This window comes from Marmota monax, unplaced genomic scaffold, assembly GCF_021218885.2.
Source record: "Marmota monax isolate L192 unplaced genomic scaffold, Marmota_monax_Labrador192_F-V1.1 WCK01_AAM20220418_F8-fsc00449, whole genome shotgun sequence".
Taxonomy (NCBI): Eukaryota; Metazoa; Chordata; class Mammalia; order Rodentia; family Sciuridae; genus Marmota; species Marmota monax.
The window spans coordinates 203783-271121 of NW_026695239.1; the positions used below are offsets into that span (position 1 = coordinate 203783).

Here is a 67339-nt window from a genome sequence, read left to right on the forward strand (position 1 = left end):
TGGTATTATAATTTTGTAGAGGAATAAAAATTTTAAAAGATGTATAGTGAAGTATTTGGGAGTAAGGTGTCATATATAAAACATATTTTCAGATGGTACAACAAATACTATTCATTTAATTGGCCAAAACATTAACAATTCTTAGATATAGATGTTGGTTATGTGGAAATTAATTATTCCATTCATTCAACTGCTGTTTGAAACTATTCATGATAAAAAGTTGAGGGTTAAAAACCCAGGCATCTGTTGACACAGGCCTGAATGGAGTTAAAATTTCTATGACTTATGATGGGAAAAAAGACTACTAGTCAATAATTTAATTTAAAATTCATCTAAAGATAATGACCTTGAAAGTTTGAGAAAGTGAAATGCAAAAGCACTTCAAAGTATTACTTCCAAAATCCAACTAGTTTGAGATTTCCCAGGAGGAAAACACCCTCTAAAAACATACTTATGAATAAAAAAAAAATAAATGTACTAAAAGAAACTTTACTCCCAACAGAAAATCCACAGGCACGTTAGAAAAAGCAAAAATATATGAAAATGACAGAAAGATTAATATTGTTAAATTATTTAAGATAAGAAAAGAAGATACCAGAGCAGACCAAGGCAGCAACCAGCAACTCCTCTGCAAAAGAAATGAAAGAACAATTGACCATAGAGGTGGGTGGCAGAGAAAACCCTTTAAAACTCAACATTGGATAACTTAATATTTGGGCAACTTGGAATTAGATTATTGGATCAAAGAATAAGGAATTAATTCATTTATCCAGAAGCTGACTATGGTAGGGCCAGGGGAAGGAGTAACAAAGGGAGAAAGACACAGGCAAACTCACAAGCCTACTTCCTTAGCAACAGTTACAAAGAAAGGTGCACAGAGTTAAAAAGTGGTAGAAGCATCAAGGCAGTCAAGGACATTGCACAATTCAACTTAACTTGCTGGCAGAAAATAATGCTGGGAAGGAAAGCCATTTTGTGGAGACCACACCTAGACTTAGAAACAATTTATAGAGCATATCCCCATCTACAATTACAAATAAAAACATAGGCTATACCTCAGAAGTGGGTTATCCCAGTAATCCACATATAAGTGGATCACAGTTGGTGGGGGGTTACCAAAACTCCTTCCCCCTCACCACAGTCCAGGGGCATGAGGTGGAGACCTCTGAAACTATGAGCCCTGAATAAACTTTTTCACCTTGTTGGACTTTTGGTCATGGCAGTGAAAAAGCTGACTAAAATAGACATTGTTCATAAATTTTTTCTCCATAGCTATTTTCATAAAATATTTATAACATTAAAATTAGATATAAATAGCTATATGTATAGATATAAATATATAATTACCTTCAAAAATATTGAAATACCATAAATGAAGCTTATCACAATTATCCCCCCATATAAGGTTTAACTATTAAAACTTGTTTGTAATACCAGTATACCTATGCTTTTTTTTTTATCCCTCACTGCCTTTTATTTATGTTTATCATGTACCAAATAATATTGGGAATCAAGAGGAAGAAAGAAATACAATTCCTGTACTAAAGAGATGAGGTATAATACAGATGCATGTGAATAAATAATTTAAGTACAATGGGAGAGGTGCAATATCATACTACATTCTATGCAGTTGTGGTGAGAGAGAGAGAGAGAGAGAGAGAGAGAGAGAGAGAGAGAGAGAGAGAAGGAAGAGACTATTTCCACTTGAGCTTATCCAGGAAAAGGAAGAAGGACTTGTGACAAAATTCTAGAGCACAGAAAGGAGATTTTCTGCAGCACTGACAAAGCACATGAGGAGTACTTAAGTCATTAGTCATTTGAGGCAGAAAGACCAGAAGGTGCAAAGGCACTGAAATAATGTAGCATATGATTGCTTCTGAAAGTCTAAAATATTAAGATGAACATGGAAAGTCCAATTTTTGTAATGAAGGCACAGAGGTAGGCCACAATCAGTTCATTATGCATTATCTTTTATACTAACATAGTGACATTTTAGATACAGTAGGACATTTTATTTACCCTTCCTATGTCTGTGTTCCTCATCTATAAGACACATAAAACCACATTACTTCCCTTGAAGGGTTGTGAGAAGATTAAATGAAACAATTCATACAAAGCACTTAACTAGTGTCTAACAAATAACCACTGCTCAAAAAAATATAGGATGAGGAGGCAGTTGGTTTTTTGTTTCATTTTGTGTTTGTTTGTCAAGGATTTGTTGTTGGTTTTGTTTGTTTTGTTTTGTTTCTAAATTTTTAAAACTTTTCCCACATTTTTTATTAGTGTATTACAATGGTACATAATGGTGGGATCTGAGAACAAATTCTGTTCCAAAACTTTTAGAAACAGGTACAGTCTCAGACTCCATAGACAAAATACCTACAGAGTCTTATTTGTTTTTCCCTTTAAACACTTCCATTCTTCAGGAAGTTTAAACAAGAGTTCCCACAGTTGCTGCTAGAGGGAGCATGTCCTCTAGTGGTCACATGCAATCATGCAGCCAGATGCAATAGCCATACAGAGTGCTCAAATAACATTTCTTTCCAACTATAGATGCAGAGGCAAAACATACCTAAGTACAAGGAAAATAATGAACAGCAAACAAAAGCATCAACAGTAGATCTATAGTGCACTATTTTGTTTAATTGATAACATGATACTATCACTAGGTTAACAGGACAAAATATGAGATCCCACTGGACCATTATTTTACTGCAGGCAATACATGTATATTACACCTCTGTAAAAAAAAAAAAATACATGTTCCCTTTACATCCTGTGTTCTTCACAGGTAATAAAATGATAATTTTTGAAATAAAACTAAGACCACAAAATCACTGTGAAAACCATCATAAGCCTACACATCCCTAGGCTTACGGACCTATGAGTATATATAATTCTCATTTAGTATTTCTTTCTCAAAATAACATATGATTGATGGGAAACTCCTGGGTTCAAGCTCATACCTATATATTTTCTTCTAGAACAATTAAGAAGCAATAAAAGAGATAGTTTTCATAAGTCTACAAAAAAAAATCATGAGCATAGTATGACGCAGTAAGCCAGTAATAGTTCAAATGAGACTGTAAGATATCAAATTTACCACAAGTAAATTACATCATACTTAATGTTCCTTCCCCAGACCCAACAGTCAATGTGTCCAAATAAATCTTTTTTTATCCTGGTTACCTGGCCTGCTTATTTATACTGTCTCAGGAGCACTGCAATGAGATTTTCTGCACTATGACAAAAGCATTAGTTTTTTTTTTTTTTTTCCCAAACTGTTCTGAGAATAATGACCTAATAATGTGTTTTTAGATATAAGACATAGGAAATGTAATTCATGAGCATCTGATAAGACTTATGAAAAATGTTGTATAAACATTCTTCAGAAATTGAGAAAACAAATAACTTCTGATGAGAAACTGCAAAGCATCCCAGGTTTTAGTCTTTTCATTGAACAATATCACAGAATGTCTACTATTATTTAGATCTAGTGAATGTCCCACAAAATGCTCATGTTAGGTGATGTAACAATGTTCAAATTAATTCATTTCATGAATTAATCATTTGGATAGACTACTAGGTGGTAACTAGGCAGATAGTCTGTGGCTAGAGGAAGTTGGTCACTGGGGCATGGCTTTGGGGATTATATCTTGTCCCAGGTTCCCAAAGCTGAGATCTTTCCTCCACCATGCCCTTCTGCCATAATATTCTAACTCCTCTCAAGCTCAGAGCATTAGAGTCCATGAATTTAGCCCTCTGAAACTACTACCCCAAAATGAAAATTTCTATTTCTTAGTTGTTCTTGTCAGATACTTCGATCATATCAATGAATATCTAGCATAATAACAATTAAATTTTCATTTGGCAGGCAATGACAAATAACTTTCATGATAGTTTACTGTGTGATCATGAATAGATAACTAAAAATTCAAAAATGGGGTGACATTCACACAAAGTTTATTCCTTTTTTTTATCTACTACATTAAGAGACCAAAATTTGGGATTGTGGCTCAGTGGCAGAGCACTTGCCTAGCATGTGTGAGGCACTGGGCTCGGTTCTCAGCACTGCATATCAATAAATAAAATAAAGGTTCATTGACAACTAAAAACATAATAATATTTTATTTAAAAAGAGACCAAAATTTATCAGTCTGTGTTATCAGTTTGAAAATTAGGACTAGAATTGATGAAGTCTATCTCATTCTAACAATATTATTTGATTATGGGTACCGATTGCATTTTTTTAAATCCCCATTCATCTTGCTAAGAGATTTCAAATAGAATTTCATTTTATTGGTAATGTTTTATCAAAATTTGTAGTAAATTTTGATGTGTTCAATACTGTATCCTGATAATACTTGTAACAATAAGCCAATCTAACAGAAATTTTATAAACCTAAAGCCTAATGCCCACAGGAAATGAAAATTTTAAACATGCACTTATGTATATATTTAGTGGATAAGTGAAGTTTGACATAAATATTAGCCCAAGGGGTAAAAGAATATAAAACATCTAACCACTAAACAAAACACATTTTTTTTTCCCAGAGGGAAAACCCTTTATCGCCCACAGAACGAGCAGGAACCAGAAAAATAGCATTTTCACTATTCTTCTTTTAATGTATCATGGGAGTTAACACTCTGTTATGATTTCTAGACACTGGGAGATAACCATTTTAAATGTCAGTATTTATACTGTTCAAGAAGTTGGAATCTTTACTTCTATAACATGATGAAATATTTTAGATATAAAATTGCATAAAAGGCTACATGTTTTTTAAAATTCTTTTTAGGGGTTGACAAGCAAAAAATTTTCTGGGACCAGTGGTCCAGGCAGAATACTGAAGGTGCTTTAACCCACACATTCAAATATCTCAACACTCTCACCAAGACTAAGTAGGAAACAAAACAAAATACAATGAGGATTTCAATTTTTTTGGAGGTGGGGAGGAGGTACCAGGGATTGAACTCAGGGACACTCATCCACTGAGCCACATCGCCAACCCTATTTTGTATTTTATTTAGAGACAGGGTCTCTCTAAGTTGCTTAGAGCCTCCCAGTTGGTGAGGCCATTTTTGAACTCACAATTCTCCTGTCTCTGCCTCCCAAGAAGCTGGAATTACAGGCATGCACCAACATTCCCAGCTCATTCATTTGTTAATTTGGGTCAAAATGGAAATGTTTATATTTGAAATTTTATTCTTTTTATTTTATTTTATCTTTTTTATTGGTTGTTCAAAACATTACAAAGCTCTTGACATATCATATTTCATACAGTAGATTCAAGTGGGTTATGACCTCCCATTTTTACCCCATATACAGATTGCAGAATCACATCGGTTACACATCCACGTTTTTACATAATGCCATATTAGTAACTGTTGTATTCTGCTACCTTTCCTATCCTCTACTATCTCCCCTACCCTCCCCTACCATTTTCTCTCTCTACCCCATCTACTGTAATTCATTTCTCTCCTTGTTTTTTTTCCCATTTCCCTCACATGTAATTTTGTATAACAATGAGGGTCTCCTTCCATTTCCATGTAATTTCCCTTTTCTCTACCTTTCCCTCCCACCTTATGTCTCTGTTTAATGTTAATCTTTTCCTCCTGCTCTTCCTCCCTGCTCTGTTCTTAGTTGCTCTCATTATATCAAAGAAGACATTTGGCATTTGTTTTTTAGGGATTGGCTAGCTTCACTTAGAATAATCTGCTCTAATGCCATCCATTTCCCTGCAAATTCCATGATTTTGTCATTTTTTAGTGCTGCATAATACCCCATTGTGTATAAATGCCACATTTTTTTTATCCATTCATCTATTGAAGGGCATCTGGGTTCGTTCCACAGTCTAGCTATTGTGAATTGTGCTGCTATGAACATCGATGTGGCAGTATCCATGTAGTACGCTCTTCTAAGGCCTTCAGGGAATAGTCCGAGAAGGGCAATAGCTGGGTCAAATGGTGGTTCCATTCCCAGCTTTCCCAGGAATCTCCATACTGCTTTCCATATTGGCTGCACCAATTTACAGTCCCACCAGCAATGTACAAGTGTACCCTTTTCCCCACATCCTCACCAGCACTTGTTGTTGTTTGACTTCATAATGGCTGCCAATCTTACTGGAGTGAGATGGTATCTTAGGGTGGTTTTGATTTGCATTTCTCTGACTGCTAGAGATGGTGAGCATTGTTTCACGTACTTGTTGATTGATTGTATGTCCTCCTCTGAGAAGTGTCTGTTCAGGTCCTTGGCCCATTTGTTGATTGGGTTATTTGTTATCTTATTGTCTAATTTTTTGAGTTCTTTGTATACTCTGGATATTAGGGCTCTATCTGAAGTGTGAGGAGTAAAAATTTGTTCCCATGATGTAGGCTCCCTATTTCCCTCTCTTATTGTTTCTCTTGCTGAGAAAAAACTTTTTAGTTTAAGTAAGTCCCATTTGTTGATTCTTGTTATTAACTCTTGTGCTATGAGTGTTCTATTAAGGAATTTGGAGCCCAAACCCACAATATGTGATCGGAGCCAACTTTTTCTTCTATCAGACGGCGTGTCTCTGATTTGATATCAAGCTCCTTGATCCATTTTGAGTTAACTATTGTGCATGGTGAGAGGAGGGGTTCAGTTTCATTTTGTTGCATATGGATTTCCAGTTTTCCCAGCACCATTTGTTGAAGATGCTATCCTTCCTCCATTGCATGCTTTTAGCCCCTTTATCAAATATAAGATAGTTGTAACTTTGTGGATTAGTCTCTGTGTCCTCTATTCTGTACCATTGGTCCACCCGCCTGTTTTGGTACCAGTACCGTGCTGTTTTTGTTACTATTGCTCTGTAGTATAGTTTGAAATCTGATATCGCTATGCTGCCTGATTCACAGTTCCTGCTTAGAGTTGCTTTTGCTATTCTGGGTCTTTTATTTTTCCATATGAATTTCATGATTGCTTTATCTATTTCTACAAGAAATGCCATTGGGATTTTGATTGGCATTGCATTAAACCTATAGAGAACTTTTGGTAATATCGCCATTTTGATGATGTTATTTCTGCCTATCCATGAACACAGTACATTTTTCCATCTTCTAAGATCTTCTTCTATTTCTCTCTTTAGGGTTCTGAAATTTTATTCTTTTCATTAGAACAATTTGAAAAAATGTTGTTAAAATCTGAGCACTTTCCATTGCCGATCTAATATTGTACAGCAATTTTATTTTATGTTTTATCTGGAATTGAAATTTTTATGTTGAGAAATCTGGTTAATCATAACGTTAGGTCAGATATATTTAGTAAATAAATTGACAGATAGATGTGGAATTAGATCCAACTCTGTTCCATTTCAGAGCAAAATTGTCCCTTGCTACTTTGCAGGGCAATAATATCTAAAGCTCTATTTGTTATACCAGCTGTGCCTGCAAAATGTCAAGGGAAGATTAGCTTTGTAGAATCATGATTTCATTACAAGCAGTCAGTTACATAGTTGTTTGGCCAAAGAACCTTGATGTTCTGGTTAAACTATGGGTCCCGGAGAGCAGAGAAACCAACGTTTGCATTTTCATGCAATATATTCCCACCAAACACGTGTACACACACACAAAGAGGAAATTCCAACATCTCATAGAAATACAGAGACTCTTCTGTCTTCTCTTCACTTCTCACAGGTTTCTCCATAAAAGCAGAGTAGTGAATTAATTACTTCTTAAATAACAATAGTCTTGATATCTTTCTAGGTTACATTTCCTCACTTGGAAGAATAACAGTCATCAGACCACTATGTGCATTCACAACTCTCCCTTGGACTTTTTGCCCTTCATAGAGTGTGAGGCAGACAATGATTCTGAATGCAATTTTCTCACCTTGACACAGATAAAGTTACCAGAAGTGTATTTTGGAGTAGGACAACCTCAACCTAATCAATTGAACTAATAATAAAGTTGGTATTTGGGTTGGAGATAGATATTACTAACTGGTGACCTTAAGCAAAAAAGAAAGGATTCCATGCATTGAATAAAGAGTGGGAACAATCTGAAAATTATGAGAATTGTTATAAATAATTTCCAGAGGTGACTTGAACAAAGTACATGTAAGTGCATGCTGACATTTATTGACATCAAGAAGACTAGAGAAAGAATTGTTTGGGGGACATATCTAAAGCCTGATATGAATAGGCAAGTTTATAAATATTTTGACAAAATCCAAGGAGAAATTTTATTTCACACACATTAGCCTTGAGCTCAACCCTGAGTTCTCTCTGAGAAAGGAAAATTGTAGGTAAGCATTGTAAACCTTTACCTATGCCCTTCACTGAAGCAGGTTAGAGTTGAATGATGTATGTGAAATTCAGACAGTCTTTTGTCATATTTGTCACCTGCAAAATGGTAAGTCACTATGAAGAAATAAAAAGGATGAAAATCCACCAGTTCTTTTGCTGTGGAGCCTCATGCCATTTATCTGAGCCAAGCCAGCTTATCTCCCACACCACCACTCTACTTCCGTATGAAAGCCCATGAAGACTAGGCTGAATTATGCTAGTGCATATTAACTTATCTCATTTGATTGTTTGAATGCCCATTTGCTTATGTCCCATTTTCCACTATAATTTAGCTCTGTATTCTAGAGCAGAGAGTCTATTTTTTTTACATAAATTCATTACAGACACATAGAAGAGTAACTGTCACAAAGTCATCAGTAGGTGTTTGTTGACTCACTGGATGTCTGGCCTCCTTTATTTTGACAACCTTGAAAGCAAGCACACAGATTATTTTGAGTTTTTCTAAGTATTTCTGATTGCACCTCAGTATTTATGTATAAAAGTTAAAGTCAGCATACTTTAGTGATACATGCATACCCATGATTATAGCAGCTCAATTCACAATAGACAAGTTAGGGAATCAGCGTAAGTATCCATCAACAGATGAAAAGAAGAAGAAAATGTGGTTTGTGGGGGGACTGGAGATTTAAATTTGGGGTGCTTTACCACTGAGCTACATACCCCCCTTTTTTGAGACAGTCTCACTAAGTTGCTCAGGTGGAACTTGAATTTGCAATCCTCCTGCCTCAGCCTCCCAAATCGCTGAGATTACAGACACATGTGCACCACCATACCCACTTCACAAGAGTTGTATTCAGTCATAAATAATAATGAAATATGGCATTTGCAGAAAAATCGATAAAAATGTAAAGCATTATTTTAAGTGAAGTAGTCAGTCTTAGGAAGTCAATAGTCATATATTTTCTCTCATGTGTGAAAAGTAGAAAAGAAAAAAAGGGGGGAGTGGAAATTCATAAAAATATAGACCAGTAGAGTAGAGGGAGTGGAATAAGGGAGGGAAGAGAGGAAGGAAAAGGAAGGTAAAGGAAAGGCAAAAAGATCACACATTTGGGTTCAGCTTGAGCAACTTAACAAGAACCTATCTCAAAATACAAGAAAAAAGGTTAGGAATATAGGAGTGGTGGAGCACCCCTGGGTTCAATACCCAGTACAACATAAATAAATATATAAATAAATACTTTTCATAGCCAGTAGCTATAGAAAAAATATAGAATGAATAACAATAAATGGAACACTTTAAACATTTAGAGATTTTTTAAATATTTCAAGTAAAAGTTAACTTTTTTGTTCTTGAGTGTGTACATTAAACAAGACCTGTTATCTCTCGGGTCCTGACTTGACTCTTCAAATCTTAAATTGATTGTTGAAAGATAGAAAAAGAGCAGGAAAGGGAAGAAGAGAAATCAAGAAAAGCAAACAAGTTTGCCTTGTTTATTGTTGCTTATTCTGCTTTTGCATGCTTTGCAACAACCTATGTTGAGATTATCTTTGTTTCATTTGATTTGTCATTTCATTAGAGAATAAAGATTCTAGTCATCTTGGAAGGACTATAGTCTTTGAGGTCAATATTGACATAAGAGATCAATAAAAAATATTGGGCAGAGATCAATAAAAATTTTAATCCTCCATCCTTGGATAAACGGAAGCCTGAAATGGTTTAAATTCAGATGCATGCTTCATGAATTCTATGTCACTACTCAAGGACTTTGAGATCCTGCCTCAATAGTATACAAGTTGCAGAATGTAGATTATTTTTCTATATTAACATCAAAAACATCTCCACATACTTAAGGAAGCAGTCTTGAATATATGGAAATCTATTATGAATAAATGCACATTGAACTCATAATATTGGGTTATAAAAAGAAATTTATATTTGGTCTTCATCTTCAGTTCTTGGCACAGAGCTTCTAACACCTTAAAACTTTCTGGGCCATAAGGGTAATAAAAGCATTTTTTGCTACAACATTTGGGTTTTCCACCCCAAATTCCCAAAATATCTTAGAAGCAGAAAGATGAAGGTAGCCAATTGTTCATAAAATTTTTTCTCCATTACTATTTTCATAAAATATTTATAACATTAAAATTAGATATAAATAGCTATATGTATAGATATAAATATATAATTACCTTCAAAAATATTGAAATACCATAAATGAAGCTTATCACAATTATCCCCCCATATAAGGTTTAACTATTAAAACTTGTTTGTAATACCAGTATACCTATGCTTATTTTTTATCCCTCACTGCCTTTTATTTGTGTTTATCATGTACCAAATAATACTGGGAATCAAGAGGAAGAAAGAAATACAATTCCTGTACTAAAGAGATGAGGTATAATACAGATGCATGTGAATAAATAATTTAAGTACAATGGGAGAGGTGCAATATCATACTACATTCTATGCAGTTGTGGCGAGAGAGAGAGAGAGAGAGAGAGAGAGAGAGAGAGAGAGAGAGAGAGAGAAGGAAGAGACTGTTTCCACTTGAGCTTATCCAGGAAAAGGAAGAAGGACTTGTGACAAAATTCTAGAGCACAGAAAGGAGATTTTCTGCAACACTGACAAAGCACATGAGGAGTACTTAAGTCATATAGTCATTTGAGGCAGAAAGACCAGAAGGTGCAAAGGCACTGAAATAATGTAGCATATGATTGCTTCTGAATGTTTGAAATATTAAGATGAACATGGAAAGTCCAATTTTGTAATGAAGGCACAGAGGTAGGCCACAATCAGTTCATTATGCATTATCTTTTATACTAACATAGTGACATTTTAGATACAGTAGGACGTTTTTTTTACCCTTCATATGTCTGTGTTACTCATCTATAAGACACATAAAACCACATTACTTCCCTTGAAGGGTTGTGAGAAGATTAAATGAAACAATTCATACAAAGCACTTAACTAGTGTCTAACAAATAACCACTGCTCAAAAAAATATAGGATGAGGAGGCAGTTGGTTTTTTGTTTCATTTTGTGTTTGTTTGTCAGGGATTTGTTGTTGGTTTTGTTTGTTTTGTTTTGTTTCTAAATTTTTAAAACTTTTCCCACATTTTTTATTAGTGTATTACAATTGTATATAATGGTGGGATCTGAGAACAAATTCTGTTCCAAAACTTTTAGAAACAGGTACAGTCTCAGACTCCATAGACAAAATGCCTACAGAGTCTTATTTGTTTTTCCTTTTAAACACTTCCATTCTTCAGGAAGTTTAAACAAGAGTTCCCATACTTACTTCTAAAGGGAGCATGTCCTCTAGTGGTCACATGCAATCATGCAGCCAGATGCAACAGTCATACAGAGTGCTCAAATAACATTTCTTTCCAACTACAGATGCAGAGGCAAAACATACCTAAGTACAAGGAAAATAATGAACAGCAAACAAAAGCATCAACAGTAGATCTATAGTGCACTATTTTGTTTAATTGATAACATGATTTTATCACGAGATTAACAGGACAAAATATGAGATCACATTGGACAATTTTTTTACTGCAGGCAATACATGTATATTACACCTCTGTAAAAAAAAAATACATGTTCCCTCTACATCCTGTGTTCTTCACAGGTAATAAAATGATAATTTCTGAAATAAATCTAAGACCACAAAATCACTGTGAAAACCATCATAAGCCTACACATCCCTAGGCTTACGGACCTATGAGTATATATAATTCTCATTTAGTATTTCTTTCTCAAAATAACATATGATTGATGGGAAACTCCTGGGTTTAAGCTCATACCAATATATTTTCTTCTAGAACAATTAAGAAGCAATAAAAGAGATAGTTTTCATAAGTCTACAAAAAAAAAGAATCATGAGCAAAGTATGACACAGTATAAGCCAGTAATAGTTCAAATTAGACTGTAAGATATCAAATTTACCACAAGTAAATTACATCATACCTAATGATCCTTCCCCAGACCTAACAGTCAATGTGTCCAAGTAAAATCTTTTTTTTATCCTGGTTACTCGGCCTGCTTATTTAGACTGGCTCAGGAGCACTGCAATGAGATTTTCTGCACTATGACAAAAGCATTAGTTACTTTTTATTTTCCCAAACTGTTCTGAGAATAATGACCCAATAATATGTTTTTAAATATAAGACATAGAAAATGTAATTCATGATCATCTGATAAGACTTATGAAAAATGTTGTATAAACATTCCTCAGAAATTGAGAAAACAAATAACTTCTGATGAGAAACTACAAATCATCCCAGGTTTTAGTCTTTTCATTGAACAATATCACAGAATGTCTACTATTATTTAGATCTAGTGAATGTCCCACAAAATGCTCATGTTAGGTGATGTAACAATGTTCAAAGGTGGAGAGATTGGGTCATGAGAACTGTAAGCCTTCAGCAGATTAATTCATTTCATGAATTAATCATTTCATGAATTAACCATTTGAATAGACTACTAGGTGGTAACTAGGCAGATAGGGTGTGGCTAGAGAAAGTTGGTCACTGGGGCATGGCCTTGGGGATTATATCTTGTCCCAGGTTCCCAAAGCTGAGATCTTTCCTCCACCATGCCCTTCTGCCATAATATTCTGACTCCTCTCAAGCTCAGAGCATTGGAGTCCATGAATTTAGCCCTCTGAAACTACTACCCCAAAATGAAAATTTCTACTTCTTAGTTGTTCTTGTTAGATACTTCAATCATATCAATGAATATCTAGCATAATAACAATTAAATTTTCATTTGGCAGACAATGACAAATAACTTTCATAATAGTTTACTATGTGATCATGAATAGATAACTAAAAATTCAAAAATTGGGTGACATTCACACAAAGTTTATTCCTTTTTTATCTACTACATTAAGAGAGCAAAACTTGGGATTGTGGCTCAGTGGCAGAGCACTTGCCTAGCATGTGTGAGGCACTGAGTTGGGTTCTCAGCACTGCATATCAATAAATAAAATAAAAGTTCATTGACAACTAAAAACATAATAATATTTTATTTAAAAAGAGACCAAAATTTATCAGTCTGTGTTATCAGTTTGAAAATTAGGACTAGAATTGATGAAGTCTATCTCATTCTAACAATATTATTTGATTATGGGTACATCAGATTGCATTTTTTTAAATCCCCATTCATCTTGCTAAGAGATTTCAAATAGAATTCCATTTTATTGGTAATGTTTTATCAAAATTTGTAGTAAATTTTGATGTGTTCAATACTGTATCCTGATAATACTTGTAACAATAAGCCAATCTAACAGAAATTTTATAAACCTAAAGCCTAATGCCCACAGGAAATGAAAATTTTAAACATGCACTTATGTATATATTTAGTGGATAAGTGAAGTTTGACATAAATATTAGCCCAAGGGGTAAAAGAATGTAAAACATCTAACCACTAAACAAAACACATTTTTTTTTCCAGAGGGAAAACCCTTTATCGCCCACAGAACGAGCAGGAACCAGAAAAATAGCATTTCCACTATTCTTCTTTTAATATATCATGGGAGTTAACACTCTGTTATGATTTCTAGACACTGGGAGATAACCATTTTAAATGTCAGTATTTATACTGTTCAAGAAGTTGGAATCTTTACTTCTATAACATGATGAAATATTTTAGATATAAAATTGCATAAGAGTCTACATGTTTTTTTAAAATTCTTTTTAGGGGTTGACAAGCAAAAAACTTTCTGGGACCAGTGGTCCAGGCAGAATACCTACTGAAGGTGCTTTAACCCACACATTCAAATATCTCAACACTCTCACCAAGACTAAGTAGGAAACAGAACAAAATACAATGAGGATTTCAATTTTTTTGGAGGTGGGGAGGGGGTACCAGGGATTGAACTCAGGGACACTCATCCACTGAGCCACATCACCAACCCTATTTTGTATTTTATTTAGAGACAGGGTCTCTCTAAGTTGCTTAGAGCCTCCCAGTTGGTGAGGCCATTTTTGAACTCACAATTCTCCTGTCTCTGCCTCCCAAGACGCTGGAATTACAGGCATGCACCAATGTGCCTGGCTCATTTGTTTGTTAATTTGGGTCAAAATGGAAATGTTTATGTTTGAAATTTTACTCTTTTCATTAGAACAAATTGAAAAGTGTTGTTAAAATCTGAGCACTTTCCATTGCCAGTCTAATATGTACAGCAATTTTATTTTATGTTTATCTGGAATTGAAATTTTTATGTTGAGCAGATATATTTAGTAAATAGATTGACAGATAGATGTGGAATTAGATCCAACTCTGTTCCATATCAGAGCAAAATTGCCCCTTGCTGCTTTGCAGGGCAATAATATCTAAAGTTCTATTTGTTATACCAGCTGTGCCTGCAAAATGTAAAGGGAAGATTAGCTTTGTAGAATCATGGTTTCATTACAAACAGTCAGTTACATAGTTTTTTGGCCAAAGAACCTTGATGTTCTGATAAAACTATGGGTCCAGGAGAGCAGAGAAACCAACATTTTCATTTTCTTGCAACATATTCTCACCAAACCCGTATACACACACACACACACACACACACACACACAAAGAGGAAATTCCAACATCTCATAGAAACACAAAGAATCTTCTGTCTTCACGTCTCACAGTTATCTCCATAAAAGCAGAGTAGTGAATTAATTACTTCTTAAATAACAATAGTTTTGATATCTTTCTAGGTTATATTTCCTCACTTGGAAGAATAACAGTCATCAGACCACTATGTGCATTCACACGCTCTCCCTTGGCCTTTTTGCCCTTCATAGAGTGTGAGGCAGACTATGATTCTGAATGCAATTTTCTCACCTTGACCCAGATAAAGTTACCAGAAGTGTATTTTGGAGTAGAACAACCTCAACCTGATCAATTGGACTAACAATAAGGTTGGTATTTTTGTTGGAGATAGATGTTATTAACTGGTGACCTTAAGCAAAAAAGAAAGGATTTCGTGCATTGAATAAAGAGTGGGAACAATATGAAAATTATGAGAATTGTTATAAATAATTTCCAGAGGTGAATTGAACAAAGTACATGCAGGTGCATGCTGACATTTATTGACATCAAGAAGTCTAGAGAAAGAATTGTTTGGGGGACGTATCTAAAGCCTGATATGAATAGGCAAGTTTATAAATATTTTGACAAAATCCAAGGAGAAATTTTATTTCACACACATTAGCCTTGAGCTCAACCCTGAGTTCTCTCTGAGAAAGGAAAATTGTAGGTAAGCATTGTAAACCTTTACCTATGCCCTTCACTGAAGCAGGTTAGAGTTGAATGATATATGTGAAATTCAGACAGTCTTTTGTCATATTTGTCACCTGCAAAATGGTAAGTCACTATGAAGAAATAAAAAGGATGAGAATCCACCAGTTCTTTTGCTGTGGAGCCTCATGCCATCTATCTGAGCCAAGCCAGCTTATCTCCCACACCACCACTCTACTTCCGTATGAAAGCCCATGAAGACTAGGGGGAATTATGCTAGTGCATATCAACTTATCTCATTTGATTGTTTGAATTCCCATTTACTTATGTCCCATTCCCCACTATAATTTAGCTCCATACTCTAGAGCAGAGTGTCTATTTTTCTACATAAATTCATTACAAACACATAGAGGAGTGACTGTCACAAAGTCAGCAGTAGGTGTTTGTTGACTCACTGGATGTCTGGCCTCCTTTATTTTGACAACCTTGAAAGCAAGCACACAGATTATTTTGAGTTTTTCTAAGTATTTCTGATTGCACCTCAGTATTTATGTATAAAAGTTAAAGTCAGCATACTTTAGTGATACATGCATAGCCATGATTATAGCAACTCAATTCACAATAGATAAGTTAGGGAATCAGCCTAGATATCCATCAACAGATGAAAAGATGAAGATGTTAGAGTCTGTAAACAAGTCAAAATAACACCTGGCATTTTTCCAGGGGAATGTTAGAGTTCGTAAACAAGTCTGGATGGTGCCTGGCAAAATGCCAGAGGGAGTGGTTTGAGAAGTAACAAAAGCGAGCCATTAAGTGTGGAGATTCCTGATTGGTTGACTGATGTATCTAGTTTATGCTAATTAGATAAGCTATGTGGAATGTATAAATACTGCTCCTGTCCTGCAATAAATGGCTCCCACTCCTGCTGTATCAACGTACACAAATTATTCATCACCTCCTGGTTATTTTGCTGCAGCCACCCGGACTGCGGCAGATGGTGGCCCGTACGGGGAGCCCCGGGACACTCGGGGGTAAGTGACGAAAAAAAGCTGCCCGTCCATAGATAGGACGGGAGCAAATCTGCTCCTCCCTAGGCAGATAGGGCGAGAGGAAAAATGACCATTTCGAGAAAATGGAGAAGATTGATACAGTATGTTTGTATCTTGTTTTGTCTCAGTGTATTGTATTGTCTTTGTGATGAAAATATGGAAGGGGTGTTAAGTAAATTACTAAGGGAAGAAGGCACCCCAGTGGAACCAAGAATAGTTAGGGCATGTGTTGATAAGAGCCCAGGAACTCTAGTCAGAAAAAAAAAAAAGTTCAGAAGAAGAAGGATTATCAGGAAAAAAGTTGCAGCAAAAGGCTATTACTAAATACTTTTCGTTACCGGAGGGTGCGTGAACCGGCAAGACGGCTGCCGATTGTGCGAGCTGGTCATGGCGCAGCAAGAATTTTCCAAGTGGCGACAGCTGGCTCTTCCACTGCCGCAAGCCCAAATCTAGACCTGACCTGGAGGCACAGTCTCGCAGGCTCTTGCTCCCTGTGCCCAGTAGCAGTTTGAGTCTGGGACACTCCCCAGGGCCATCTGGGGCTGTCCAGGCACTACAGCCAGCAGAAGAGGCTACTGGTGTCCCTGATGTTTGGTCATTTTCAATGCCAATAACTAAACTACAATGGTTCTCCCAGACCTGGAAACTAATGAGTAATGAGCACTATTAATGCTTATTTCAAATGCCAAAAAAACCTTGAGATAATGTACTAAATTGTTCAGAAGGTTGTTTTCTTAGTAGAATACTACAGGATTTTCTTTAGCCATCGGGAGTTCCTGCCTTCATCCCAGTGCCAGTGAAGACGAAGGTGGAAGAATTTCCAGTGTTGCTGAGAACCGGACGAGATTTCGGCTGAGAAAAGGACGAGACTTCGGATCAAGCTAGCTGCCTGCAGAACTTACCTGGACTGTGATTTAAGCTAGCTGCCTGCAGAACTTACCTGGACTGTGATTTACCTGGACTGTAAGTTAATCTATTGAGACACTGCTTTACCTGGACTGAGACAACAAACTGTAATCTATAATTGTAACTCAGTATCTTTGCTAACAGTGTCATTGCTGGTATAATTTTTCCAAGGGCTTCTTGCATGGAGCCATCAAGTGGCTTGGTATTGTGGCATTTTGTATCCTTCCCTTCTGTTTGTAGCAGGTTATTTATGGTGTTTCTGTAAAAACCACTATGGTCGTTATTTAAATTAAACAAAAGGGGGAAATGTTAGAGTCTGTAAACAAGTCAAAATAACACCTGGCATTTTTCCAGGGGAATGTTAGAGTTCGTAAACAAGTCTGGATGGTGCCTGGCAAAATGCCAGAGGGAGTGGTTTGAGAAGTAACAAAAGCGAGCCATTAAGTGTGGAGATTCCTGATTGGTTGACTGATGTATCTAGTTTATGCTAATTAGATAAGCTATGTGGAATGTATAAATACTGCTCCTGTCCTGCAATAAATGGCTCCCACTCCTGCTGTATCAACGTACACAAGTTATTCGTCACCCCCTGGTTATTTTGCTGCAGCCAGCCGGACTGCGGCATGAAGAAAATGTGGTTTGTGGGGGGACTGGAGATTTAAATTTGGGATGCTTTACCACTGAGCTACATACTCCCCTTTTTTGAGACAGTCTCACTAAGTTGCTCAGGTGGAACTTGAATTTGCAATCCTCCTGCCTCAGCCTCCCAAGTCGCTGAGATTACAGACACATGTGCACCACCATACCCACTTCACAAGAGTTGTATTCAGTCATAAATAATAATGAAATATGGCATTTGCAGAAAAAAATGGATAAAATGTAAAGCATTATGTTAAGTGAAGTAGTCAGTCTTAGGAAGTCAATAGTCATATATTTTCTCTCATATGTGAAAAGTAGAAAAGAAAAAAGAAAAAATGGGGGGAGTGGAAACTCATAAAAATATAGACCAGTAGAGGATAGGAAGGGGAATAAGTGAGGGAAGAGAGGAAGGAAAGGGAAGGTAAAGGAAAGGCAAAAAGATCACAAATTTGAGTTCAGCTTGGGCAATTTAACAAGAACCTATATCAAAATACAAGAAAAAAGGTAAGGAATATAAGAGTGGTGGAGCACCCCTGGGTTCAATCCCCAGTACAACATAAATAAATATATAAATAAATACTTTTCATAGCCAGTAGCTATAGAAAAAAATATAAATGAATAACAATAAATGGGACACTTTAAACATTTAGATATTTTTTAAATATTTCAAGTAAAAGTTAACTTTTTTTGTTCATGAATGTGCACATTAAACAAGACCTGTTATATCTTGGGTCCTGACTTGACTCTTCAAATCTTTAATTGACTGTTGAAAGATAGAAAAGGGGCAGGAAAGAGAGGAAGAGAAATCAAGAAAAGCAAACAAGTTTGCCTTGTTTATTTTTTCTTATTCTGCTTTTGCATGCTTTGCAACAAACTATGTTGAGATTATATTTGTTTCACTTGATTTGTCATTTGATTAGAGAATAAAGATTCTAGTCCTCTTGGAAGGACTATAGTCCTTGAGGTCAATATTGACATCAGAGATCAATAAAAAGTATTGGGCAGAGATCAATAAAAAATTTTAATCCTCCCTCCTTGGGTAAAGGAAAGCCTGAAATGGTTTAAGTTAAGATGCAGGATTCATGAATTCTATGCCACTACTCAAGGACTTTGGGATCCTGCCTCAATAATATACAAGTTGCAGAATGTAGATTATTTTTCTATATTAACATCAAAAATATCTCCACATACTTAAGGAAGCAGTCTTGAATATATGGAAATCTATTGTGAATAAATGCACACTGAACTCATAATATTGTGTTATAAAAAGAAATTTATATTTGGTCTTCATCCTCAGTTCTTGGCCCAGAGCTTCTAACACCTTAAAACTTTCTGGGCCATAAGGGTGATAAAAGCATTTTTTGTTACAATATTTGGGTTTTCCACCCCAAATTCCCAAAATATCTTAGGAGCCAAAAGATGAAAGTAGCCTTTTTTTTATTCATAACATGCCCCTCTCAACCATGCCTGAACTTAGGCCAATTATGTGACTCTTGATGGTCCTCAAGATAGTTCCAGAATGGGAGCTGCTTGCCAGAGGAACCAATCATGTGAGTAAACGGTTGAAACATTCAATCCCACCCAGGGAGTGAAAAGGACTGGAAACCAAGTGCCATCACCAATAGCCAATGATTGAATTAAACAGACCTCCATAACTGGACCTGCATAAAAAGTGGACTTGAACTCAGCAGAGCACTTGTAGTGATAGGAGAGTCATAGCTGTAGCATGTGGTGAAACAGACTTTGAGAAACAGGATAGAGACCCAGAAAGTTTCTCCCATGGTTGTTTTGAGATAAAATAAATCATAAGGGGAGATGGAGGAAGTGGTTATAACATGTTGCTATATTTTTTCCAGTTCCCCTTAGAGATGAAGAAATAAACTCAATGATTAGGTCACCTGATTGTTCAGGAAGAGAAAACATTTTCCTCAGCTCTGTATAGGACAAGCAAGTTAAAGAGCTCTTGACTTCCTTACCCCTCTCCAATTTAACCTTCTCTATTGGTGTTCTCTAAGACATAGGTACAGGCAACGATTTTTCAGGTAGGACCAAAAGCTGGATATACAAAAGCAACACTGACAATGTATTATATCCAACTAAAAAAAATTCTACACAGCAAAGGAAAAATCAACAGGGTGAAGAGATGACCTACACAAAGGGAGAAAATCTTTGCCAACTGTTAATCTCACAGATGGTTGTTATCTGAACTATAGAAGGAACAACAACAACAAAAAAAAAACACTTAAGAACAACAAAATACAATTAATCCAAATAAAAATGGGTATATGATCTGAATACTCACTTCTCAAAAGAAAAATACAAGTGACCAATAAATGTATTTTAAAATGCTCAATGTCCTTAGCCATCAGGAAACACAAACCAAAACTGAAATGAGATACAATCTCACCCCATTATTATCAAATGACTATTATCAAAAACAGCAAAAATTAACAAATGCTGGTGAGGCCATAGAGAAAAGGGAACTCTTATATACTGATGGTAGAAATGTAAATTGGTACAATCACTATAAAAAACAATATAGAGATTCCTCAAAAACTGAACATGGAACTAAAATATGATCAATCAATCTTACTCCTGGTATATAGCCAAAGGAAATGAAGTCAGCATGCAAAAGAGACACCTGCATGCACTATTCACAATAGCTGAAATGTGCAATCAGCCTAGGTTCCCATTAACCAACAGAAAGATGAAGAAAGTATGATAATAATACACAATGGAGTATTATTTAGTCATAAAAAAGAAAAATGTCCTGTAATTTTTGGCAAAGAAGCAACTGTAGGAAATTATGGTAAGCAAAATAAACCAGACATAGGAAGACATATATTCTCATATTTAGAAAATGACATTAAAAGCTTGGCCTGAATGTAAAATTTTGATTACTAGCAACTGGGAAGGCTGCTGGGGTGGAGGGAGTATAAGAAGAACATAAAGATATGATCAGTCCAGGTTGTATGGGCTTAAGAAAATATCACAGTGAATCTTAATAATATGCTTGATTAATGTGTTGATTAAAAAAATGGATATTTTTGAAGAAAATTTAGAATTAAAGGATAAAATAACTGAAATAAAGTACTCAATGACTGATTTCAATACAAATTAGGCTGTGAAACCCAGACAAGTAAAAACACATAGAGGCATAATAGAGATCCTGTGGGCACAGTTGCTAAGTTTGAAGGTTCCAGGACCTGTGCCCTTTAAATATGACAAATCCTGCCAATGATCTGTCCTCCCAGAATCAGTTCCCTGAATGGAAGGTTTTTTGGACAACAGCAGCCCAATGTAGAACAAGAACCCCAAAGCTCAGTTCTGGCCTTGTTCTTGGAGACTGGTCTCCAGGAAAGGGTATGGGAATGCTGCTGCAGGGTACTGTCCTTGCAACAGAAAACATCTTTCAGGTGTCCAAGTGCAGCAGTAAACCCTGGGCCTGGGTTCAGAAGGTGAGCAAGAGAAATGAATGCACATCCTGAGGTTGCTGCACAAGGCCAGTCTGCCACACTTCAGTGAGGCTGAGGATCTTTAGTTGCTACCTGCCCTGATTTTCTGTTCTGCCCCTTCCCCATAAGCAGGAAGAACATGGGTCTTAGGGACTGGTGGGCTATGACAGCATCCCTTTGAATGTGTGACCCAACTTAATGAATCCACCTGTTGGTGAGAATCCTGGCAGAACATAACACCAAGAATTTTGTGACACAGAACCAAAATTGTTTGCAAATGGGGAATCTCTCACAAAGCCCTTCTGGCTGCAAGAGCAAGCTGCAGTTTATTTGGCAGGGAATACATGACCTGGTTGAGAAAAGACGTCAGCAAAAACATGGATGGGAGACTGTCCTGCACAAGGAAGTCTGACAACATGCTCCTTTATATTTTCCACATTATCTAAATGAGGCTTCGGGTTTTCCCTGCATGGAAATTTTAGAATTACAATGAAATAAAGTCTTACTATCTGTCAATAGCACATGCTTCTTTAGGATAGCTCGGAGAATGCTGCTTCTGAAAAAATTGTTTTTCAGAAGCTTTACCTCATGAATCTAATAGACTGTACACATCTAGTGTTCTCAGGTTTTTTGGTGGGAAGTCAGCCCCTCTGCTAACATCTGCAAACACTATTCTGTGCCCTGAATTACAAAGCACTAGAAAGCTAGGGAAAAAAAAAAAAAACAATTTTGAGGGCTGGAGTTGAGGCTCGATCCTCAGCACCACATAAAAATAAAAAGATAAAAGTATTTTGGCCATCTACAACTAAACAAATCTTTTTAAATAAATAAAAGAATTTTGAATGATTTTACATAAATAAGTGATATATATTTAAGGAGACAGATATATTTAACTTGATTTAAGCAGTATACTATGCACACATATATTGAAACATATATGGTACCCCATACTTGCATACAATTTGATAATTTATGCATCAGTTAAATAAGAATTTTATTTAAATTTTTAAAATTAAATATTTCCTCTTAGTTTATTTTTTAATACTTTATTTTTTAGTTATAGTTGGAAAAAATACTTTTATTTTATTTATTTTTATATGGTGCTGAGAATCAAACCCAGGGCCTCGCACATGCTAAGTAAGTGCTCTACCATTGAGCCATATCACCAGCTCCTTAGTTTATCTTTTATGGAACTTCTGATTGTGGCTTTAAGGAGCCAACAAATAACACCCCTCCCTTACCTCATCACTACCCAAATAGATGAAGGTATATGACAAGATCTCACTATTACTTCAGTACTGACAAAACCTAGAATGTATGATGTGACTTAAATGTCCAACATCAGTTCATTTCCAACACTTTTCCCTGTACTAAATATACCCAGACCATGATAGACAACTCTTTACCTATCCTGCCAAGACACTCATTTTCTCTTTCAATCAAGACTTACTGAGTGACAACTTGGGGCAAGATACTATGTAACCTCTGAGAACTCAACAGTGAACAAATCAAAGTCACTTCACTCAAGAAGTTTATGGTATAATTGATAGGGAGGAAAAGAATTTTAAAAAATTAGACACTACCACAAACATATTAGAATGGACAAACCCCACAACACTAGCAATTCTAAATGCTATCAAGAATATATAACAATAGAAGCACTCTGATTCAATGCTGATCAAAATGCAAAATGATAGCCACTTTGGAAGATAGCTTGGCAGTTTTCCACAATACTAAGCATAGTCTTAACATGCAAGTCAACCCAAATGAATTGAAAATATGCCCAAACATAAACCCATACAAGAGGTCAAATAAAAACTTCATCCATAATTGTCAAACATTAGAAGCAATCAACATATATATCAATAGATTAATACACTGTGGTAGAATATTTTCTGCAATGAATAAAAACGTCAACATGGAGCAAAATATAATGGAGGAATCTTAAATGCACATTACTAAGTGTAAGAAGACATCTGGAAAATCTGTGTAGGATCCAACTTATGACAATCTGTAAAAGACAAAAGCATAAAACCATAAAAAGCTCAATCATATCCAGGAGTTATCAGAGAGAAAGAAAAGCATAAATAGGTGACACAGAGAAATTTTAGGCCAAGAATACTATTCTCTGTAAGAGTGTGCTATGAATATATTCCACCTCTGTGCATATTTCTAAGAATAATAAATGCAGAGTACACAAAAAGGCATGTAAAAGAAACAGCTTTATTCAGAATAGAAATAATTCAAAGTTTACCAACTGGAAATTAGATAAACAGGTCATATTACAATGAAATACAATTTCATAAAAAATTGAATCTACCAATGTAAAAACACAAACATATTGAGAAAAATAAAGTGGAAAGAAAAGGCAAACATTGTTATTTGGTTTATATGGAATTTGAGAGCTGGAAAACCAGGTATCAGATCATTGCATTCATAGGGTTAACGCAGAGAACAATAGGCAATGATGGAAATCTTTATTGTAGATAGGCATGGTGTTTACAAGTTTGCATTCACTCAACAAAATCATGGAGCTATACTCTGAAAGTGTGTTCCTTTTACTCAAATAAACCATGTCTAGATAAAATCTAGTCACTAAATGTAATGTTTTCTTAAATCCATCAGGACTTAATCTGACAAATAATTAGAAATTTGTCAGTCTTCACAATAAAAAATCACAGAATGTTATACAGTGAAAACAGTCGATTCTGTGACTCAGAAAGAACTTAATTAACCAAATCCTTCTCATTGCTCTACTCTGCCATCCATGGTGTTTGTATATTTTGAAGGCTAGTTCCCCTCTTGGTTACAAAATTGTGAACAGGACTCTTCACAGGACTACTCATCTGTTTTAGTCAGCTTTTTTGCTACTGTGACCAAAATACTTGTCCAAAAACAATTTTAGAGGAGGAAAAGTTCATCTGGGGCTCATGATTTCAAAGGTCTCAGCCAACTCCCATTGCTCTGGGCCTAAAGTGAAGCAGACCATAAGAGAAGATAGGTTTAGAGAAGGAAAGTGGCTCTGGACATGCCCACCAGGAAGCAGACTCCTTCCACCACAACAAAATACAAACCTGAAAGGCACACCTTCAGTGACTCATCTCTTTCAGCCACACCCTACATGCCTACACTTACCATTTATTTAGTCCCTATCAGGGGATTAATGCACTGATTGGGTGAAGGCTCTCACAGCCCATTTATTTAAACTCTAAACTTTCTTTCATGTCACACACATGAGCTTTTGAGAGACACTTCATATCTATACTGTAACAGAATCCATGTTTCAGAATTTAACTCATCGGAGTAAAATTTATATCCAAAGGGCTCTAGAGGGTTGTCAGTTGTCAGCAGATCTCCACTCTCAGAGAAATCAGCCAGCTTCAACATTATCATTTCTAGAAAATGATACTCATGTGAAAGTATTCTCCCCAGTACTGAACATTCTACCCAAAAACCTTAAAGCTTAAAATCATAACTACTGTGTTACTTCTTACATCTTTTTATGATTAGCTCTCAGTAGGATGGTTTCTGATTCTATATCGATCTTTAAACACAAACCTCACATAAAACCTGTTCACACACATTGATGTAAAGATGCTCTAGAGAAAAATAAGTAAAAGACACAGAAACACACTCATACAACACAAGGGAGAGTGAAGAGAAGAGTTCCAGCACTGGCTAGACACAGGATAAAACATTTCACTCCTGTTCAGTTACTATCTTTATTGAGACAGTCAAAGGCATTTTGAGTAAAATGTATCTTTTGAAAATTCTGTACCATCATTATGGTACAGAAATAATATGGAGTAAACTCATTGTATATAAAGTAAAAAACCCCCACAATTATTGTATTACATGCTCTGTAGGAAGTAAACTGATAAATTTCATACGCAACACTAACATTTCCTCAAAAGTGGAATAGTTGACCACATACCAAAAAGTCTATGAAATGTCTTTCATAAAGAAGAACTTATGAGATTGAACTAGAATAATGAATGCTAATTCAAACACATGTCCATGAAAAGTGTTGATTCATAAATAGATTTTCATCATTTCACAAACTGATCATTGACGATCTTTACAAAGTATATATTCCAGCCCCATTGCAATGATAGAGGACGAGAATGTACTATAACACAACACTCTTCACTATGACTTGGTTCACCTAGATGCCAAAATCTGAAACAGAGAAAAAGGATGAAGTTATTCTTCCAAGACTGCTTTTAAAGGGGTTAAAGTCAGTTATGGGGTCAGAGGCTGGGCTGTAACTTTGTGGAAGTCAGGGTCTGATATGCCCAGACAAACCATTCCCAATTCTCATGCAGTTTCTCCTCCACCAACACCTCTGACATTTATCTTGAAAATTGTGCCCCCATCACTCATAATTTCTCATACATTATTGCACTAAACATTTGACCAAAAGTTACCCATGGGCTCTCCTCTAAACAAAGACCCTGTTGCCAGGAGAATATGAATCCATGGGGCTTTCTTATATGATGAAGAGAAGTCACTATGGTCCCATGTATCAAAACAGGGTTTTTTTCCCTTTTTAATGAGATGATTTTGAAGTCTGAAGAAATAGTTACATCTCTAGATCTACTTATTCCTGTTTTCTAGTCAAATAACTTAATTTCTTAGATTCTCAGTTTGCCCATCTAAAAGCTGGACCAGAGTAACAGCACTATATATTTCACAAAGAAGATATAAGGGTCAAGGGTGTGAGTATACTAATGTATTTAAATGCCTTTAAAGATTACATAAATATGAGATATTGTAGTAGTATACAAATTTAGGATATTTGCTTTATGAGGAATATTAAATCACAATAATCCATAATGATTTAAAAACATGAATTTTTATTACAGAGAATAAATAGAGTTTATAAAAGCAAAGTAGAATCCACCTGGTTCTAAAGATTGTTGTTGGGTGACCTTAGCTGAAACTATCTATACTCTCCAAACTCAATTTCCTCATTTTTATAATAGGAAAAATATTCTGTGCCTCCTACGCTTCTGAGATAATTCAATGAGGTAATAAAATTGATTAACTGTGTGTGCAAAAGGACAAGAGTGAGCTGTTGTAGTTTCAAAACTGATGCTGGAACACTCTAAACTTCCTACATAATCCAGGACCCAGGATTCCTTTATCTAATTCTGTACTCACATGGCACTTTGGTTGTATGGGGTCTGATCAACCCATTGCCAGTGTCCTTGACCCTCTGGATCTGATAGCCCCACAAAATAAGCAGCGTTTTTGTCCATATCCTGAGTGATGAAATCCTAAAGGAAAGGAAAAAGAAAAGAAGTCATAGGCTTTAGATAGTCAGCTTGAACTGAGTTGTTTTTGTTTGTTTTTTTTTTAATTTGCCAAATCATGCTATGTACTGGTATTAATATAACAGAATAATATAACAAAAGCCCATTCTCATGTGTAAATATGATTCACCAATAAAAATATTGGAAAAAAATTGGGGGATTTATTTCTTTTTTTCTTTTCTTTTTTTTAATTTTTTTATTGGTTGTTCAAAACATTACAAAACTCTTGACATATCATATTTCATACATTAGATTCAAGTGGGTTATGAACTTCCATTTTTACCCCAAATACAGATTGCAGAATCACATCGGTTACACATCCACATTTTTACTTAATGCCATATTAGTAACTGTTGTATTCTACTACCTTTCCTATCCTCTACTACCCCACTCCCCTACCCTCCCATCTTCTCTCTCTACGCCAACTACTGTAATTCATTTCTCTCCTTGTTTTTTTTTTCCCATTCCCCTAATAACCTCTTATATGTAATTTTGTATAACAATGAGGGTCTCCTTCCATTTCCATGCAATTTCCCTTTTCTCTACCTTTCCATTCCACCTCATGTCTCTGTTTAATGTTAATCTTTTCCTCCTGCTCTTCCTCCCTGCTCTGTTCTTAGTTGCTCTCCTTATATCAAAGAAGACATTTGGCATTTGTTTTTTAGGGATTGGCTAGCTTCACTTAGAATAATCTGCTCTAGTACCATCCATTTCCCTGCAAATTCCATGATTTTGTCATTTTTTAGTGCTGCGTAATACTCCATGGTGTATAAATGCCACATTTTTTTTATCCATTCATCTATTGAAGGGCATCTGGGTTGGTTCCACAGTCTAGCTATTGTGAATTGTGCTGCTATGAACATCGATGTGGCAGTATCCCTGTAGTATGCACTTTTAAAGTCTTCAGGGAATAGTCCGAGAAGGGCAATAGCTGGGTCAAATGGTGGTTCCATTCCCAGCTTTCCAAGGAATCTCCATACTGCTTTCCAAATTGGCCGCACCAATTTGCAGTCCCACCAGCAATGTACAAGAGTACCCTTTTCCCCACATCCTCACCAGCACTTGTTGTTGTTTGACTTCATAATGGCTGCCAATCTTACTGGAGTGAGATGGTATCTTAGGGTGGTTTTGATTTGCATTTCTCTGACTGCTAGAGATGGTGAGCATTGTTTCATGTACTTGTTGATTGATTGTATGTCCTCCTCTGAGAAGTGTCTGTTCAGGTCCTTGGCCCATTTGTTGATTGGGTTATTTGTTATCTTATTGTCTAATTTTTTGAGTTCTTTGTATACTCTGGATATTAGGGCTCTATCTGAAGTGTGAGGAGTAAAAATTTGTTCCCATGATGTAGGCTCCCTATTTCCCTCTCTTATTGTTTCTCTTGTTGAGAAAAAACTTTTTTAGTTTAAGTAAGTCCCATTTGTTGATTCTTGTTATTAACTCTTGTGCTATGGGTGTCCTATTAAGGAATTTGGAGCCCGACCCCACAATATGTGATCGGAGCCAACTTTTTCTTCTATCAGATGCAGAGTCTCTGATTTGATATCAAGCTCCTTGATCCATTTTGAGTTAACTTTTGTGCATGGTGAGAGGAGGGGATTCAGTTTCATTTTGTTGCATATGGAATTCCAGCTTTCCCAGCACCATTTGTTGAAGATGCTATCCTTCCTCCATTGCATGCTTTTAGCCCCTTTATCAAATATAAGATAGTTGTAACTTTGTGGATTAGTCTCTGTGTCCTCTGTTCTGTACCATTGGTCCACCCGCCTGTTTTGGTACCAGTACCATGCTGTTTTTGTTACTATTGCTCTGTAGTATAGTTTGAAATCTGATATCGCTATGCTGCCTGATTCACAGTTCCTGCTTAGAGTTGCTTTTGCTATTCTGGGTCTTTTATTTTTCCATATGAATTTCATGATTGCTTTATCTATTTCTACAAGAAATGCCATTGGGATTTTGATTGGCATTGCATTAAACCTATAGAGAACTTTTGGTTATTTCTTCTTTATTATTTTAATTGTAACATCTATCAGGTAACATGATAATTTGATACATATACACAGTGCATAATGGTCAAATTGGCATAGTTAACATTTCCATCTTCTTTATATTTTCTTAAAGATTTCACTATCAACTAATTATACATATTTAAAGGTACAGTGTTATTTTTCAACTGAAATCTTTCTGGTCAAACAGAAATGACAACAAAAGTAGACAGTTCCAGAAGAACCAGATGGGGACCTCAGAACTGCAGGTCTTTGAGCACAAAAGGATCAAAGACATCATCTGTGAGCCTTAATTTTATTAAATATGGAAGCAATTCCTATCTACAATCATAATGAATTTCCATCTCAAATTCACTTTCCCTCTTTTCTTCACTGAGAGAACATTCTTCAAAGTTTTGCATGAAAAATTCTTACAAATTTAATCATTTTATATTTGTGACATCATGATTTATTTTGTACCCGAAATTGAACCCAGGAGTACTTAACCACTGAGCCACATCCCCACCCTTTCTTATATTTCAATTAGGGACACAGTCTTGCTAAATTGCTTAGTGCCTTCCTACATTGCGAAGGATTGCTTTGAACTTGAGATACTCCTGCCTCAACCTCCCAAGCCCCTGGGATTAAAGCATGCACAAAACCCAGCACTTCACACATTCTTAAAATTTCATTCCTGATTGCTGATTGTGAGTCTGTTGATTTAACTTTGCCTATTCAAGTTAATTCTCCTTTCTGTTAAGCAGTTGATCATTCATAAAACAGTTATATATTGAAATAACCAACTGCTGCTATACGCAGAAACATTTTTATCTTTTCACTAACCCCCCAGGTCCTACATGTTGAATGCCACAATTTCCTTGGGCGTAGATTAATTACACTGAAGAAGGAACAAGGTGTGGCATGTGAAGTCTGAGGGAGCCTCTCTCTCCTATCTGTCTTATGGGAAATCTTCTGCCACAGCATCAATATCCCTTCTTAGCAAAGACATGTACAAAAGTCAGACAGGCTCATGACTCCATTGTCCCTTAGAAAGTACCTGCTCTTCCTTGCTGTTGATCACCACCAGGTGAGCCTCCATTCTAGAGCGGTTCTCCTGACTGTCATTCCAAGATTTTGCATCAGTAGAAAAAAAGCAGCAACTGTAACTAAATGACTTCCAATTCTCTGGGCAACAGCTCCAGACTTTTCCTTTATAGGCAAGAAGGGCAAATAAGTGTGTTATATAAAAATGTTTTTTTAAAGTGTGTGTATTATTAAATTTAAAGACCTAGGGAAATAGCATGGAAGCTGCAGCTCCCATATTCACCCAGATATAACAAGGAGATCCCTTTCCTCACGTGCCAAGGAGGCAAGTTACTTCCACCAGGCAGTAAGGTGTCAGGGTCCCTTTCATCTGCTGGACTGGTATCAGGAAAAATAAATAAATAAATAGATAGATAGATGAATAAATAATAAAATATAATGTTTAAATAAAACCTAGACTTCAAAACCTCTAAATGGAAATATCCAAGTTTCAACACAAAATAATTAATCATACCAAGGACCAGGAAGTTCTCGATTTTATTAAAAAAATGATAATCAATAGCAGTAAACAAAAAAAAAGATAATAAGAATGTTAGAATTATCTGACAAAGATTTTAAAGCAACCATGATAAAAATGCTTCAACAAGAAGATTCAAACAATTTTGAAAAAAAATAAGAGACCTAAGTAACTTAGAAAATTCCTGTGTCAAATTTAAAAAAAAAAATAGGGCTAGAATGTGGCTCAGGGATTTGGCAACCCAAGGTTCAATCTCAGGTACCTAACACAAACCACCATCCCCAAAAAAGAAACAAAGTAATGCTGACTCTCAATGGCATGATGGAGGGGAGAGCATGGGAGTAATGAAGGAACTTTAGATAAGACAAATAGGAGGGAGGAGAAGGGAGGGGGCAAGGGGGCAGGAATGAGGATGGAATGAGTTAGACATCATTACCTAAGTACATATATGAAGACACAAATTTGTGTGAACACACTTAGTGTGCAATCAGTGACTTGAAAAATTGTGCTCTATATGTGTAATATGAAATGAATTGCATTCTGCCATCATGTATAACAAATTAGGATGAATAAATAATTTAATAAAAAAGAAACAAAAAAGTAGACTCAACAAAAAAAACATGTAAAAAATGGAAATTTTATCACTGAAAATATAATAATCTTTTAAAAGCTTAGCAGACTTCCTTTGGCCTCCATCTGCCACTCCTTCCTGAGTCTTCAGCAGGAAAGTTACCCAGATCAAATTTTGGACTTATCAAGCCCCCACATTTCCATGAGTCAAGTTCTTAAAATAAATACCCATGTTCATATTGCTTCTTTTCCTCTGGAGAACACTAACATAATACACTACCCTAATAAATGGGAGCATGATTCCTCTATCATAAAACATTAGCTGCATGTAGCAACCTCCTTATGAACTGTATAGTGTGGGAATAGGAGAGGGAAAAGTAGCTTCACAATGAGAAACCTGACAAACACTACCTCAGGTGATCAAGTTCAGCATCTATAGTCAACATTCACTTTGATAATATATACCCTTGCAATAATGTGATGAATAGCATTTTATATCTGTGCCCTTCCTCCCCAAAACAAATAATCCCCCCATATTCATTAGAAAAACATCAAATTTAACAGAGAGACAACCAATAATGTACATAATTGTGTTCCCCTAAATGTCAGAGTAATCTAACAAGAAAGTTCTGAAAAAATATCATAGCAAAGAGAAACATAAAGAGAGATGACAAATAAATGGAAGGTGGATGACTGCACAGGATTATAGTAGAGAAAAAGAACAAGAGTTAAAAATTGGGAAAATCAAGAATGTTGGACTAAGGAAGTGGCTCAGTGATAAAGACGTGCCTAGCATGTGTGAACCTCTGAATTCAATTCCTACTACCAAAGGGAAAAACTCATAAATATTGGTTCACTTGTTGTAACAAATATCCTTATGTAGGAATAGCTTAATAATAATGGGCACTGTGTTGCAAGGTAGGGTTAAAATAGAATCTTTTAATATCATCTGCTCAAATTTTCTGTCAATTTAAAAACGTTTTTAAAACTTGTTATTTAAAGGTAAAAAAATCACATTCACAATAATATATTCATCTTCACTTTTATCAAATTGTTTGACATGTGATAAAAACACTAGCCTTGCAGAAACCTCAGATAAAAGAAGTCTGAAGAAATACAGTAACAATATATCTTTCTTCAAAATCAAGCTTCACATGGATAACTTTCAATATCCAAATAAGAATGTTAGATTCTGGGCTGGGGCTACAGCTCAGTGGTACCGCACCTACCTCGCACATCTGAGGCACTAGGTTCAATCCTCAGCACCACATAGAAATAAATAAATGAAAATATTATGTCCATCTACAACTAAAAGAGAAAGAAAGAAAGAAAGGATGTTAGATTCTATGATTGTACACTTGTAGCTTAGAATGACCAGGAGACTCCACTACTTAGTGTGTTTTACCTGAAAATCATAAATACTGATGTGGGAATCTTACATACTACAGTCATGTGAATTCTAGGCACATGAAGTTTTACCTTCCATGGTTGAATTGATTCTTACACACTTCAAGTTTATGTGAATCATTTCCTTTATAAATCTTTTATAATTTTTGTCTTCAAGCAGCTGAGAATTTTTTTTGAAAGAAAGCTGGAAAACAGAACATAAACCAATCATTTTTCTGGTAGCATTAGGTCATTGCTGTTTACATTGCTTTCTTGAATTCTATAGACAAAATCTACACATCTTCAATTACCCAACTAGAGAGAGCATGACAGAAAAAGATTGCCTTTGATTCCTCAGTCAATGGAGTCTTTAATTCTAATGCTTTGGAAATATTAGGTGTCTCCAGGAATAGCTAAAAGATGAAGAGTTGAAAGAAGACATGAAAGTGCCATCATACTGGGATCTGAAGGATGTTATCCATAGTCTCCTTCCAGAGTTAACCCAAGATGCAAATCAAGGCTAAATTTTGTGAGAAGGGAGTGGAAATTATTTAAGGAAGTACACAACCTGGGATTTTGGGAAAAGGAAGAATTTGCTAATTTTAATCAATTCTGGATGATCTTAAAGAACAGAAAAAATGTTTTTCAAAAACCCAAAGATTGATCAAGAGGACATTTTTCTTCATCTCTTTTGTGTGTCTCTCCCAATGTAGAACTAACTCCCCCCCACCTCTAGAAATTGGATTTTCTGGGCTACAGTAGTATCTCAGTATCACAGCACTTGCCTAGACAAGGCTCTGGGTTAATCAACACTACTGCAAGAAATTAAATTTCTTCTTTCCCTCTAACTTCCTATTTATTACTTTACCCACTTCATTCAGGCTTTGACTTCTATCATTTCATTAAAACTATCCATGAAATCGATTGTTAGTAATTTTCTAGGACCACTTGTTAGTCATTTTCTAATGTTCTTCTTGCAGTCATTCATCCAAGTCTTTCTCCTCAGCTCTTGGTATACTGTTCTCTCCTGTTCCTGCCTCACTTTTCTTACTGCTGTTTCTTATCTTCTTCCTTCAGCTCTCTTCCTCCATTCACCTTTTTTTTAATGTAGCATGTCCAAGAGTTCTTTCCTAATCCCTACTTATTGCTTAAAGTCCTCTTCTTGAATGATAACATATATTCCCAAACTGGGGCTTGCTATCATTGTGCGAATGACTTTCAAAATTCCAGACTTTTCTCTCCTAAAATCCAGGCAAATATGCCTCCCACTGGACATGTACATTGTGGGTTAACACATTGTTCCCAAAACATAAATAATTATCTCTCAAAATAAACCTGCTATTAATCCTACACTGCCTACACCTTTGAACAACTTCTTCACTGCTGAGTTTAGTACTAGGCCAGAATATTATATTCACACTTTAATTCTCTGGGTTCTTTAATCCCCAATATTCATCAAGGATTAGCCTCCTTGATTATATCTTCTTTACCCTTCAAAGCTACCTGTTTTCTCTTTCTTCACTAACACTATCCTTAAATGAGGCTCTCAATGTTTTCCAATGGGATGATGAATTAGACTCTGTTTGGTGCATTATAATTATACATAATAATAGGATGCACTGTTACATAATCCTACACACACATAACATTATTTGGTCAATTTCATTCCCCAGTACCTCCCCAATCCCTTCCCTCTTCTGTCATCCTGGTCCCCTGCCTCTACTCTACTACTTTTCCCTCAATTTTCTTGAGAACTCATCCCTTCTACTCTACTTGCTCCCAAATTATCATATATGAGAGAAGATATACAACCAATGACTTTCTCAGTCTGGTTTATCTCACTTAACACAATGCTGTCTACTTCTATCCCTTTTCGAGAAAATAACACCTCTCCTTACTTTCACCTTTGTCCTCCTAAATCCATTTCCACACCTTGGTAAAAGCATGTCAAATTTGATTATGTCAAATCCCTGCCCAAAATTCAGCAATGGCTCCACATCACTGATACACTGCAAACTGGCCTCAATGTTCCATCCTTCTGGTATTTACACCTCTTTCAATGTGACTTTGTACCTTCTCCAATCAAGAAATAGGGTCAGTTTCATCAACAATAGAATGTGAGCTGCCTTTAAAACTCCATTTGGCCAACAGAATGTGCAAAACAATGAGGCTAGTTCTAAATTGAAACTTTAATGTGCTTGGTTTGCGTTCAACCTCCATCTTTGAAGCCTGCAAGTGGCCATGTGAACAAGCCCAGGCTGGCCTGATGCATAATGATAAAAATGTGGTAAAATTGCCCCTTTCATTCCAGTTGATATGCTGTTCTTCATAAGCCAAGTTACCTATTATGGGTCCCTAACATCATATGCATGACTGAGTTCAGCTAGGACTGAGGAAACTCCCATCTGAGACAAATCTAAATTGCCAAGCCACAGATGCATGAGCTAAATAAATAGATGTTTTAATTCACTGTTTTAGACTCATTTATTAAGTAGCAAAGGATATTTTATAAAATAACCTTCAGGGAAAAAATCAAAAAAATTTTGATACTATGTAGCATTCTTCATGATCTGAATTCTGTTTATGTGGGCAACCTATAACTTCATTTCATAGTTTCTCATATCACACTATATTTTCCCAGTCAGGCACTTTTATATTGCCCTCCAAATCTTCCATGTTGTAATATAATCTGTCTATGTCATTTGGGTACAGATGTAGGTGTCTCCTCCTTCAGGAAACCTACCTCAGCCTCCTGTGCTCACTTCTTACCTGCACAACCCTTCCCATCTCGTGTTGTAAGCACTGGTTATTTTTTAATATTTTTGCTTGTGATGGACAAGATAACTTTATTTAATTTATTTTTATGTGTGCTAAAGATCAAACCCTCAGCTTCATATAAGCAAAGCGAGTGCTTTATCACTGAGCCACAACTCCAGCAATGTGCTGGTTATTTTGACAATTCTCTTAATATCTTGAGACCAGTGGCTGTGGTTATTTTTGGAATCTCTAACACAGCACCTAGCAAATAATATGTATGGCTATTGTTACTTATCAAATGAATAAATTAATGAATTAAATATCTACCCTAATATATGCTGAGATTTATGACTTTTGAAAACAATAAATTCTGAAATACAGCATATGCATAAATCCACCCATTTGTTAAATTGATTTTTCCTGAGATCTCACAATGGGACAGACAGAAATTATTAGAAGGAAATTCACTGGGAACTCTTTCTGGAATATTTCCTTCCATCACCTTCATGTTCACCTGATCATCCAAAAATATGTCTGTGAAGTCACATAAGACTAGCCTTGTAAAAGCTCTTAAATAAATACAGATTATCCTCACACAGAATCTATTATAGAACTGATGACTCATTGGTTTCATTCTAACATCAGCCAATACACACATATCTACTCTTCAGATTTTCTAAATGAACATGAATTCCATTATTCATGAAAAAACAAAATTCCCAGTGAAAACTCAGGAACTCTATCCCCCATCTAAGAGAATATTCATTTTTCGATTGTCTGCATAATTGTGCACTGTCAGGTTCTAATGGATAGTTTCTGTTAATGAAAGGCAGGGATTGCTAACTGACCCAGTTGGCATACTTACTGATAGGAGAGACAGACAAAAAGATTTCCTTCAGCAGGGAAAGTATCAGCAGCAAGGCAAGAAGCTTGGAAAAAACAAAATTACTCAGATGAGGAATGATGTTTTCATTGTGATCTGAAGGATAAATCAAATTAATTCATCAGAAAGCAATTCTTTCCTTATTTCCAAATCCTCCTCTATGAGTTGACTTTTTGTCACTGTGACCAAAACATTTGACAAGAATATCTTAGAGTAGAGAAAGTTCATTTGGAGTTCATGATTTTAGAGGTGTCAGTCTATGGTCAGTCTTCTCCACTGCTCTAGCACTGAGGTGAGGTAAAACATCACAGAATAACAGTGTGGTAGTGTAACATTGTTCAGCTCAAGACAGCCAGGAAGAAGAAAGAGCAAACAAAGAGCCAGGGGAAAAATATAATCTACTGAGGAATGATGTTGATCAAATTATATTGTCATACCATGTACATGTATGAATATGGAACAGTGAACCCCACTATTGTGTATAATTACAATTCATCCATTGAAAATGGAAATGGAAATGAAAATATATGATCTAAGGCATGCCCCAGTGACCTAATTTTTTCAGCCACACCTGATCTGATTACCAAACCAGTAATCCATTCTAATTATTAAGCCATCCAATATATTTATTAATGCACTGATTAGGTTATGATTCTTATAACTATTTTATCACTGAACATCCTTGAATTGCCACATAAACTTTTCAGGGAACATCTCGTATTCAAACCTTAACATTCTGCCCCTGGTCCCCAAAAGTTCATGTCCATCTCACAATGGAAAATACATTTAGTTGATCTCGAAGAGTCCCGATAGTGTTCAAAGCTGCAAAATTTCCCAATAGATCAAATCCAAAGTCTCCTCTGAGACTCAAGACAAACTATGTGTTGTGAGCCTCTGTAAAAATCAAAAGTAACTTACATATTTCCAATATGTGATGCATAAAGTAAACATTCCCATTCCAAAAAGGAGGAATAAGGATGTAGAAGTAAGGGACAAAACCAAAACAACCAACATTCAGTCTGGTAGATATTAGTTTCTGTAACTCCATGTGCAGCATCTGGGAAATATTGTGGTGTGATATATTCTTCAAAGAGCTTCTGCAGCACCACCTAAATGGCCTTGCTGGTTGTAATTCACATGGTCTCTTTCTTCGGCTGACTCCCTTTACAGCCACCAGCTTTCCTCAGCAGACATTCCACTTTACTGGCATATCTTAATCCCTGGGATCTCCATTCCAGCTTCAGCTTCCCCTTCACAGCTTCATGCATGCCCTCTGACGGGAATCATGCAGGGATTCCAACACGGCTTCACTTTGCCTGAACAGTCAGGTCTTTCTCTGAAATATCAGTAGAAGCTTCCATGATCTCCTGGCTGCCATCAACTCTCCTCTGTCATGCCCTACAACTATGATGTTCTGCCTGACCTCAAGGCCACAGTGATGAAGCTGACTCACCATAGACTAGCCTCAGAAATATTGATCCTAAAATAAGATTCCTCCTCTAAATTGTTCTTATCAGGTATTTTGGTTGAAGTGACAGAAAAGCTAATATCCTCCTCTTCTACTTTTCAATTTTCTTCCATAAAGCACAATCACTAATACTATGAATATTTGAAATCATATTAAAATTGAAATAAGAAAAATAAATGGTGTTTATTTATAAAAACTATAAAATACCCCAAACACAAATGTCTACCATTGACAATTACTATTGTTAATATTAGTAATAATGGATTACCAACCAGTAATCCATTCTAATTATTAATCCATCAAATGTGTAAATTAATGCACTGATTAGGTTACGATTCTCATAACTATTTTATCTCTGAACATTCCTGAATTGCCACATAAGCTTTTCAGGGCACATCTCATATTCAAACCATAATATTCTGCCCCTGGTCTCCAAAAGTTCATGTCCGTCTCAAAATGGAAAATATTTTTAGTTGATCTACAAGTATCCCCATTGTTTTCAAAGTATGGCACATGTCCTTTCAGCAATTTTTGAAGTGTGTACAACATATATGCACATTTTTCCATTTCATTGACATATATATTTACTGATTTCTGACTCACCATGTTCTTTTATACTATTTTACAAACATTTTTCATCATGATGTTTATTAATATTTTTAACATGGTTCTTAGTATTTCATTTCATATTCAAATAATATTTTAGATTGTGTCCAAGTTATAAGTATGCTATAGAAGATAAAACTTTCTGGCCAAATTTCATATTGTTAAGATAAAGTCAGTCTTTTTAGTCACTGTTTCATGGTTAGAAAACGTTTTCTAGACTGAGGGTATAGATTCATGCTACAGCAATTTTGACTAGGATATACAAAACCCTGAAATTGGTCACTACCAAAGGGGAGAGGAATAGTGGGACACATTCCATTAAGATAATTAAGATTAAAACACCAAATAAAGAGAAAAAATTTTCTTAAAATTATGTACATTGTCAATCTCAAGGAGGAAAAACTCACTATTATATTCTTTCAGTTCTGGAAATATAGGTACACACAGTTTTATATATTTATATCTGGAAGGATACACAAGAAAATCCAAACTCTGATCATCTATAAATGATAATAGTAAAGAAAGTATTATGAATCTATTTTATCCCACTTTGCAACTCTACAACACCTTCATTCCTATCTACAGGCAGCACAATCCTCAGAGGTTCCTGGGTTTCACAGACATAATCACTTCAGAGAAACAGCAACTAACATTACCTCTGCCCTGCTTATCAACTATCTCTTCATCCTTGACCTCACAATTCACTTTGACCACTGGAAAATGATTTTTACCTGCAGGAGAATTTGAGTTGGTGCCGGAGGACTTCTCATTTTGCAAACTCACTTCAGCATGATTTCCCAAAGCCATCATGAGAGGAAACCTTCTGCTTTTTTCAAAAATCCCATGTGATATTTTCCTTAAAACATACTATAAGTGAGGTTCCAGCCTGAAAGCAAATTATCCTACCACTTAAATAGATGAGAGCCCAAGTAATAAATAGGCACAGCCCCTAAGAGTGAAATCGTGTGAAACCACTGGGCCACAGGATCCAATCTTCATGACAAACATAAAAAGAATTATAGCATTCAAACATAGTCAAAATAGATAAACAAATGTAACAAAAGTGGGAACTCAAATATGAAGAAAAGAAAAAGAGGAACCAAGCAATTGGAGAAGTCTTTCCTAAGAAATTAATTTTATAAATTCACCAGCAAAACTGAAATGTGAGGGTGTCCACGTGCAAGTGTAATATATTAGCCAAACAACTTGTTCTGCTGCATTCACATCATCATGTCTGACTGCTAAGGCAGCTTTTTTATTCACTCTTTTTTTTTGGGGGGGGAGGGGATCTTTTTATTGGTTTTATTTTTTAAATACATGACAGTGGAATGCATTACAATTATTATTACACATTTAGAACAAATTTTCATACCTCTGTTTGTATATAAAGTATGCTCACACCAATTCATGTCTTCATACATGTACTTTGGATAATGATGTCCATCACATTCCACCATCCTTCCTAACCCCCTGCCCCCTTCCTCTCTGTCCCACCATTTTGCCCTATCTAGAGTTCCTCTATTCCTCCCATGCTCCCCATCCCTACCCCACTATGAGTAGGCCTCCTTATATCAGAGAAAACATTCAGCATTTGTTTTGGGGGTATTGGCTAACTTCACTTGGCATTATCTTCTCTGATGGCATCAATTTACCTGCAAATACCATGATTTTATTCTCTTTTATTGCTGAGTAATATTCCATTGTGTATATATGCCACAGTTTTTTATCCATTCATCCACTGAAGGGCATCTAGGTTGGCTCCACAGTTTAGCTATTGTGAATTGTGTTGCTATAAACATTGATGTGTCTGGCCACATTCTAAGGTGGTCATTGACACAATTCTCACATGACAACCTCCCCATGTTCAGAGCCACCTTCATTTAGCATGGTAGGGAAGTAAAAGTCTGAAGGTGTCCTCTGGGATCTCTGCTTTCCCTGCTGCTCACAATGAGCACCATCATGAACCTTCATTCATTCATTTTGCTACTGGTCACCTCCAGAACTCCTGAAAGCCATAATAAAAGAGGACGCCACCTTTTATTCTACACTTATCTCTCCCTTTACCACCCACACCACCTTAATAATATGCTCTGGGAAGTAAATATGACTATACTTAACAGTTGGGAAAATTAAATGGAATCATATGTAGAAGAGGATGAACTTAAATTGAGTGCCAAATCTATTTTCTTTTTCCCAAAGGCCAAAATGAAGACAGTCCAAAACCTAATCCATCTTTTCCCTTCCATTTCCTTCCCTCTCTCTCACCTCTATATTTGTTTCCATTCTATTTCTACATTTATTTTTATATCAAAATATACTGAAAACACTAAATTCACAATAATATTCCTAATTCTAATTCAATGCCTCAGATTTTATTTTTGTTTTCTCAATTTTCACATTTCTTTCACATATCAGTGACAGAAAGAAACTTGTGTTCATTATATTTAACTTTTCATGTTTTGTTAACTTATTAGATTTCACTCTGGATGTTACCAATCTCTCATTTTTTGTGCCATTCTTCCCTAAGGCACTCTTTTCTCCCCGATACATACCTTGCTCCCTAGCCAATCCCTTCTCCCCTAAACCATAGACCTCTACCCTCTAATTGAGTGTTCCCACACAGGGCCAGCCAACAGCACCCCACCAAATGGACATTCTCCTCACCTTGCTGAGGGTCTGACACCCTGTGCTAAGCCACACCTCAAATTTACAACATACATGAAAATAAGAGTCAGTGTCCTACAAGACAGTATTCACCTGGGCATTCTAGCCCAGGATGATTCATAGAGTTCCCTTAATTTGGCTGGTTTCTTGGAAATAGAAAGGGCTGTTTCAGGGACATGGTGTATTACTGCTCTACTTTTCTTTAAGGATGACACAGACCAGATTGTTAAAGCTTATCTGTAGCCACCCTGGCCTGCCTGAGCTCTCACAGCCCACATGAACCTCCATTCATTAATTTTGCTCCAAGGTTACTCCCATGGATAGAAGTCCTTACCATGTAAGGATCAGTCTGTCCCTCTGGGGTTTGCCACCATGTGGAGAGCTCCTTTATCCAGCTCAGTTTCTGAAACCCACACCACATCTATCTTCTGTGTAGATAATTTCCTCATCCTGCTTGGGTTTTGATATCCTATGCCAGGTCCTCCGCTGCCAACAAGAATGCCTTCTTGAAACAATCAAAAACATGGACAGAGATCCTACAGATTGGGAGAAAATCTTCACCACAAGTACCTCAGATAAGGCATTAAATTCAGAATATACAAAGAACTCAAAAAACTTAACTCATGAATATGAAAACCCAGTCAATAAATGGATAAAGGAACAGAACAGACACTTCACAGAAGAAGAAATATGAATGGTCAAAAAATACATGAAAAACTATTCAATATCTCTACCAATTTGAGAAATGCAAATTAAAAATACACTGAGATTCCCTCTCCAGTCAGAATGTCATTTATAAAGAATACAAGTAACAATAAACATTGGACAGGATATGGGGAGAAAGATGCTCTCATACATTGCTGGTGAGAGTGCAAATTGATGCAATCACTCTGGAAAGCAGTATGGAGTTTCCTTAGAAAACTTGGAATGGAAGCACCATTTGACCCAGTTATCCCACTCCTCTGCATACACCCAAATGACTGAAAAACCAGTATATTACAGTGACACAGCCATATCCATGTTTGTAACAGCTCAACTCACAATAGCCAAGCTACATAAACAACTAGGTGTCATTCAACAGGTGAATGGATAAAGAAAATGTGGTGTGTATACACAAAAGAGTATTAGCCATAAAAAAGAATTAAATATCGATATATTGCCAGTAAATGCCAAATGAATAAGCCAATCCCCAAAAATCAAAGGCCAATTATTCTCTCTGATGTGTGGATGCTAACCCAAAACAAGCGAGGTTGGAGAGGGGAATAATAGAAAAAGATTGGACTAAACAAAGGAAAATGAAGAAAAGGGCAGGGGAGGTGAATAGGAAACAAGGTCTAATAAATTGGTCAAAACTTTCCTATGCTTGTACTTGTATACATGACTAGGGAAACTCCATATCACGTACGATCCCAAGATTGGGAACATCAAAATAGATTAAGTCATATTTATGTATGTATTTTCTGCTGAAATACATCCTTCATTTTACTGTCATCTATAACAAAAGTAAGATGTAACAAAAAAAAAATTTAAATGCTTTCAGTACCTTGCTTATGTGGTGAACTCCAAAACCGGACTGTCTACATGCAGAAACCCTGTTTACCCTGCCTGGTCTCTGAAATCCACATAGGTTTATCTTCCGCAAAAATGTCTTCCTCACCCCACTTAAGCACTGAATCCAAACTAACACTGTTCATTAGTGTCTACTAGCTTCTCCCAGATGCTGAGATTTTATGCCAGGCTGCACCTCTCCAGGGACTCACTCCTGGTCCAAAAGGGGCTCTGACTTCTCACAAAAAGTGACTGCATGCATGGATGACTTTTCAATCCTGCTTAACTTATATTCCGCATACCTGACCACACCACCACATACATGGCCTCTTCTCATGGACTGACATCTCATACCAGCCTTCCCCTATTGTGCACACTTCCTCAATTCTCCTGTCCTCTGCTACTCTGCTCTGGGCCACTGCCACTTGTGGACAGCCTTCTCACCATGCTCAGGCTCTAATTATCCGTGCCAGAGGACACTCACCACCATAGTGAGGTTTTCTTCACATTTCATGAGCTCTAATACCACTGTCAATCTAAACCTCTTCATTGTCATCTTTCCCTGCTTGAGCTCTAAGGCCTTGTGCTACATTGATTCCACCTGCTCACCACATCCTACAGCAAACACCTACTTTTCCCTGTGCCATTTAGTGCTTAATTTAGGACTGAAAATTTTGGTAGGGAAAGCATGCTACAATGCACAAAGGAGTCTTATGTTCTCTCCATTTAATTTTTGGACTTCACAAAGTACATGCTATTAGACAGTTGTGTTTATACACACCCTCCTCCCAATAATAATAACTGATTGTAAGAGGCATTCTTTTCCAAGTTCCTTAAGCAAAATAGGTTTCTAAAGTTATGTCTCTCTCCCTGTAAAGCCATATTGCAAATAAATTACATTGTGTCTGAAACAACCCCAAAGCTGAGTGGTTTATAACATTGATTTCACACACACAGTACATGTGGACTAAGGATGTACTTCAAGTTGACTATAACTTGACTTGGATACTTTCTGAATGTTTTCTCATTCTGGAACCCAGGTGGGAGGCATAATGAGGAGGATGTCCACACATGCATTGTCCCATAGCACTACCCAGGAGCAAGAAGATTGAGAAGGTATCCACAATCATTGAGTGGCTCCTTGGAAGCTGAACTGTTCAGTAGCATACTCAATTTGGATCCAGGGGCCACCCAGCAGAAAGAAGATGAGCCTTACGTCCAAGAGCCTAGGAATTCATGTGGACCCACATGGACAAATTGGAGCTCCTGTGCAAGAAGAGATGTGGCTCTTATGGCAACCATGCCTGGCATGACTTCTGCTCCATGTGCTAGAGAGAGGAGTACCACAGAGCCCAAGAGAAGCAGATCTGGAAGGACTTCAGCAGGAAAAGGAAGAGGCCTTGGCCAGCAGCACTCAGAGCAGTCAGGAGGTTGGTTCCCTCTATTACATTTTCCAAATTTGAAGAAAAGAAAACCAGTGAGAAGTTCCACAAGGTAACCACAGTGAAGAAATTCTTCAGTGCTTGTTCTAGAGTTGGATCAAAAAGGTCAGAAATTCAGAAAGCAAAAGCTCCCAGTCCTTCCATAAACTGGCAGACCAGTATTGAAACAGTGTCTAAGGTGCTCCTAGAATTTCTCAAGACCTTCCACAAAATGAAACAAGAGATCTATAAGCAGACCAAGATGTTTTGGGAAGGATGTATTACAAAAGGGATTTGGGCATTGAGGATCAGTCAGAGTGTAGTCAGGAGTTTTACAACAATGTGGCAGACTCGTGGAATATTGACTCATGGAATAAGTGCCTCCAGAAACAGTTGAAAAAATAATGGATCAGATTGAAAAGTACATCATGACTCACCTCTATAAATCTGTTCAGAAGAAACTGATGATAAGAAATACTACACCATTCAGAAGAGGGTCAGATATCACTGATATGGATTCGAAGCCTGTGCCCAAGATAAGGTGGTCTGCATCACCAGATGTAGCAAGCACATCTTCAATGCCTTCAAGATCACCAACACTGAGCCTGCTTCTGTGGATGACTTCAGCCTTCTTCTGGTTCTTGCCCAATCTCATCTACATTGTGCTGAAGGGCAACCCCAACCCTCCTGTAGTCCTACATCCAGTACATCACCTGCTTCTGCAACCCCAGCTGGCTGATGATGGGGAGGACAGATGCTATTTCACCAACCTGTGCTGTGCTGGGGCTTTTATTGAAAAATTGGATGCCCAGTCTTTGAATCCAAGTCAGGAGGATTTTGATTGCTACATGTCTAGCCACACCACTCCTAGGAGGCAAGAAACCAAGAGTTGGTCTCCTGATGTTTGCTTAGGTATGAAGCAGATGTATAAGATCTCGAACCTCCTGTCTCAATTGAAGGAAAAACAGGAAAGAATCATGAATGAAACTGCAAAACTTGAGAAAGACTTAATAGATTGGACAGATAGAATTACAAAGAAGTTTAAGACATTATGGAGAAATATCCACTTAAAATTAAGCCCCAAAGTCAAACATTAGCAGTTATTCACTCTGAAAATGACAAAATTCCTCCACCATTGCAAACTCAGGTTTATGCACAATGATAAACATTATGTGCATATTATTTATTTGAGCCTCCATTGTAGGTAACAGTACTGCAGCCTGAAAGTGGTATCTAGAATATATTCAATTGCTTTCAAACGTCAGAGGATTTTAAGGTACATTTTATGGAGATTGTTTTGTATGCTTTATTTTCTTTTTCTGGGTAGAAGAAGCTTAGTTAATAATAAACTACTATTTATTTAAAAACGCACACACACAATGAGAAATCATCTCATCCTAGTCCAAATAGCTATTATCAATGTGAGCAAAAACTAACAAATCATGATGAAAATGCACAGGAAATGTAAGTCCTACACATTAGTGGTGGGAATATAAATTACTATAACCATATGAAACAAATAAAAAATTTCCTCAAAAATTAAAAATAAGCTCACCATGTGACACAACTGTTGAAGGCCACAGCCTAGTTGGGATGACATGGCATTCTGCCAGAAGGGAGTGGTTGAGAGGTGATGCCAGTGAGCCATTGAGATGATGATGGTTATGTTAAGCTGTGTATTCAGTTGTATATGGATCCCTGCTGTCCGGCAATAGGGTGGCTGTGGGAATAGGGCAGCTCCAGGAATAGGGTGGTTCCTGGTGCCTCGGGCACCTGCTACTTTGGAGTTCCCAGAGTTCTTACTCGGGTCCCAGTGGAATCGCAGAGCCCGGGGGAGAGCTGAGAGAGTTCTCAGGGAGTGTGCGTGGAGTGCTGGTGGAGTTCAGGAAATAAAGTTTCCTGTTTGTACATACAAGTGCTTTGTGGCTGCTCGGTGATTTGTGCCCAGCCAGACTGCAGCATTTGGTGGCCTGTGCGGGGCAAGCCTGAAGGTTGGGGGTAAGCAAAATTGCTCGTCCCTGAAGGAGAGCGAGAGAATGGGTGACGATTTCAAAAAACAATGTGTTCTTGTTTTGATTTGTTTTGTTTTTGTTTCAAGCTGCCTGTCCCTAGAACTTTGTCAGGCAAACTGGGGAAAATGGTTGGCTCAAGGTTTGAAGTTGTTCGCCCCTGAGATAGAGATAGAAATGGACCACGAATATACATTTCAAGAAAATAGGAAAATTGATACCATGCATTTTTGTTCCGTTTTGGTTTCATTCTGTTTCGGCTTTGTTTTGTGTTATCATTATAGTAGAAATATGGGATCAGAAATTAGTAAAAAAACAAACCAAAAGAGTGTTAAGTAAATTGTTAGAGGTTCAGACTATAGTAGAAAACATGTTAGATCAAGCAAAAGAGAAGGTCTCTCGAGCTAGTCAGACAGAGGAAGAAAATTTGAAGGAAGAAGGGCCATCAGGAGGGAAAAAGTTACAACAGGAGGCTGCTACTAACACATTTCTATCACCAGAGGGCGTAAGTGTCCAACCAAAAGCTCCATCTATGGAGACAACATATGCTGGAAGCCCCCAACCCCCCTGGTTGACAGATAGGATCCTGAGACAGGACCTCAAAGATTAGCATGCCCTGTACTTGAGCAGGCAGGAGGGCAGCGAATTCACCATGCTTTAGATTTCAAAACAGTGAAGCAGTTAAAGGAAGCTGTATCAACCTATGGTCCCCAAGCACACTTCACTGTAAGCATGGTCGAATCCATCCATTACCAACTTGGACATGATGCCAGCAGATTGGACTAGCATGTGTAAAGCTTTGCTAAATGGAGGGCAATATTTGTTATGGAAGGTTGCCAATGAGGAATTTTGCACGGAGACAGCTAGGAGAAATGCAGCAGCCAGTTATCCTCAGAGAAAACAAGATATGTTGTTAGGAAAAGGACCTTATGAGGGTCAGCGGCAACAAATTGAATATGATCCTGCCATATATTCACAAATTCCTGCAGATGCGGTTAGGGCATGGAAGACTTTACAAGGATATGGAGATTTACAGGGTCAATTATCTAAGGTAATACAAGGAGCTAATGAACCTTACACTGAGTTTGTAGATAGGCTTATTCAAATAGCTACCAGAGTTTAGGGGATACAGAGCAAGCAATGCCTTTAATTAAACAGCTAGCCTTTTAACAAGCAAATCGTTGGTGCAAACAGGCCATTAGACCATGGAAACATGAAGATTTAAACACATATATTAAATTATGTAGAGACATTAATGAACAGGGGCAAGTCTTGGCAGCTGCAGTACAACAGGCTTTAGATGCCAGGCCAAAAGCATGCTACAATTGTGAACAAACAGGACATTTTAAAAGGAGTTGCACCATAGGAGGAGGGTGTAATGAAGCTAGGTATCAAATGGGTAGAATACCGGATATTTGCCCACAATGCCTTAGAGGGAGACATTGGGCTAATGAATGCCTTTCTCAAACCACCACAGAGGTTACTCTGTTATCAAAAAATGGACAAGGACCAAATGATTATGCACGATATTGTGGAGAAAAGCATTGGGCTCCATTGCCAAAAAACGGACGGGGGGCCCTATGCTCCAGGGCCCACAACCACAAATATATGGGGCAATGGAGGAACCCAGCAACACCATCAGGGTAGTGCCCAGGGCACATTATCCATTAGATCCCTCATCAGACAAACCAGAGTGAGCGCAGGGTTAGACATCTGCGCTTCCACCAGAGCACTACTAACTCCAGAGATGGGAGTTCAAATCATTCCCACAGGAGTAAAAGGACCTCTTCCCAAAGGAACAGTAGGCTTATTGTTAGGAAGAAGTTCTTCTACTCTAAAAGGACTTATGATAAGTCCTGGGGTAATTGATCCCAATTATGAAGGTGAAATAAAAATTATAGCTAGCTCTCCAAGAGGCATATCAGTAATTTCACCAGGAGATAGAATAGCACAGTTATTAATAATACCCAGCCTGCATGATAAATTTTCCAGTAGTACTGTAGAAAAAGGTCCCAGGGGATTAGGCTCCACAGGTGTAGATTGGGCTATGCTGTCTTTAAATTTAGATTCTCGCCCAATGCTAAAACTAAATATTCAAGGACATGAATTTAATGGGCTACTGGACACAGGTGCAGACCTTAGCATCATCTCTTGTCAAGAATGGCTGAAACATTGGCCATTACAACAAGCCACTCAAATGCTTCGAGGCCTAGGAGTGGCGACTAATCCCCATAGAAGTGCAATGGTATTAGATTGTAAGGATCCTGAAGGATGTGAAGGAACTATACAGCCATATGTATTGGATCATCTTCCTATAAATTTATGGGGACGATATGTCCTAGATCAATTAGGTTTGACATTAACAAATAACATCAATTCAAATGTGCCCACTATTATGGCTAGACAAGGTTTTAGGAAAGGAAAAAGATTAGGAGAACAAGAACAAGGTATAGCAGCACCAATACAAAGAGATCAAGGAACAGACAGACATGGATTGGGTTTTCAGGAGGGGTCACTGAGACAATAAAAATTACTTGGAAATTAGAAAGACCAGTATGGATTCTTCAGTGGCCCCTGACTAAAGAAAAGATACAAGCAGCCCATGACCTGGACAAACAACAATTAGCGGAAGGACGTATACAACCTTTCATATCTCCCCATAATACTCCCATTTTTGTCATTAAAAAGAAATCTGGTAAATGAAGATTATTGCAAGATTTAAGAGCTATTAATAATGAGATTGTTATTATGGGACCTGCTCAATCGGGGATTCCTAAATTGTCTGCTTTGCCAAAAACCTGGTATGTTTTAGCTATAGATATTAAAGATTGTTTTTTTTTTTCAATTCCAATTCATCCTAAGGATAGTCCACGTTTTGCATTTACTTTCCCTGCACTGAATCATGAAGGTCTAGATCAGAGATATGAATGGAAAGTACTCCCTCAAGGGATGGATAACAGCCCAACTATGTGTCAAATTTATGTTAACAAAGCAATCCAGCCACTTAGAAATCAAAATCCTGAACTACAAATATTTCACTATATGGACAATGTATTATTAGAACACAAAGATAAAAACACATTGCTAGAATGTTATGCCACACTTACAAATTTATTAAAAAATTATAATCTAGAGATAGCAATAGATAAAGTACAATTAAATTTTCCAATTAATTATTTAGGAGTTCTATTATCCTCAACCATAGTCCATCCACCAAAAATTCAAATACGAGTAGATCACCCTCAACACCCAACTACCATTTTGGTTGCATATGTGGAAAACTGCAATTGTAATAAAAGAGATACATTCACTATTTATTTATTGATGCACTACATACAATAGCCAGAATATAAAATCAGTTGTCCATCAACAGATAAATGAATAAAGAAATTGTAATATATATATATATATATATATATATATATATATATGAATATTATTTAATAATATGAAAAATGAAAATTTTCTCATGTGTAGCAACGTGAATAAAACCAGAAAATATTCAGTAAAATACTTCATGTTCAGAAAGACAAATACTGCATACTCTCCCTCACTTGGTGGCTAAAAAGTTGATCTCATAGAAGTAAATTATATACTAGTTACCAGTGACTGAAAAAGAGGTTTGGAAAAGCAGGTAGTTAAAGGGTACAGGGGACATTTAGTACAGTGGAAAAACAACAGTTCACAGCAATGAACTGAGTATTTCCAAATAGCTGATAGAGAGGATTTTGAATTTTGTAGGAAAATGAAAACTTTAAAACATGTGTACTGAAGTATTTGGGGACAAGGTGCCATATACAAAACATACTCTCAGATGGTGCAACAAATATTTATGTAATTGGTCAAAATGTTAACAGTTCTCAGATATAGATGGTGGTTATGTGGAAGTTAATTATACATCTATTCAACTGCTGTTTGAAACTATTCATGATAAAAAGTTGCGGGTAAAAACACAGTCTCTTTGTATAGGTTTGGACTGAGTGAAAATTTTATGTGACCTATAATAGGGAAAAGACTCCAAACAAACAATTTAATTCAAAAATTTGTCTACCTCTGATAATAAACCAGAAAATTTGAAAAAAGGCAAATGCAAAACCACTTCAGAGTATTACTCCCTCAACCCAAATAGATTGAGATTACTCAGGAGGAAATCGACCTCTAAAAACATACTCATGAATAAAAAATTTTTAAAACATACCAAGAGAAACTTTAAGCCCATCAGAAAATCCACAAACACAAGTGAGAAAAAGTGAAAATGACAGTAACATGAGTGATGTTAAATGATTTAAGACAAACTGGAGAAAGAAGATGGCAGAGCAGACCAGGGCAGCAACCATCAACTCCTCTGCAGCCTGAAATCAAAGCAGGGAAAGAACAACTGACCAGAGAGCTGGGTGACAGAGCAAATACTTGAAAACTCAACATTGAACAACTTAATACTTGGGCAACTTGGAATTAGATTATTAGATTAAAAAAATAAGAAATAACTCCTTTACCCAGAGCTGACTATGGTAGGGCCAGGGGGAGGAACAAAGGCAGAAAAGCAGAGGCAAACTTGCTTCCTGAACAACACTTACAAAACAAAGCAAACAGAGTTTAAAAGGTTAGAAGTAGCAAAGACAATGAAGGACATTGCACAATTCGACTTAAATTGTTGGCAGAAAATGGTGCTGGGAAGGGCAGCCATGTTGTGGAGACCACACCTAGACTTAGAAGAAACTAAATTTATAGACCTTCTCCCCATCTACAATTATAAATACAAACACAGAGAATGCCTCAGAATGGGTTGTCCCAATAATCCATATAGAAGGACCTTGCAGATGGATCACAGTGCCAGCGGGTTACCAAAACCCCTCCCCCTCACCACAGTCCAGGGGCAAGAGGTTCAGCTTACCTGGGAGTCTAATGGACTGAGACCTCTGAACCTATGAGCCCTGAATAAAATCTTTCCTCCTTTAACAATGTTCATGTTGGGTCTTTTGGTCACAACAGTGACAAAACTGACTAAAACAGAAGTTGTTCACAAAAATGGTTCTCCATCGATTTTTTTAAACATGCATAATACTAAAATTAGACATAAATATTTCAACACCTTCAAAATATTGAAATATTCAAATACCATAAGAGAAGCTTATCACAATTGTCTCCCAATATAAGCTTTAATTGTTAAAACTTGGTTGTAATATCAGTTACTTCTATGTTTCTTTTATCTCTCATCCCCTTTTATTTGTCTTTATCATGTACTAAACATTATTGGGAGTCAAAAAGAGGAAAGAAATACAATTCTTATTGTAAAGATATCAGGTATATTAGACATGCATGTGAATAAATAATTTCAGTACAGTGGGAGAGGCACAATATCACACTATGATCAATGCAGTTGAGGCAATAAAGGAGAAGGAAGAGACTGTTTCCACTTGAGCTTATCAGGAAAATTTTATAGTAAAAGAAGAAGGACCTATGCAAAAATTCTGGAGCACAGAAAGGAGATTTTCTGCAACACTGACACAGAATGTGAGGAGTACTAAAGTCATGTAGTTATTTGAGGCAGAAAGACCAGAGGGTGAAAAGGCACTGAAATAATGCAGCATATGATTGCATCTGAATGTCTGGAATATTAGGATGAACATGAAGCGTCCCTCTTTTGGTAATGAAGGCAGAGAAGTAGGCCACAATCAGTACATTAGTTATTATCTTTTATACTAACATAGTGGCACTTTAGGTACAGCAGATTGTTTTATTAACCCACCCAATATCTGTGTTCCTCAACTGTAAGACACATAAAACCATATCACCTCCCTTGGAAGGTTGTGTGAAGATTAAATGAGACTATTCATACAAATCACTTAGCTAGTGTCTAACAAATAACCACTGCTCAAAAAAAATATATAGGATCAGGAAGTAATTGGTTTTCAGTTTCATTTTTGTTGTTTGTGGGAGATTTTTTTGTTTGTTTTGTTTTATTTTGTTTTCAATTTTTTTAAATTCTTTCACATTTTTTATTAGTGTATTATAGTTGTACATAATAGTGGGATTAGGGAACAAATTTGTTCCAAAAACTTTTGAAACAGTACAGTCTCAGACTCCATAGATAAAGTGCCTACACAGAGTCTTTATTTCTTTTTCCTTTTAAACACTTCTATTCTTCAGGAAATCTAAGCAATACAATTTTTTGCTAGAGGGAGCATGCCCTCTAGTGGTCTCAAGCACTCAAAAATTGATCACTCCAACAATGACAGAGTCCCTCTTTTTGTAATGCAGGCACAGAGGTAGCAATAGATTATATATAAATGTAGGTAGCAAAAAATTACTTCTTTGAGAGAGATAGAGACTCTGAAAAAAATACCAGTCAAAAATCCCTGAAATAAAGGATTAATAAATCAAATAAAAAAACTCACTAGAAAGCATAACCAACAGACGAGATCACTCAGAAGAAAGAAATTCAGATAATGAGGACAAAATGTACAATCTGGAAAATAAAGTTGATCACACAGTGAAGAAAATTAGAAACCCTGAACAGAACATCCAAGAATTATGGGACAGCATGAAAAGACCAAATATAAGGATCATTGGGATAGAGAAGACACAGAGTTTCAAATCAAAGGAATGCACAATCTCTTCAATGAGATAATATCAGGAAATTTCCCAAGCATGAAGAACAAATTGGAAAACCAAATACAAGAGGATTACAAGACACCAAATGTACAAAATTACAACAGATCTACACCAAGAAACATTACAATGAAAATGCCTAGCATACAGAATAAGGATAGGATCTTAAATGCAGCAAGAGAGAGGAATGAGATCACATATAGGAGGAACCAATTTGTATCTCAGCAGATTTTTCAACCCAGACCCTCAAAGCCAGGAGATCGTGAAACAACAGACCAAGCTCTGAAAGAAATTGGATGCCAACTAAGAATCTTATATCCAGCAAAACTAAGCTTTAGATTGGATGATGAAATAAAAACCTTCTATGAACAATAAAAGTTAAAAGAATTTACAATGAGAAAGCCTGCACTTCAGAATATCCTCAGCAAAATATTCCAAGAAGAGGAAATGAAAAAACAATGATGAAAATCAGCAGAGGGAGGGATTACACTAAAGGAAAATCTAATCAGAGGAGAAAGCAAGTCATATTAAATACCATAAATAAACAAAAATGGCTGTGAATACAAATCATATTTCAATAATAACCCTGAATGTTAATGCCCTAAACTCACCCATCAAAAGATATAGACTAGCAGATTGGATTAAAAAAGGGGGGCCCAACAGTAAGCTGCCTCCAAGAGACTCATCTCATAGAAAAAGACATCCACAGACTAAAAGTGAAGGGTTGGGAAAAATCATACCACTCACATGGACTGTGGAAGCAAGCAGGTGTTTCCATCCTCATATCAAATAAAGTAGACTTCAAAAAAAGTCAATCAAAAAGGATAAAGAAGGACTCTAGATACTGCTCAAGGGAACAATACACCAAGAAGACTTAACAATTATAAATATATATGCCCCAAAACAAAGGAGCAGCTGTATTCATCAAATAAACTCTTCTCAAGTTCAAGAGTGAAACAGACCACAACACAATAATTTTGGGTGACTTTAACACACCTCTTTCATCACTAGATAGTTCTTCCAAACAAAAGATGAATAAAGAAACTATAGAACTCAATAATACAATCAATAACTTAGACTTAACTGACATATATAGAACATTTCAACATGCATCAAGCAGATACACTTTCTTCTCAGCAGCACGTGGATTCTTCCCTAAAATAGACCATATGCCCAAAGCAACTCTTACCAGATACAAAAGAGTAGAGACACTACCAGGCATTTTATCACATTATAATGGAATAAAATTGGAAATCAATGACAAAATAAAAATTTCCCCATAATCTGTAGACTAAACAATAAGCTACTGAATGAACAATGGGTTACATAAGACATCAAGGAAGATATTTAAAAATTCCTAGAGGTAAATGAGAACACAGACACAACATATCAAAATCTTTGGGACATTATGAAAGCCGTACTAAGAGGAAAATTCATTGTATGAAGTTCATTCCTTAAAAGAAGAAAAAGTCAACAAATAAAAGACCTCACACCACATCTCAAAGCCCTAGAAAAAGAAGAACAAATCAGCAGCAAAAGCAGTAGAAGGAAAGAAATAATTACAATTAGAGCTGAAATTAATGAAATTGAAACAAAAGAAACAATTTTAAAAATTGGCAAAACAAAAAGTTGGTTCTTTGAAAAAATAAATAATATTGAGAGACCCTTAGCTACACTAAAGAAGAGAAGGAGAGAGAAAATTCAAATTACCAGCATACATGAGGAAAAAGGTAATATCACAACAACTATGGAAATATAGAGGACAATTAGAAATTATTGTGAAAACTTATACTCTAATAAAATAGAAGAAATTAAAGGCTTCAACAAATTTCTTAAGTCATATGATTTGTCCAGATTGAATCAGGAAGATATAGACAATTTAAACAGACCATATCAAGTGATGAAATAGAAGACACCATCAGAAGCCTACCAACCAAGAAAAGCCCAGGACCAGATGGATACACATCCAAGTTCTACGAGATCTTTAAAAAAGAACTAATACCAATACTCTACAACTTATTTCAGGAAATAGAAAAAGAGGCAGCATTTCCAAACTCATCCTATGAGGCCAATATCACCCTGATCCCAAAACCAGGCAAAGACACATCAAAGAAAGAAAACTTCAGAACAATATTTCTAATAAACATAAATGCAAAAATTTTCAAAAAAATTGGCAAATCAAATACAAAACATATCAAAAAGATTGTGTGTCATGATCAAGTGGGATTCATCCAAAGAAGCAAGTTTGGTTCAACATATGAAAATCAATAATTGTAATTCATCACATCAATAGACTAAAAGATAAGAATCATATTATCATCTCAAAGATGCAGAAAAAGCATTTGACAAAATACGAAAGAAATCAAAGAAAACTTTAGAAGATGGAAAGATCTATCTTGCTCTTGGATAGACAGAATTAATATTATCAAAATGACCAGACTACCAAAAACACTAGACAGATTTAATGCAAGTTCAATCAAAATTCCAATGGCATTCCTCATAGAAATAGAAAAAGCAGTCATGAAATTCATCTGGAAAAATAAGAGACCCAGAATAACTAAAGCAATCCTTAACAGGAAGAGTGAAGCTGGTGTCATCACTATACCAGAGCTTAAACTACAGAGCAATAGTAACAAAAACAGCATGATAGAAACGAAACAGACTGGTAGACCAATGGTACATAATAGAGGACACAGAGACTAACCCACAAAATTACAATTATCTTATATTAGACAAAGGTGCCAAAAACATGCAATGGAGAAAAGATAGCCTCTTCAACAAATGGTGCTGGGAAAACTGGAAATCCATATGCAACAAAATAAAATTAAATCCCTATCTCTCACCATGCACAAAACTCAACTCAAAGTGGATCAAGGACCTAGGAATTAAACCAGAGACTCTGCATCTAATAGACGAAAAAATAGGCCCTAATCTCCATCATGTGGGATTAGGCCCCAACTTAAATAATAAGACTCCTATAGCACAAGAATTAAAACCAAGAATCAATAAATGGGATGGAATCAAACTAAAAAGTTTTTTCTCAGCAAAAGAAACAATCCGTGAGGTGAACATAGAGACTACATATTGGGAGAAAATTTTTACCCCTCACACATCATTTAGAGCACTAATCTCTAGGGTATATAAAGAACTCAAAAAGCTAAACACCAAAATAATAATAATAATAATAATAATAATAACCCAATCAACAAATGGGCCAAGGACCTGAACAGATACTTCTCAGAAGAAGACATTCAATCAATCAACAAGTATATGAAAAAAATGTTAATCATCTCTAGCAATCAGAGAAATGCAAATCAAAACTACTCTAAGATATCATCTCACTCCAGTTAGAAAGGCATCTAGTATGAAGACAAACAACAATAAGTGTTGGTGAAGATATGGGGGAAAAGGTACTCATACATTACTGGTGGGACTGCAAATTGGTGCAGCCAACATAGAAAGCAATATAGAGATTCCTTGGAAAACTGGGAAAGGAACTACCATTTAACCCAGCTATCCGTCTCCTTGGTTTATACCCAACAAACTTAAAAAAAGCATACTACAGGGACACAGCAACATCAATGTTTATAGCAGCACAATTCACAATAGCTAAACTGTGGAGCCAACCCAGATGCCCTTCAGTGGATGAATGGATTAAAAACAACGTGGCATATATATACAATGGAATATTACTCAGCAATAACAGAGAATAAAATCATGGCATTTGCAAGTAAATGGATGGCATTGGAGAAGATAATGCTAAGTGAAGTTAGTAATTCCAAAAAAACAAATACCAAATATTTTCTCTGATATGAGGAGACTGACTCATATTGTGGTAAGGAGGGGGAGAATGGGAAGAATAGATGAATTCTAGATAGGGAAGAGGGGTGGGAGGGAAAGGCAGGGGACAGTGGATTATCAAGGATGGTGGAATGTGATGGACATCATTATCCAAAGTACATGTATGAAGGCACAAATTGGGTGTCAACATCCTTTATATACAAAAAGAGATATGAAAATTATGGTATATATGTGTAATAAGAATTGTAATGCAAAAAAAAATAGAATTCATAAATTGGATAGATTCAAACTGAAAAGTTTTTTTCAACAAAAGAAACAATCAATGAGGTGAAAAGATAGCATACAACTTGGGAGCAAATTTTTACCACTTGCACATCAGATAAAGCACTAATCTCTAGAGTATATAAAGAATTCAAAAGTCTAAACACCAAAAAATAAAAATAAAAAATAACCCAATTAATAAATCAGCCAAAGATCTGAACACACACTTCTCAGAAGATTATATATAATCAATCAACAATTACATAAAAAATGTTCAACATCTCTAGCAATTAGAGAAATGCAAATCAAAACTAAGATTTCATCTTCCTCCAGCCAGAATGGCAGCTATTAAAAATACAAACAACAGTAAGTGTTGGCAAGAATGTGGAGAAAAAGGCATACTCACATATTGCTGGTGGAACTACAAATTGGTGCAGCCATTATGGAAAGCAGTATGGAGATTCCTTGGAAAGCTGGGAATGGAACCACTTTTTGACCCAGATATCTCATTCCTCGTTTTATAACCAAAGGACTTAAAAACAGCATGATACAGGGACACAGCCACATCAATGTTTATTGCAGCACAAGTCACAATAGCTAAACTGTGAAATCAACCTACATGCCTCTCAGTAAATGAATGGATAAAGAAAATGTGGTATATATACACAATGGAATATTACTCAGCAATAAAAGAGAATAAAATCATGACATTTGCAGGTTAATGGATGCAGTTGAGAATATAATGCTAAGGGAAGTTAGCCAATTCCAATAAATCAAATGCCAAATGTTTTCTCTGATATAAGGAGGCTGATTCATAGTGGGGTTAAGATGGGGAGCAAGCAAGGATTAGACAAACTCTAGATAGGGCAAAGGGGTGGGAGGAGGCATATGGGTAGGAAACACAATGGAATGAGATGGACATCATTACCCTAAGTACATGTATGAAGACAAAAATGGAGTGAATATACTTCGTATACAACCAGATATATGAAAATTTGTGCTCTATATGTGTAATATAAATTGTATTGCATTCTGCTGTCATATATAACAAATGAAAACTAAAAAAAAAATGTTAAGAGTTGGTTTTTTCAAAGAATAAACAATATTGATAAAACCTTAGCCAAACTAGTCAAAAGAAAGACAATAACTAAATTAACAAAATTCAAAATGAAAAAGGAATTAAAAACAAAAACACTAAGGAATTTCAGAGGACCATCATATAGTATTTTGAAAATTTACACTTCAATAAGCTAAGAAATCTTGAAAATGTTGACAAATTCCTAGAATCATTAGTCCTATCCAAATTGAACCATGAGGATATAGAAAACATCAACACATCAATATCATATAATGACATTGAAGCTTCTTTCAAAAGAGTTCCAACAAAGGAAATCCAAGGACCCAATGGCTTCTCATCCAAGTTCTACCAGACTTTTAAAGAATTATTACCAATCCTCTCAAGACCCAGGGAATTAGAGCAGAAACACTGCAACTGCTGGAGGGAAATGTACTCCCAACACTTCAATATGTCAGCATTTAATACTCCTAAAGAGCAAAAAAATACCAATACTCCTAAACAGCAAAAAAATAAAATAAAAGTAAACATGTGGTATAGTATTAAAATAAAAGCTTCTTCACAGCAGAGGAAACAAGAGCTTAAAGAGACAGACTGCAGAATGGGAGAAAAGCTCTGCCATGTCCTCCTCAGAAAAGGCATTAATATCCAGAATATACAAAGTCAAAAAATTTAACAACAACAACAAAAAAAAAAAACAATCAATAAACGGGCAAAAGAACTAAACAGACACTTCTCAAAAGATAGACAAGTAGTTAACAAATATTTGAAAAAATGTTCAACATCTCTAATAAGTAGGGAAATGGAAATGAAAACTATATTGAGATTTAATCTCATTCCAGTCAGATTGGCAATTATCAAGAATACAAATAAGAGTAAGTGTTGAGGAGGATGTCGGGAAAATGGTATACCCAAACACTGTGGGGGGGGATTTAAATTAATTCAATCACTGGCACAGGAAAAACAAATAAAAATACCCCCACCAAAAATCAGGGTATCCATTGGTTTTTGCTGACTTTAAAACAGCAATTACTGACTTTAAAACACACCACTTTCCATTTTGTTGAATATATTGAGGGTCAGCAATATGGAGTCCATATATTGGACAATTCTGCTTTGTGCTGGATTTGCTCCATCTCAGTAGGACTTACCCATGTGTTAAACAGAGTGAGAGATTTGCTTAATTTTGAGTTGAGTATTTAAGATATTCAAACAAATGCAAATCTATAATCAGAGTTATTCAGAAATCTAAAGCAAGAAAATGGCAAGTTTCAGGCCAGCCTGGGCAAATGAGAGAGAACTTTATTCACAAAGCAAAAGAACAAAAGGGCTGGGGGTGCAACTCAGTGGTAGAGCACCCTTTTATCAATATTCAGTACTAATATGTGGGAGGGTATGGATGTCTGTGTGTTTGTAAATTCAAGAAGATATTGGAAAAGAGTATTAGGATAAATAATGCCTGGGACATAAATGTTTTAGTGTGACAAAGTTATAAAAAGTCAAAGACTAGGAATTCAGAAATTGGATTAATAACAAAAGTTTTGTGGTTCTTTTGCAGTCTTGTCCTTTACCTCCATTTTGCAGGTCACACTTGGATCTTATCGATTCTCTTGTAAGAAGACAACTTCTTGCCCTTTTTTTCAGTAAACTTACTTCTTATAAAATGTCCATAAAGAAAAAAAGATGAATCAGGGGCCAGGGTTGTGGCTCAGTGGTAGAGTGCTTGTCTAGCACGTGTGAGGCAGTGGGTTGGATCCCCATAACCACATAAGAATAAACAAATAAAATAAAGATATTATGTCCATCTACAACTAAAAAAACTATTTTAAAAAAGATGAATGTGTCTCACTTTCTTCTCCTATCTCTGTCCGCCTCTTTCTCTCCCTTCCCCCTCCTTTTATTGCCAGAGGTGGAACCCATAGCTTCATAAATACTAGAACACAGAGATACACAATAACCTCAAGATATCATTCACGGAAATGTTTACTCCTTTTGATTGACATGCACATGGAGCAAGATCCATCCTTTTGCATCCCCTCAGTTTTTGATACATCTCTATTGTCATTCTGATTTTAAGACTGAATTGAGTCAAACACCTCTATAGTGGACGTGGGATGAAACTCAGTGGTAGAGCACTTGCCTAGCTCACAAGAAAACATGAGTCTTGTCCCCACTACCCAAAAAAGGGAAAAGACAGAGAATCAGAAAACTGACAACTCTTTGCCCCTATCCCCTGTCTTTTGTCCACTATGTGAAGAAAGAGTGGCCCACATCTGTCTGCAAGCCATAGAGAGAACTACATACCACATCAACGTGCTGGCACCCTCATTCCTGGGTGGCCCACATGGGGAAGGTGACAAAGTGGCTGGCCCATTTTGGAGAAGCTGTGGAATCTGTGTGAAGGAGAAGACTGCTTCTGGAGCCAAGCTTCTGCTCACTCAGGCCATTCCATGGACCAAAGGCCAGAAGTAGTCTCAACATCTTCAAACCATGGCTCCAATTGAGTAGACCACATGCTCAGAGCCATGGTCAGTTCATGTTGCAAAGAGAATGAGGCCTTCTTTGAAAGAAAATTACTTTCTTGTTTCTGGGCAGGAGTGGAGGGGGATGAAGGTGTTTAACAGTGACATTGTCTGAATTCACTTTGTAGATTCATCGCTGGCTTCTGCTACACATTCAGAGTCTGAAAGTCAAGTCAAAGTCATCCAAATCCTGCCAGACATCTTTCCCAAGTCTGTGATGAGGTGGATTTTAGCATCTCTCCAGGAAAACCTATGGGAACATTTTCTGAGCATTAGGCTGTCTGTTATAATAAAGCAGGCAGGGAAAACTTGGGTGCCCCTCCTGGGTGAGCTGACAAATGAGTGGACTCTTCAGTTTACAGTTGAACCAAGGCCAGCTCCCAGTCTCTCATCAGACAGAAAACTGTGCCATGAGGTAACTCCATTTATTACTGTCCAAATGAAGCTTTGACAGGGAACTGGAAATGGAGTCAAAGCGTGGTTGTGTCTCAGGAGAATTTGGTTGACATTTAGGAAACTTGAATCTGTACCTTAAGTCTAAGTCCATAACTTAGGAATAAAAGACTTCAGATTATAATTTCTTCCAAAGATTATGAATTATTTCTTTTGTTTGGGAGAGTTAATTGTAGATCCCAGCACAGTAATTCTGAGTCCCTTCCCTAGGAGTGGCCAAAAAAGGACAAAATATCACCAACTGCCCTTGTTAGCTTCAGGGCTATATATACTGACATGAAAATTGACTGAACTTCTGCTTATTCATGGCCCTATGAGGCCTTTGAGGCTGGTCCCAGACTCTTTCTCTATTTGAAGAAACTTAGTGGAATAGGGAATGTTTTTATCTAAGGACATCAAATGAATGTCTGTAGGTAAAGGAGATAAGAGAGGGGGCAATTATGATTTCTTTGAATTCAACTGCATATACACAGGGGCCATTTCCTGTTTCCAAATTGAATGGAGCCTCAAGGAGCATCAAGTCCATTACCACTCAGAATTGTAGATCTTTTTTCTGGTAACACCTCCCCATCTGCCATTCTCTAGCACATTCCAAAGAACACAGAAGCAGCCAGCAATGCCCTGTGCTGGGAGTCCTCCCACAGGAGTGATTTTACAGGTGAGTATTGATCTTCAAGTCTTTCCAGGATAGTGATCTACCATGTGTCTCTCACCTTTGGTGGCAAGGTAATGAGCAGCCACTTAGAACTCTTTGTGTAATAAAGATGGACTTGAGTCTCCAGGGGTTGTTAGCTAATTTTTGAAGTTCCTTAAGTGAAGGGAAAGGCATCAACTCCTTCTGTTCCATTAAATAGTGAGCAAAGGGCACTCAGCAAACATGCATCTGGTTAGTGAGTGCCCCTGCCAAGAGTGGCCTCCTACACCATTTCCATTCCTTAATGCTGAACTATCTATCCTCTGCTCAGTTGCCTTAGTTACTGATCAATATTACCTTCTGAGATGCTTCTTTGTTCTTATTCCTGAGGCCTCATTATCTTTTAGTTGGAAGAATATTAGAAAACTGTCTGTCTTAAACTGTGCACATGAAAAAAGAAGCAATGTTGGCTTGTCAGAAAGTCATGGAGTAGGAGAATCCACATATGTGCTCACTGCAATGCTACTGGACAAACTATTGCCCAGTTCACTCCATCCTTGCTCCTTGATATATTTTGTGCATCAGTGAATTTTATAATCAAATCTTTTCCACCTTTGTGAGGCACTAAGAAATAGAAGCAAAGGAACGTCAGCCCCTTGCCATTCATTTCCTGGGGTCCTCTGGTCTCTCCCTACTGCCACACCTGCTTTTCCCAAAAAAGTCTAGTATCCCAGCAGCATCTTCTGCTGTGGGTGCCCTGTCAGTCCTCCACTCCCTATTCTCACTGATGACCAAAGAACAAGGAAGACTGAAAAGATATGCTGCTGTCACTGTCACAAATATTAATACTTATTTTCAGGTATTTTTAAATTAATACCTATTGTATGAGGACTGATCAGTGATGATAGGGAGAGATATGAATTGGAGGAGTAAGATAAGCAGGGGAAGTTGATGCACAATCTGGCATAACCAAGTGTTGTCAGCTTTTTTCTTGCTGTGACCAAATACCTGAAAAGAAAAATTTTTGAGGAGACAGAGTTCATTTGGGTCTCACATCAGCCATCTCAGTGCATGGATAGCCAGCTCCATTACTCTGTGCAGAAGGTGAGGCAGAACATCATGATGGAAAGGTGTGGCAGAGGAAAGCACAAATCTTGTTGTGAGACAGGGGCTGGCCTATTCTCAGGAGTAGGAGTCTTGTGTGAGTTGGAAAAGCCCCAGGGAAAGGCAGTCACATTGGGGTCTTTTCTCCAGTACGTCCAATGCCACCTCAACTTACAGAACTGTTTCCAGCAGCAGAACCTAATTTACAATCTTAACTTTGGGACAGCACACAACTATATTCCCCAAGTTGGAGAAAGGGTAGCACAAAAGCTGGAGGATGGATCAACTCTGGCACCATCCTCACAGAGTTAGGTGGAGTCTCCAGAATCCACTGTGTACCTTGAGGGCCAGGAGGCAGCACAGCTGCCAGAAACCAAGCTAGAGGATGGTCCACCAAGTCTTCAGCTGCTGAGCCAGCTGGGTTCTCATCATGAAAGAGAGCCACCTTCCTCTGTGGCAGTAGAAATTTCAGGCACTGAAAAGACAGAGGCAGGAGTTTGAGAAGCAGTCTGGTCAGAACCCACTATACTTTTGTGAAACATTTTCCTTCTGTCCTGTTTCCAAAGCACTATCTGGAACCTCCCTCCTTGTACAATCAAGAATGTGACCCAGTGACAGTCCCCCACCACAGCTTCCTTCCCATCCCCTTGGAAATTGTCCCCTTTATTTTTTTGACACTGACTTTTTCAATGTTTAGCATGGTATTTTAAGTATTTGTAGGAATAAAATTTTATTATTGACTCATTTAAAGTTGGATGCTCAGTCCACTCACCATGTTGTGCCACGACCAGCACTGAATAGCTGTTTGGTAACTTAGGGAAGGAGGGAGTCTTCATCACAGGTAAACCTTCCAAGTTTCCTGGGAGGGTTGACATCAGAGACACCTACAGCCTGGTGCCAGTACTCAGGACACACCTGTCCTAAGCAAGAGGAGTAGAGCTGCAGATGCTGCAAGTCTCAGAAATAGGAGGTCTGATGATTCCAGTGAGGCTGAGGGACACCCCATCCAATGCGCACTGTAGAATGACTTCCAGGAAGAACAATGTATTCAAATCAAGGTGGGCCTGCCCAGCAGAGGGAAGAGAGTGGGCAGAGGCCAGAGCCCATGGCAGCAGTGGGCTGGTGGAGGTGGGAGAGACACATCAGCAGAAATAGCTTAGGCCCTCTGTTTCCCTGCAGGGGCTCATTACCATCTATTTCATTTGCACTGACTGCTCTGAAGATATCAGATAAAAAATGTAACGAGCAGCCCAAATAGAGTGATGTGAAAACTGAGTCTGCTAATGAGCCCCTCTGCCCTACAGAGTGACAGAACTGGGGTCTAATCCCAAGGCTATGGAACATTATGGGTCCCTCATTACAAGGGAGATGAACTGTGTGCCCTGGTATGGACCTCTTGGATCTATCTTCCAAGAACCTTTGCTCCCAATGTCTCAGAAAAGCCTTATCCTCCCCACAGATAGGCTAGACCTGGTACATGGAGAGCAGAGGGCTCAGGGGGGCCTAACTCAACCCAATATAAATGTAGGCAGTGATAATGTCTCTTCCACATGAATTCATAATGAGGGAAGAAAAAAATCAGTTTTGTTTTGGTTTGGCTTGGTTTGGTTTTAAATAATCTTTGTATAAACATGCTCTTGAGGCATGGTGTTCACAGTAGGCAGTATCCTGATTGAGGAGAGAAAGAATTGAAGAGAAAATGCATACACCCTGTACAGGTGAAAACTTCCACTTACAAGAGGAGATTTCTTAAAACCAAGGAAGCAATTACCTGTGTTAATGCCTGTCCGTGTGGCCCAGAGGTTATACATGAAGATGCTATTCTTAACCATGATAAATTCCATCCTCAATACAGATGTCTTTACCTTTTTCAGCTTAGTTTCTTTGAGCCTGACTCAATACCATTAGGGAGATTAAAGGGTGTGGTGGTGATGGAGGGCCCATGTGGGGCACTATGATGAAAATCAAGAAGGAATCTCAATGCACTTCTCATCATTCCACAAAGTCAAGACTTTATTGAATAGTGGGAGTTGTCATTTTAATAGCTTTATATCTTCAATATTAACTCTGTCCTAAGTTCTTCCATGCCTGAAATCTGCCTTAGAATGGAACAAGCTTCCAGACATGAACAATGAACACTCAAACTATAAAATTTCATTCTGAGGAATATAAATACAATATATATACAGCCAATATATAATACAGCCAATATAAATACAAGTAACATGAAACCCAGCTCACATCACTAGGGCCAAAATAGGAAAGGAAAAGCTTCAATTTTGAAACAGCACATCACTGGCCTGTTCCAACCCACAGACATTTCACAGGATTCTTTTCAGAAATGTAGCCATGAATACTGGGTCTACATTCCATGTGTGGCCTTTGATGGTAAAATATGCTTTGCACTGGGTGTGATGACTTGTGCCTGGAGTCACAGATACTCAGAAGACTGAGAAAGGAGGATGGCAAGTTTGAGAACAGCATGGGCAAAGTAGCAACCACTGGAAAAATATATCAAAGGGTGGCATTGCCTATCAGTGGCAGAGCACCCCTGGATGCAAACCCCACTATATCAGAAAACAAATTAAAGCAAAAGAGAAAAGCTGCATTGATTCTTTGGGGAAAACACAGGAGCAAGAGTAATAATGTGGTAATATTTTATTCTGGTGAAAAACACTTCACTGTTTAACAGTTTAAATTCATCAGAAAAGGTAAACCATCTACATGGGCCAGCATTAACTATACAGCACACTAGGGCTGGGGATCAATCTAAAGTGGGCACAATGTTACAAATACTAAAAGCAAACATAAGATGCCTGCAGTATGCAAGTCCCTAGTTTATATAAATACTCCAAAAACTGTATTATTTTGAATGTTTCAGAGTGGACTTTCTGTTTTTAATAAAGATGCATATATTGGGGCTGGGGTTGTGGCTCAGCAATAGAGTGCTTGCCTACCACATGCGAGGCCCCAGGTTCGATCCTCAGCACCACATAAAAAATAAATAAATAAAGGTATTGTGTCCAATTACAACTAAAAAATTATTTTAAAAAATACATATAGTGCTCGAAACAAGCTGGATCACACTCATACCTATGTCCTCACTTACTCATGCATCAGTCATGACAATCAGGATCTCAACAGAGGAGACTGCTTCAGCCAAAGAAGCCACTCCAATACAATAGTCAAATCTAACCTGAGGAGGAAAAGCTCTTAAGCAGCAAGGAATCACAGCCTGTTATTATACACTGCACCACACACGACTTCAACTGCCAGTCTTCAACATTGTCCAACTGCCAGAATTTGTCTTGAATTAAAAGAGCAGCCACCATTTTCATACAGTTTATAACAGATCTTTCAGACCATGTCTGATACACTTTATTTGGTACATAACAGAGTTATCACCCCTCTCCCACACTAACAACAACAATGACAATTCAACTGTATCAAGAAAACATAATCTTCAAACATCAGTCATCACAATCTGGGTATATCCTGAGAGATGGGAATTTTGTTCTAACAATACAATTTTAGTGTGGATATAAATGAGAGTTGACTTTAATGTGGGTAAAATTTTTCCAATATTTTCAATTTTTTTAAGTGACAGGGACTCCTTTGCTAAAGATGAAATGTTTCCTCCCCTGTAAGACATTTAGCACAGCTAAGTAATATGAAGTATTTCGTGCACTCAGCAGGGCATATCCTTCCTGACTTCAGATCTCAGGATCAGCATTACCTGCTGAGGTGATCCAGGCTGCCTTAGTATTAGAATATGAGTTCATTTTCTTGCAAGTTTGTCAGGTGTGCTCACATGCAATTAGAAAATGCAGTGTTCTCTCAATGTGATAATCAGGTTTGCAAAATCTAGAGTCAAACAAAATAAGTATTTTCTGAAAAAGAAAACAAGACTGATTATATGAAGCAATCACACTTAAGTCAACAGCATAATGTTGCCACATGAATTGAAAAATGCCTTCAACTATAGCACAGGCCTTAAACTATACTGCAGAGCAATAGTGACAAAAGCAGCATGGTATTGGCATAAAAACCAACTTGTAGGCCTACATTACAGAATAGAGTACACAGAGACTAACCCACATAATTACAGTTATCTTATATTAGACAAAGGCACCAAAAACATACACTGGAGAAATGATAGCCTCTTCAACAAATGAAGCTAAGAAAACTGTAAATCCATATACAACAAAATGAAATTAAACCCCTATCTCTTACCATGCACAAAACTCCACTCAAAATGGATCAAGGGCCTAGGAATTAAACCAGAGACCCTGTGTCTAGTAGAAGAAAAAGTAGGCCCAAACCTCATCATGTCGGATTAGGCCCCTACTTCCTTAATAAGACTCCTATAATGCAAGAATTAAAATCAAGAATTAGTAAATGGGATGGATTCAAACTAAAAAGCTTTTTCTCAGAAAAAGAAACAATCTGTGAGGTGAATAAAGAGCCCATAGCTTGGGAGCAAATCTTTACCCCTCACACATTAGATAGAGAACTAATCTCTAGGGTAAATTAAGAACTCAAAAAGCTAAACATAAATAAAAAAAAAAAACAAATAACCCAATCAATAAGTAGGCCAAGGAACTGAACAGACACTTTTCAGAAAATAATATGCAATCAATCAACAATTATATGAAAAATGTTCAACATCTCTAGCAATTAGAGAAATGCAAATCAAAACTACTCTAAAATTTCATCTCACTCCAGTCAGAATGGCAGCTATTAAGAACACAAACAACAATAAGTGTTGGCGAGGATATGGGGGAAAAGGCACACTCACATTGCTGGTGGGACTACAAATTGGTGCAACCGGTATGGAAAGCAGTATGGAGATTTCTTGGAAAACTGGGAATGGAACCATCATTTGACCCAGCTATCCCTCTCCTCGATTTATACCCAAAGCACTTAAAAACAGCATACTTCAGGGACACAGCCACATCAATGTTTATAGAAGCATAATTCACAATAGCTACACTGTGGAACCAACCTAGATTCCCTCAGTAGATATATGGATAAAGAAAAAATAGTATATATACACATGTGGTACATATATATAAATAAGAGTTGGTTTTCTTGTAGAGATAAATAAAAATAGCAAGATTTAAATATTATATGCAAAATGGAATATTACTCAGCAATAAAAGA

General features: G+C 36.8%; 1 protein-coding gene and 1 pseudogene across 1 annotated transcript; one reads left to right on the forward strand and one right to left on the reverse strand.

The window, feature by feature from the left end:
* Positions 1-25590: 25590 nt before the first annotated feature.
* Positions 25591-38879, reverse strand: LOC124089790 (C-type lectin domain family 4 member A-like). Its single transcript, XM_046440009.1, has 4 exons — positions 38729-38879; positions 29899-30050; positions 26705-26820; positions 25591-25720 (listed from the first exon to the last, which is right to left on the reverse strand). Exons 1-4 carry the CDS (start codon positions 38877-38879, stop codon positions 25591-25593), a joined length of 549 nt encoding a protein of 182 aa, XP_046295965.1.
* A 4607-nt stretch (positions 38880-43486) lies between these two features.
* LOC124089791 (rab5 GDP/GTP exchange factor-like) lies at positions 43487-44867 on the forward strand (annotated as a pseudogene).
* Positions 44868-67339: the final 22472 nt, after the last annotated feature.

Coding starts and splice junctions, on each gene's coding strand:
- LOC124089790 (XM_046440009.1), bottom strand. CDS start 38,879: ATGGCTTTGGGAAATCATGCTGAAGTGAGTTTGCAAAATGAGAAGTCC. Junction 30,051..38,728: donor AGTTGATAAGCAGGGCAGAG/GTAATGTTAGTT, acceptor TTGCCTATAAAG/GAAAAGTCTGGAGCTGTTGC. Junction 25,721..26,704: donor CCATACAACCAAAGTGCCAT/GTGAGTACAGAA, acceptor TCTCTGTTTCAG/ATTTTGGCATCTAGGTGAAC.